Source organism: Vicia villosa, linkage group LG3 (genome assembly GCF_029867415.1).
Source record: "Vicia villosa cultivar HV-30 ecotype Madison, WI linkage group LG3, Vvil1.0, whole genome shotgun sequence".
Lineage (NCBI taxonomy): Eukaryota > Viridiplantae > Streptophyta > Magnoliopsida > Fabales > Fabaceae > Vicia > Vicia villosa.
In genome coordinates this window covers 110896214-110968302 of record NC_081182.1, presented here as the reverse complement: position 1 = coordinate 110968302, position 72089 = coordinate 110896214, and the positions used below count along the sequence as shown (strand labels likewise).

General features: G+C 36.6%; 3 protein-coding genes across 3 annotated transcripts; all 3 read right to left on the bottom strand.

Moving 5' to 3' along the window:
* Nucleotides 1-30228: 30228 nt before the first annotated feature.
* Nucleotides 30229-33677, bottom strand: LOC131662317 (heterogeneous nuclear ribonucleoprotein 1-like). Its single transcript, XM_058932085.1, has 5 exons — nucleotides 33435-33677; nucleotides 33204-33325; nucleotides 32697-32918; nucleotides 31210-32419; nucleotides 30229-30839 (listed from the first exon to the last, which is right to left on the bottom strand). Exons 3-5 carry the CDS (start codon nucleotides 32916-32918, stop codon nucleotides 30826-30828), a joined length of 1446 nt encoding a protein of 481 aa, XP_058788068.1. The 5' UTR covers nucleotides 33204-33325; nucleotides 33435-33677; the 3' UTR covers nucleotides 30229-30825.
* A 5340-nt stretch (nucleotides 33678-39017) lies between these two features.
* Nucleotides 39018-63173, bottom strand: LOC131658797 (uncharacterized). The gene is made up of 7 exons (XM_058928052.1): nucleotides 63009-63173; nucleotides 62836-62879; nucleotides 62292-62478; nucleotides 60957-62240; nucleotides 60612-60887; nucleotides 39348-39560; nucleotides 39018-39227 (listed from the first exon to the last, which is right to left on the bottom strand). The coding sequence occupies exons 1-7, from the start codon at nucleotides 63171-63173 to the stop codon at nucleotides 39018-39020; spliced, it is 2379 nt and encodes a 792-aa protein (XP_058784035.1).
* Nucleotides 63174-63701: 528 nt separating this feature from the next.
* On the bottom strand, nucleotides 63702-65263 carry LOC131658796 (uncharacterized). Its single transcript, XM_058928051.1, has 2 exons — nucleotides 64560-65263; nucleotides 63702-64479 (listed from the first exon to the last, which is right to left on the bottom strand). The coding sequence occupies exons 1-2, from the start codon at nucleotides 65261-65263 to the stop codon at nucleotides 63702-63704; spliced, it is 1482 nt and encodes a 493-aa protein (XP_058784034.1).
* Nucleotides 65264-72089: the final 6826 nt, after the last annotated feature.

Genomic DNA, 72089 nt, shown 5'->3' with positions numbered 1-72089 from the left:
CTGAAGCAAGCTTTGTATTCATTCAAGATGATTGAAGATAAAGTATTGGCTGAGTAGTTGGATATGTTTAACAAGCTGATTCTTGATCTTGAAAATATTAATGTGAAGATCAATGATGAAGATCAAGCGCTGTTACTATTGTGTTCTTTGCCTCGATCACATGCTCACTTCAAAGAAACTCTCTTGTATGGAAGGGAGTCCCTGACGTTTGAAGAAGTTCAATCAGCCTTGTACTCTAAGGACTTGAATGAACGAAAGGAGCATAAACCTTCGACTGTTGGCGAAGGTTTGACCGTTAAAGGAAAACTCTTACGAAAGGATGGTAAGTTCGACAAGAAGAAAGGCAAAAGCCAGTCGAAGTCTTACAGTGGTGAAGCATCTGGCATTTGATGCTACCATTGTAAGAAGGAGGGTCACACAAGAAAGGTGTGCCCTGAACGCCTGAAATATCATGGAGGTAAGGATAATGGCAACGCTGCCATTGTTCAAGATGATTTCGAATCATCTGATGTTCTTATGGTTTTAAGCAGTGACTCTAAGAAGGAGTGGATTATGGATTCAGGTTGCACTTGGCACATGACTCCAAACAAAGACTTGTTCGAGGAATTATGTGATCAAGATGGTGGATCAGTATTGCTGGGAAACAACAAGGCTTGCAAGATTGCAGGTGTTGGATCTGTGAGATTCCAGCTCCATGATGAGTCAATAAGGTTGTTGACTGAAGTCAGGTATGTTCCTGATTTGAAGAGAAATCTGCTTTCTCTGGGTGAATTCGACAAGAAAGGATATGTTTTCCAAGGAGAGAAAAGTATCCTAAGAGTCATGAAGGGTTCGAAGGAAGTCTTGAGAGGCGTGAAGAAACAAGGCTTGTATACCCTTGAGGCTGAAGTTGTAAGTGGTTCGACAAATGTTGCATCCACGAAACCTTTGTCGAAAACAGAAATCTGGCACATGAGATTGGGCCATGTCAGTGAAAGGGGTCTGGTCGAATTAGGAAAACAAAATCTGCTTGGTGGAGACAAAGTCGAAAAGCTGAAGTTTTGTGAACCCTGTGTACTTGGAAAATCTTGCAGAGTGAAGTTCAACAAAGGCAAACAAAGAACACATGGATCCATTGATTACATCCATGCTGATCTTTGGGGGCCTGCAAGGTGTCCATCACATTCAGGAGCAAGGTATTTTCTATCCATAGTAGATGATTATTCTAGAAAATTATGGGTATTCATCCAGAAGACTAAGGATGAAACTTTTGAGAATTTCAAAAGTTGGAAGACTCTGGTTGAAAATCAGACTGGCAGAAAGGTCAAGAGGTTGAGAACCGACAATGGCCTTGAATTTTGCAATGAGGCATTCGACAGTTTTTGTGCTGCCTCTGGTATTGCAAGGCACAAAACTACTGCAGGTACTCCACAATAAAATGGTTTGGCTGAAAGGTTTAATCGAACTATTTTGGAGAGAGTCAGATGCATGTTGACTAGTGCTGGACTAAAGAAGGTGTTCTGGGCTGAGGTTGTTTCGACAGCAACATATCTGATAAACAGATGTCCTTCGACAGTGTTAGATATGAAGACACCTGAAGAAGTTTGGTCGGGACATCCACCAGATCTCGACAAACTGAGAGTATTTGGCTGCGTAGCCTATGCTCACATTAGGCAAGACAAGGTCGAACCTAGAGCTCTGAAATGCATGTTCATGGGATACCCTGAAGGAGTCAAAGCTTATAGGCTATGGTGCCTAGAGCCAGGTCACAGGAGGTGTATCACCAGTCGAGATGTAGTTTTCAATGAAGCTGAAATGACTTTTAAGAAAATTGATGATGCTAATAAGTAATAACATGCATAAACATCAGCATGTAAAATAGTTACAGCAAAACCATATTAACCCGTTCTGGCAACAAATTTTCTTTCATTCACTTGAAAATTTAATAAACATGTTACGGATGAAGCTTGATGGCTGATAACGGCTAGTTTGGTGGCTCTCATTTGTTCACGTCATCTTATTTCTGTCTCAAACTCTCTTCGCAATGGATGCCTCTTTGCTCTTCCCGGAAGCATATTTGCAAACATCATCTCCTGGTGCTGAGAACTCAAGTAAAACAAGTGAGAAAAAGTCGTTGAACTCAAGTAAAACAAGTAAAACATCATCTCTCTCCCTCTCTCTCTCTCTCTCTCTCTCTCTCTCTCTCTCTCTCTCTCTCTCTCTCTCTCTCTCTCTCTCTCTCTCTCCCCTTACATTAACAAAATCAAATAGCCATGACCTAACAAGGATTTAAGATCAATCAGTAACTAAATACAAAAATAAAAATTAACGTGATACCCTTGATTTTGTCCTCTGTTATATTAAATTTTAAAATACCCCTAAATAAAAAAACAAAAATAATAATTAAATATTTTTAAAATGACTATTTTTACCCTTTATTAATGTAATACCTTCGAGTCTTGGTTTTGCCTTTATAGGTCTTGGAATGAAGTGAGTCCCTTACTTGGACGCAATGAGGACATAAAAGAGAGCAAGATGGACAAGTGTCATAGAGTTTGAAGTGTTCTGGAAGGACCAGAGATGATTGAAGGAATTTTGGACGGACCAGAGGCAATGACATCTATTTCCGAACGGACCAGATAATGGATTTGTAAAAGTGGTGTCTTAACCAAGAGCATGAATGTGCCTAAAACCATGGGATTAACAAGGCAACATAGAATATAAGTTTTCCTATAACAAAGGATTAACCAAGCAACACATAATATAAGTCCTTCTAAACTAGGAGATTAACTAGGCAGCAGAGAATATAAGTTTGCCTATACCAAGGAATTAACTAGGAAATAGAGAATATAAATTTTCCTAAACTAGGGTATTAATTAGGAAACATAGAGTATAATTTTGCCTAATTTAGGGGATTAACTACGCAACTGAGAATATAAGTTTTCCTAAACCAGGAGATTAACTAGGCAATAAAAAAGAAAGTGCCCATACCAAAGGATTTACCAGGCAAGATGGACATAATTCACTTAAACCAAGGAATTTATAAGGTAAACAGGAAGATACTGCCTATACCAAGAGATTTACCAGGCATGATGGTCATAGTTCACCTAAGCCAAAGGATTTATAAGGCATGTGGAGAAAGTTTATGTAACACCCTGATTTATTTAATTAATTCTTTGTAATTAAATAGTGTGATATTGTGTGTTGTTTGGTGTTTTGGTGTATTAGGGGATCCTTCGGTATTGAGTGATAACCTTAGAAATTAGAAGTAAAGGTGTTGGGGTGTGTGAGTAAATGTGTAGAAACATAGAGATGGTGAGAGAATATTGTTACTAATATTATTTAAAATTAGAAATATATTGATTATATAATATTAGTAATATTGGGATTAAATAATTATTTAGTTTATATTTTAATTATTTTAATTGGATGGAAATACTAATAATAATATGATTATAGAATAGAAATTAGTGAGGTCAGAACTAAGAATACGTGAACAGAGAATAGTGGAAGAACAAGGCTAGGGCTTAAGGAAGAAAAGGAAAGAACTCCATTGTTAGGTCGAAAGAGCTTTTTCTAGGAAATACCAAGGTAAGAGTGGGGTTCCAATTCTATAAGGGTTTGTATGATGATTTGTAGGTTGGGGTTTATGATTTCCATGGTTGGAATTCTTTTTCTTCATGTTGTGTTCATCTCGTTTTGTATTGAATGAATTGATGTATGAGCATGTGATTGAGTGGTATGTTGGATGAATTCGTGTTTGGTGAATGTTTGTGATGTTGTGAACCAAAATGAGGCACTTGGATACATGATTCTTTCAGAAAATTGGGACTTTGGGACTGTTTTAAAAAGTGAAATTCATAACTCAAAAATTGCAAAATCTGCTATTGATGCAGTGTTAACCGATTAACGCAGCCAAAATTTGAAAAACTTGGCATTCTGGAACAGGTGTTAACCCGTTAACAGTTTTTGGTTAACCGGTTAGCGCTTTTGTGTTAACCCGTTGTTGTTGTTCTAACAGTATTTTGTAAAACTTTAAAAATTCATATCTTGAGTTTCAGGTGTTCGTTTGACGTGCCGTTTGAACATGTGGAGAGCTGGTACATTGTAATTTCATGTAAAACTGATTTCATAGTTCTGGAAATGATTTAGATGACATGTAATGATGTTACGTGAAATATAATTGTATGTTGCGGTATGATGACAGTGTTTGAAATGTGCACTGATGCATTGTTGCTATTGTTTATTATATTATGATTGTTGTTGCATAATGTTATAACAGGTGTTTGGTGTGTGGTGGCTTGAATTGGCGGAGTAAAATTATCAATGGTGAAAGTCAATGTACACGTTATTGTTGCATGTTTAAAAGGTGTCATGCATTCATATTGTTGGACGGAGGTATGTGTTTGGTGAGCCTCAATCCCATTATGCGGATTGAATGCGAGTAGATAATTCCTATGGTGATGGATTAGTGAAGCATTACTTGGTAACGATGTTGGACGGAGGTCCAGTTGGTGAGCTCCGATCCTAGTTGAGGATCAGAGCGGTAAACCTGAGTGTTCACATAATGGAGTGTTCACATAATGGTACCATATGTATTAAGTCATTGGTGTTGAGTCTCTATGCATTGCATAATTGTTGCTATTGCTTGAATGTTGTTATTACATAAACGATGTGAAATTGGGTGTGATTGATTGTGAGGAAGTTGATGGGTGGAATAGGTGACTATGCATGAAATAATTTGTTATCTACTTATTATCACGCATTCCTTTATATTATTGTGATATCTCACTCCTTCCATTTGAATGTTGCCTCTACGTGGGTAACGCACAGGTGATCCATAGTGAAGGTGTGGATGTGAATGGAAAAGAATGCTCTTCTTTATCGCTTTCGTCAGTGTCTGCTCTGATATGTAACTGATAACACGAAAATGTATTACATATTTGGCTTGATTTACATATATTATTTCCCTATTTTATCTTAATTATGTTGCTTTATGTCGGTATTATGCTGGTATTTTCATTGTTTCAGGTTTTATGTTCGTTTTGAGGACTATTTGTGAAAAGGAAAGAAATGGAGCTAAATTCATTGCTATTTATGCCTAAAAGATGAAAAAAGGGTGCTGAAGTAAGAAAGGGGTGCAAATAGGATGGACCAAGTTTGGAAGCCCAGCCCACGAAGGAGCTGAAGCTCCTACTATGAAGAAGCTGAGACGCCCGTCTTAGGGCCCAATTGCATGGAGACGCCCGTCTCCAAAGTCCAAGGGCCACGTCATCAAAGGAGACGTCCGTCTCCCAAGTTCACCCACGTCCACTGCCACGTCTCCTCAGGAGACGCCCGTCTTCCCCCACTAGGTCCACTTGAGACGCACGTCTCAAGTCTGTTTTGAAAGTGGAGAATTACACGCCGCAACGTACTTCTGCAGAGTCAATTAATGTGCTACATTTTAGGAGAAAAAAGGGGACCAGCTAGAACAAGCAGTTACCACAATAACACTATAAAAAGAGCTGAATATTCACGTAAAAGTGTTGGACCATGCTTAGTCTCAGCCATAGCTTTCAGTATTATTTTCATTCCAGCATTTTACTCTTCCAGTAATTGTTTTTAATTCTTGTTCATCTTTTCTCACAATAATTTCTACACCGGAAATTATTGTGAACCTTTAACGGATCTAACCTTACGTTAGATTCAATTTTTATTTCCTTGTTTAATTTACGCCGAATAATTTCTGAAGAACAATCCAACCAACCTGTGGTGGAAGTTCAAGTACTCCAAGATTCAAGTTTTATTTCAGATTTATATTATTCAGGTTTATTATTTACCGCCTTTATTTATATTTATTGCATGATATATTATATGCCAATTAATATGCCTAATATTATGAACCGAATTTATTTATGCATGTTTAACCATATTAATATGTCTGGCTAATTTATTTAGATGTCGGTATGTAAAGTAAGTTAACCGTGGGATCCGAAATAAGTTGGCTTAATTATATTTTATTAAATATCACTTGTTTTTGGTTTGTATGTCTAATTTAATTAGTAAGTCTTAAAACCAATAGAGCGAAAGTTTGAGGGGTTAAGACGGTCAAAGGTTAAAATCAATAGAGCGAAAGTTTGAGATCTTTAACTGGATAGTAGACATAGGACATTAGTTTTAAGGATGGCGAAAGCGTATTAAAACTAATTAGAACTTATTTATTTTCAAAAAGTGTTTTTACACCCGCGCGGGATGGCGAAAGCGTACGTTAGGGATATTAGCATGTTCCGAGTCAACAGAGCGAGAGTTTGAGATTAGGAGATTTAAATAGATAACGACTTCATAAAACAAGCATTTTATTAACTATATTGTTTTCAAAAAGCGTTTCTAAATCTGGTGGGATGGCGAAAGCGTACATTAAGAGTTAGGATCGTAGTCTGAATCAATAGAGCGAGAGTTTGAGAGGAGGACTTTTAAATAACATAGTTAGTAAAGATCTTTGATTTAATTAGAATCTGGCCAATGGAACTTCGGATCAACTAAGTTAGATGAAATACATACCGATATCCGCGCATTTATATTTTATTTAGATTTAGGATTTTAGTTTCCCCATTTATAAAAAACCCAAATATCATTAGCCTTAGCTTTACATAGTAACTTTAGATAACGGTAGGTCGATTTATAGTCCCTGTGGATTCGATATCTTTTAAAACTACACGACACGACTGTGCACTTGCAGTTATCCCGACTAATAGACACGTAAAGTCGCGATCAGTAACACTGGGGTCAAATGTTTAAGTGTTATGATGTGTTTGTTAGAGATCTTATAGTATCTCTTATGTTGCAATTTTTACAACTACTTTATACTATGTTTTATTTTAAATAAGTATTTGAATGCTTTGTTGATGCTTTTTTGCTGCAATAAGATGAAGTTAAACATGATGAAGTTTTTGTAGTTATTATTAATAGTTTTAATAAATTGTATGTGTTACATGTTATTATATTATTAGCAGGATTGTGTTGATGGATGTGGCATCCTAATTGTATGATGTTTTTAATTTACTCAAATTTTTAATTATAATTATTTGGGGAAATTTAGGGTGTTACATAGTGGTATCAGAGCAGTTCGGTCCGTCCGGCCATGTTGTCTAATGTTGTTTGTTCCTTAGTACGCAACATGTGTGTGAAACACTGTCGGTGCTTGGTTGTTTTTCTTACCACTTATTTGCAGGAGTGGGATTGAAACAAGTGGGGGATAAGCTTTTGCTTCTCTAAGATGTTTTAGTTGTGAAGTGTTCGTTCGCGTTGCCGTTGATTGCAAGAGTGCAAGTGTTGTTGGAACCGTGTTGTTTCACGAACCCGGAGAGGATGTAGAATTGAGATTCTTGTCTGTCGGTCAAGTTGGGATGTCTTTGAGGGAGAATGATCAGGTATTGTTGATGTTTGCTTCTTGGAGAGTAGAAAGAAATGTGACGGCTAGTGATATGCCAGTGGTGTGTATTTCCTGATGTTTTTCCTAAAGATTTCTGCAACTTGCCTCCACAGCGTGAATCTAGGTTCGACGAATGTGAAGAGCTATTTATTATGCTAAGCTCTTAGATGAGTCTATGAAGGATAGAGAAATGATTATCAATACTTTAACACCCCATAATTTCATTATTTAATTTAATTGGAATTTAAATTATTTATTTGGAATTAATTGGAATTTTGGTGAATTAATTGGAGAAATTATGAAAATAATGGTATTGGGCCAGTGTTGTGTTTAGTAAAGGAGGTGTTAATTATTAGGCCTTTTACTAAGATAAATGTTATTTTCATAAAATAAGGAATCTGAGAAAAGAAGGAAATTAGAAGCCAAAAGGAGAAGAAGAGAAACCTATAGAAGGTGAAAGAGCAAAGGAAGAAGAGAAGAGTATTCAAGAGCATTTGGCTAAGGTAAGGGGTGACAATCCTTTTAGCTTATATTATCAGTTTAGATATGATAGGACTGATTTTGTATGTTGTTTGTTGCAATTGAATATATGTTAGGTTTAGGATTTTGGGGTTTCGGGAGTTTAGAACATTTGAGAGATTTTGGTGAAATTGAATGTTGTGAGAATATGGTTGATGTTGAATGACTTATAAATGTGTTAGTATTGTGTTAGAACATGTGAATTGGTGCTATTTTGGTATTATAAACGTTTTGGTGCGATTGGGTTGGAATTGGGAGAATAGGAATGCCAAAATCGCACAGCATTTTTCTATTTCTGGTGCAGAGCGCCGGACGAGTGAATCGATTCTCCGGGCGAGCGTGCGCCTACACATCCCCTCTAGGCGAGCGAAGCAGCAGAGGCAGTGTCAAGCTACTGCCACAGAGCACTGGGCGAGCTGGTTGGTGCACCGGGCGAGCTGGTTGGTGCGTCGGGCGAATGTGCCTAGTTTTGCAAAATTGTAATTTTCGTATCTTTCAAACCGTAGGTCCGTTTTAAGTGCCGTTTTGAGTGTTGTAAAGCTAATGAAATATTTTATATGATAAAATGATGAGATGGGCTATAACTCGATTTTATTTTAAAAATCCCGATTTAATTTATTATAGTGAGTTATACATTGTGTGCATAGATTGATAAATGTGACAATGTGGTGATGTGGTGATAATATAATTGTGATATTGAGTATGATTGTGTAAGATTTGATTATTGAATGATGCTAAGACATGAACATACTGAGTTCGGTGTTGATATTGATGAGTTATGTGGAGATGAATATGTTCATCGTACCGGTGATGACAGTGAGTATGTTATATGTTGTGCATGCATTCATAATCATTTTTTGTGGCTGAATCTCGGTGACGTTTGGATCGGTGGAGGCATAATTCCCATTGTGTGGAATTAGTGCTGGCAGGGCTGTATCCCGGTGATGTTTGGATCGGTTAGATGGGTTAGTCTCATGACGATTGGTACCACATGCATAGAGTCGTTGCATTTGCATATGTATTGTTATAACATTATTGGAAGATTTCCAGTGTTATTTCGTGGTGATGTGATTGGTTGCATTTTTGTGTTGTTGGTGAACGATTCTGAAAATCTAAATATGTTGCAGTTGGGTGAATAATATGCTTATGATTTTTTGTCGTTATGAACTTATATTATAGTTTAATTGTGATATGTCTCACCCTTACTGTTGATTATTTTTCAGATTGAGAAGTAGCGGCATCTGAGCTTGTTGAGGATAGCTTATAGGCTAGTCCGTTAGTTTTTGCGTCAGTGTCATGCTCTGATATTGTAGCACTGGGGAATGCTTGTTTTAGAGTGGATTATTATACTCTCATTTTATTGGTTTTCGGATTATGTTTAATTGGTTTGTGAATCGGTGATTTGATATTGACAATTGAAGGTTTATGTTATTCAATTTTTAAATTATTTTCGTTGTGTTGAATATGGTTTACTGAATAATGGCATTTTGTTCCTCGTGAAAGCGTGACAATTGATTTGATATTTTGTTCCTTTTGAATTATGACACCCTTGTTTCATGTTTACTATGAATTTTATATTATATTCCGCGGAGCTTTAGAAAGGTGTTACAAATACTCCAGATAAGGGATTAGTGACTACTTCTCTGGTTTGTTTGAATTGTCCTCTGTCAATTTTTGATAGTGATTTTGGGGTTGACCTTATTTGCTTTCCGTCGGGGAATCTTGACGTTATCTTCGGAATGAACAGGTTGGAGTTCAATCATGTTCATATCAATTTTTATAACAAATGGATGCGGTTTCTTACTCCTGATGATAAGGAAGAAGTCGGTTTCTTATCTGCTAGACAGTTGGAAGAGCTTTTGAAAGAGGAAGCTCAGGTGTTTGTGTTGTTCGCGTCCTTATTTGCCAAAAATCATGCTGTGATTGATGAATTATAGGTAGTAAGTGAATTTCCAAATGTGTTTCCAAATGATATTTTAGATGTACCGCTAGAGAGAGAGGTGGAGTTTTTTTATTGATCTTATCCCTGGTACCAGACATGTTTCTATGGCACCATACATGATGTCAGCGTCAAAATTAGCTGAATTGAAAAAGAAATTAGAGGATTTGATGGAAAAGAAATTTGTAAGACCAAGTGTGTCCCCTTGAGGAGCTTCTGTGTTGTTGGTAAAGAAGAAAGACAGTAGTATGAGATTGTGTGTGGATTACCGACAGGTGAATAAAGTAACGATCAAGAACAAGTATCCACTTCCGAGAATATATTATTTGATGGACCAGTTGGTGGTTGCATGTGTGTTTAGATAAATTGACCTGAGGTCGCGTTACCATCAAATTCGGGTTAAGAATGAGGATGTTCAAAAGATGGCTTTTAGAACACGGTATGGACACTATGAATATATGGTGGTGTCGTACGGAGTTTGCTAGATCAGTTTGTAATGGTTTTTGTTGATGATATATTAATCTATTCTAAATCAGAAGAAGATTATGCGGAACATTTATGAATTGTGTTACTAGTGTTGAAAGAGAAGAAGTTGTATGCAAAGTTATCAAAGTGTGAGTTCTGGTTGCAAGAAGTTAGTTTTCTTGGTCATGTTATTTTAGGTGATGGTATTGTTTTGGATCCATCCAAAGTATATGAAGTGTTACAATGGGAGGCTCCGAAGTTGGTTACGGAGATTAGAAGCTTTTTGAGCTTAGCCAGTTATCATCGCAAGTTTATTGAAGGTTTTTCTAAGTTAGCACTTACGTTAACCCATCTGACCTGTAAAGGTAAAGAATTTGTGTGGGACGTTCACTGCAAGAAGAGTTCCATTTAGGTGGTGTACCGAATGAACAATTTATATGACTAATTTATACTATGTTTTATTTTAAATAATTATTTGAATAATTTGTTAATGTTTTTCCGCTGCAATAAGATGAAGTTAAACATGTAAAAGTTTTTGTAGTTATTATTAATAATTTTTATAAATTGTATGTGTTACATGTTATTATATTATGACTTATCTCAGTACAATTCTAAGGGTATTCTGCGTGAATGTTCAAAGTTAATTGAATTGTGCAGAAAGTAAAAGACACGTTTATTTTTATTCTGGTTCACCTTTTGAATAAGGCTACCTCCAGTCCACCTTCTTCAGGTGATTTTCCTCTCAACAGAGGTCTTAATCCACTATAACTAAACCTGATTACATCTGCACAATCCTCCGTCGTGACTAACAACCTACACAGCCAACTGCTGTGACTAACCCTGCACAAGCTACCCGCGAGTGACTAACCCCTAGACGACTGAACCGTTCAGTGATCCCATCTGGATATAACGTTCATCAATCTAGTAACCTGCACAAGCCAACTGCTCGTGACTAACTGTAATGGACTGTTCAGTGATCTAATCCACAGATATAACATCCATTGACTCCTAGACTTTTGACCATCACTTGGTCTCCAAGAGAATTTCCACAATGACTGCAACCACTGTCTTCTTAAGCATCAAACCTTCACTCGGTCATTTAAGGCATCATCACCAATTCTTTTCAGAATTGTTCTTCTAGAGATTACATGCGTGCTTCTTATTCAAGCAGATTTTCTCCTATTCTAAGTACATATGTTTATGACTCACTGACTAGAAGTCACTTGTGGAGCCTAAACACTTTTTTCAGAAGATTCCTAAGAAATGACACACTTAGAGCACCAACTCTAAATTTTTTACAATTTATTACAAGAATAATACATAATCTTGTAGTTTTATATTCTTGAACTTCTGGATGAGATCTTTGCATGTCTGTTGGTAAGTAGAATATGAGCATCAGCTCCAAATGTTAAGTCCTTCTTCATGCTGATCTTTGTCTTCAAATCTTCTTAAGCTGATTTAGAGAAACAGCTCTATTGTTGATTGCTTCTGATTTGATCTTCATCTTCTGAAAGCAGATTTAGAGTGACAACTCTATTTTGAGATGCCTCTTCAGGTTATCTTCATCTTCTTCTGAAAGCAGATTAAGAGCAACAGCTCTTGTATTACTTTCTTCTTTCAGTTTGGTCTTTTCTTATCAGAGTAAGGAGATTAGAGCTTCAGCTCTTGAAATTAATTCCTTCTTGTAAGACCATCTTTATTTCCTCTTCAAGCAGATTTAGAGCAACAACTCTATATTGACTTGCTTCTTCCAATGCTTATCTTCTTCTTGAATACTGATCATGAAGCTTGTTACAACTGATAACACATTTAATGATCATAAGCAAACATGAAACACTTCTTCGAGCAACAACTCAGTGTATTCAGTTTCTCAAGTAATTCTATGTGAACAATGTATGAGTTGATCAAGTATTGGTGAACTTTTGATAACTCCAGTGGAGAATACTGCTAAACAACAGAGATTTCTTCTTCAATTCTTCTATGATTTCTTCACATAGGCTTATGATTAGTGTATGACTACACTATGGATTGATTCATCACATACTGAGTATGTGTTGCCTCTAGTGTAACTTTTGATGCACGATTTCACGTTTCTTCATTTATACTTTCATGCTCAGCTTCTCTCTACATATTTTCTCTCAAGATTTCTCTTTTTCTGCACTCTGTTGTTGCACCATGGATACACACTCTGGATATTCACTTAATGTATTTTGGGCGTACCATTGACATATTCTCCGCACACATTTGGTGTCTGTCTTTTGTATTCACTTGGTGCTCATATTCGACAAACACTTTCAAGTTTGAAGTTTGGTCTATTTATAGCTTGATGTGTTACCGTTGGAATAGATTTGTTGAGATTTGTTGAGTATGCTTTAAATGCTTTATCTCGGTTGAATCATGAGTGACAAGTGTTGTTCTTTGGCAGAACCTTATCTTCAACATGATGATTATAGTTGATGGCGTGTTTCTTTGGTTAAGCTTGTCTTTCCAATGCACTACATGTGGCTTGCTTCTTCATTCAACCTTGGGAGTTGTTCCTTTTAAATGTTGTAACCGTTTTTCTTATGATGATGTTTCTACCGGCTTCCCAATTGATTCTAAGCTTTGTATTTTATTCAATTTGTATGTTGAGCTATAGATTCTTCATTGGTTCACAAGTGACTTTGTTGTTGTTTGCGTTTTATATGTCACTGCGTTACTTTATCAGAACTTTTGATCTTTTGTTCATATGACTTGCTGTAACGGATCTTCATGTATATTGATATTTATTTTTCAATTCCTTTGAAGCTTCGGATGTACTTTCTGATTTTGTGCTTGTTGCATGTGAACGTTGATATTTCTGTTTAACTCTTTGAAGATTGTCTTGTTGAAATCTAGCTCCTTGTGATACTGTTGTAGTTGCATGTTCTTCAGTGTTAGTGCTCTGCTCTGTATTATTGTCTTATTGGCATCCATGCTTGGCTAAAACATAATAGCAGCTGAATGTAATGTAATGTACTCTTGCAAATATTAAAAGAACAAAACAGGTACTGAAGCAAGATGTTACAAGGAATGTCATGACTTCAACCATGACATCGCGCCTGCAGAACTGAGGAAGGAAGATTCAGTTTGGTTTTAAAAGATACAGAATATTCTATGTGAATATTATGTAATCCTATGTGGCGCAGATTTAAAGGTCAAAGAATCAAGTCAGAATATTGAAGAATCAAATCTGAAGATTGAAGATTCAGCAGTTACTAATTTAGGAGATAAATTAGGTAAGTTATGATTAAAAGGCCTTGTTTGTAGCAGAAGAAATCTGCTGATTTGTAACAGCATGGAGTGCTGCGATTTTAAGCCCAAGTCCAACTAGGATCAGGTTATAAATAGGAACCTTTGTAGCCTTGTAAATCTAACGATCATAATGTAGTCATTAGGGTTTGTTGTGTAGGTGAACCACCTGGATTGTGGGATGGTCACTGATTTGTTCCTCGAAGCCTGTAGGCAAGAGGTATGTGTACTCACTCAGAAGCTGTGAAGCAATGAGTGTAGATGTGTCGTTTGATTGAAGCTGTGAAGCAAGATCAAAGTGTGTATTGGAAGTGGATCTTCTACTTTGACTATTGTCAGTGTGTTATCACATGAGGTGATTGTTGGTGAGAAGCTGTCAAGCATAGGCTAGGGGCTGGGGTGCTTGGACATCACTGCGGTGATTGGGAGTGGAATGGGGATATTCCATATCTAGGGAGGACCTAGGTAGAGGGGTCATTGGGTAGTGATTAAGTGAGGAGGGGTAAACGGCGAGTTTAACTCTGAATTGATACTACTGATAGTGAACTTCATCCCTGGCTTGGTAGCCCCCAGAGTAGGTTAGTTAGAACCGAACTGGGTAAACAATTCTCTGTGTTATTTATGTTTCTGCATTGTTTATTTGTAAGTTTAGTTTGGATGTCATAACATCGTGCATGACATCAGTGTGTGATTTAATGACTGTGCTAACACAGAATCTCTGCAAAGCAGATTTGTTTATGTTAACTGAACTGATATGTGATCCCAACACTTCCAGACTTCTGGATGTTAGAAGTAATAAAAAATTGGGGGATCTGTATGTACTGCCTCAGCTAAGCTGATGACAGAAAAGATGTCGTGACATTGTGTATGACATTCTGAGTCTGTCTTACCAGAATTTCAATTGGTATCAGAGCAGGCATCCAGTCTATTTCTGGATGAGATCCATGGGAGATACTTTCTGGTTGTTGGAGGTAGATGATTGTTTGAACATTCATGTTCATATTGTATGGTCCCTAGAAGTGGAGGATGGACCTATGTGTGGAAGACTGGACCAAACTGACCAAAACAGGTGTATTCTCTTGGCAAGGGAAGATGGTGTTACTGGTTTCAAGGATATCCAAATGATTCAGGCGGGAGTGAAGAATTTGGGGTGTTTTATTCAGCATATAGCAAGGTACAGAGAAGAAGATTGTCAAAACCTTCATGCGGGAGTGAAGTTAATGATAAGGTATTCTTTGTGCTTATCTGTTTCTTTCTGGTCAGAATATTGGTTAGGTCTTGTTGTGTTGCTGGAAGAAGAAGAAAGCATATTGTTGGATTGCTCAGCTGCAATTCTTGGATGTCATGCTTACAACTGGTTGTGGGAGTAAGCATTGTGTAATCTCTGTTGATATATGGCTATTTTCTGCTGCATAGCATCTGATGCATAATCCTATCTTTGAAAGAAGATCTCTAGGGTTATATGGTTTTCAACAGAATTTGTAGCAGATTGTTCTCAACTTTAGTACAAGTGTCAAAGATACTTGAAATCTTTTCTCAAGTCCACTCATAAAGGCATGGTTATTGAGGTTGAAGAGGTTCAAATGATCAGTGTTCCTCATATTCATCTGCAAAGTTGTTTGATGATCTTCAAGACTGTCAAGAATTGTGTGTTCCAAGAAGAAGGAACTGATGGCATACTGGTATGCAGCTACCAGTTGAAGAACAGATGTTCTGGTGCTAAACTTATGTAGTATGAGTACATTTGTTTGGAACCTACTCCTGATCTGGAAGAGGAGACATCTGCTTTTTGTGTTGATTGGTCAGAATACAATCAACTGAACCTTCCATCCCAAATGTCAGTTTATTTCACGCATAAGCTTATGGGAGTTGGAAGTAGAGCTCAGTGCAAGTGAAAGGATTCATCCAGGTTTTCTTTTCAAGACCTCTATGAAAATTCAAGATGAGCTTATATCTGGTATGTTCTTTTGATCAAAGGAACCAGATGTGTGAATTGTTTTCTTAATCATAGAACAGTTAGTGGTGAAAACTGAATACTGTGTATCGTGCATAGTGAAATATGGTTTTGAATATTGTGTGATGATTCAAGGGAGTCAGATTACTGTGTGGAATCTGAGGTATTTTAAGGAGTTATGTCATAAGTGTATCTGTTCCAAAAACCTTGTTGAGGGAATCTCCTCATGGGGTACAGATTGTGGCATCCATTATCTCAAAGTCAGAAGAGAAGTCTGAAGAAAAGTTTATTGAGATATGGCATATATTATCCCTTAATCATGACTGATGTGTAGCTGAGTTGATGATGTTGGTCGTGCTTTCTTTGTCTTTCCCCAAGTGTCATACAGGAGATGTTGAATGAGAAATCCAAAGAGTCTAAATGAATGATGTCATAACAGATGTTGTAACATCATTTTCAAGAAGAATGCTTTCATGTATGAAGAAGAGATCATTTAGAAGGACCTGGTGTGAGCAGCAAATTCTATCTGAGTGACTAATAGGTGCTTTGACGAGAGACTTAGTACTTATTGGATGTACAGCCTGAATACAGATTCATATACTCTGTCGGGAGCTAAGTATGTGTATGAAGTGTCCATGGTCTGATTTGAACTATGCATCAATTATAGTTCTGTGTTATCTTCAATTAAGCATTAAGAAAGGCAATGGTTGGCTGGTGAGTTGATTCAAGAAGAAGAAACATATAGGAGATGGTGAGTATCTTGATGGGAGCTGGATATTTACATCAACTATGTGGAAGAAGAAGAAGAAGATGTATGTGATGCTTTGTTTTGTATGTTACATCACAACACTTGAAGACACCAGTAAAGATTAGGTTCAGACCTATCTGTTGAAGAGATGTTCAAGAGCTATTTAGAAGTTTCTTCTATTTCAAGGTACATGAAGTGGCAGTCTGGATCTTGTGTAGCAAGCAAACTAAGGATTCCAAATTTGGAAAGTGTGGCAGTTCCAAATGAAGAATGCTTCAGGTTAAGGACAATTATTCAAAACATCCTTATGTTGTAATTCTCAGGGGGAGTATGAAGTATGACAAGACATCAATCAGTGTAGGTGGTGGAACACTCAGAGATATTGATGAGATTTCAAGTCTGATAAACTAATGTCTTGCGTGATGTCACAACATCACTATATCTTGTTGGTTTGGAAAATTATCTAGAATCTAGCATGTGAAGGATGAAGAAGCAACATTAAGTCTGAAGTGACCGTTCTAACTTAATGTGGATTAGAATGAGCAGATTCTGATCTTGGTGATGGTAACATGTTCTGGCAATTCGTGTTTACTTTCATGATGAAGACTTCAGTAGTGAGTATGACTATGAAGACAGAAGTTTGGTGAGATGATCAACATAGTTGTGGATAAAAAGGATTCTTCTAATTCTAATTGGAGAGTATGTTAATCATTATGAGAAACATCATATCAAGGAGGATTTCAAATTATCTTGGCAGACCATGATCAGAGTGCAACTTGGTAGGGTTATGATCAACAAGTGGAAGAAGTGGCAGTTCTTTATGTTGAGTCTGTGGCAACCTTTCTATGGAAGCATCAAGTGTCAAAGGGTTATTTGTTGATTATTTCAGGTGGAGATAAGGTGGTAGACTTGAATCTGTTGAAGAAAGAGAAGTGGAGTTAGTTGAATGTACTGAACTGTTCAACTGTATCTTAATGTTATACAAGATGTTATAACATCTAAATTCTGATGTGAGTATCTTTTGTAAAGGAGTTACTTTGTAATAGTGAAGTGTGTCAGCTAGTTAGTTGGGCAGAGGGTGCGCTCTTGAAGATATGAAGATGCATCTTATATTTTCCATTCATCATTACAAGTTTTCCTGTATGAAGCACAAATTATCTCAGATAGGGGGAGTGTCTTCTTAGTTCAAGATATAATTCTAGAAAATTATCTTGGTCTGTTATACTCTATCATCATAATGAAGGTGGTCCAAGTCAGAAGGAGCTTTTTCAACTTAGTTAGAGGAAGTTTCTTATGAAAAGGTTTATTTAACAAGATGTATCATTATAGTCAGTTTTTCTGGGAATGGTTGAATCTAACCATGTGCGTCTGGTATCCACAAATCTTGAACTGTTCTAGTGGCTGCATGTCAACAAGTGTTGGAAGGCTCTTCACAGTTGCAGTATACAGTCTCAAGGTGATCAGAACAACAGAAGTCTATGACTAGTGAGTCAGTAAAGGAGTAGGAGGTCTATTACGTGGTTCATAGGATGCTTTGTCAAAGTCTCTTAAAGAATCTTAAGCTATGTGCTTGAGGGGTGAAAGAGGGACAATGTCTGACAGGATGTCATGACATAGTTAAAGACATTGATTCTGCAGAGTCAAACAAGGAAAAACTGCTTTGGAAAGAGTAATTGCTTTTAGAACTGTTTCCTAATTAATAGTTTGACCATTGAACAAGACCAAAGACTATCGTTACTTCCTATGATTCTCCAATGGCTATAAATTAGCATCTTCGCAGCAGGCTTCAGATATCAAATCTCTCAAAGATGTGTTTCGTGTGTGTTTGTGTTGGGTGCGTCCAGATTTGGTATTGCGATGGGTTCCTCTACCAAAATCTGTTCAGAATAACACAGGGTGGGGAAATCATGGAACTCTACCAATGGTGTTACAGCAATAACAACGAGAATGCGTCTTCTTATTCAGCCTTCGAGAAGGGAGACATTTTAGTTGTGATTTGTGTTCTGAGTTACAAGGGCTAGTTCTTGGAGAACTACAGTGGCAAGAACTGGTTTTCGTATCTTCTTCCTCATGTGCAGGGGGAGTTACAGGTTTTTCCATTGCATATTATGACATTGTATAAATCTTTGTCATATTATGGCTAAAAAGGGGGAGAGAGGCTGATGCTGATTTTGCCACTGTCAAAGAAACAAAGGTAGATTTGAAGACAGAAGTAGAAGCAGACTGAAGATGTTATGATGTGGTTCAGCCTGGTATCCTGAAAGTTGAAGCAGCTGCTCTTGGAGGTCAGCCTGTTATGATGTGGTTCAGCCTGGTATCCTGAAAGTTGAAGCAGCTGCTCTTGGAGTTAAATTGGAATTTTTATTTATGTTCAGTTTTAGCCACAATAAGCCAAAGGGGGAGATTGTTAGTGCTCTGCTTTGTATTATTGTCTTATTGGCATCCATGCTTGGCTAAAACATAATAGCAGCTGAATGTAATGTAATGTACTCTTGCAAATATTAAAAGAACAAAACAGGTACTGAAGCAAGATGTTACAAGGAATGTCATGACTTCAACCATGACATCGCGCCTGCAGAACTGAGGAAGGAAGATTCAGTTTGGTTTTAAAAGATACAGAATATTCTATGTGAATATTATGTAATCCTATGTGGCGCAGATTTAAAGGTCAAAGAATCAAGTCAGAATATTGAAGAATCAAATCTGAAGATTGAAGATTCAGCAGTTACTAATTTAGGAGATAAATTAGGTAAGTTATGATTAAAAGGCCTTGTTTGTAGCAGAAGAAATCTGCTGATTTGTAACAGCATGGAGTGCTGCGATTTTAAGCCCAAGTCCAACTAGGATCAGGTTATAAATAGGAATCTTTGTAGCCTTGTAAATCTAACGATCATAATGTAGTCATTAGGGTTTATTGTGTAGGTGAACCACCTGGATTGTGGGATGGTCACTGATTTGTTCCTCGAAGCCTGTAGGCAAGAGGTATGTGTACTCACTCAGAAGCTGTGAAGCAATGAGTGTAGATGTGTCGTTTGATTGAAGTTGTGAAGCAAGATCAAAGTGTGTATTGGAAGTGGATCTTCTACTTTGACTATTGTCAGTGTGTTATCACATGAGGTGATTGTTGGTGAGAAGCTGTCAAGCATAGGCTAGGGGCTGGAGTGCTTGGACATCACTGCGGTGATTGGGAGTGGAATGGGGATATTCCATATCTAGGGAGGACCTAGGTAGAGGGGTCATTGGGTAGTGATTAAGTGAGGAGGGGTAAACGGCGAGTTTAACTCTGAATTGATACTACTGATAGTGAACTTCATCCCTGGCTTGGTAGCCCCCAGAGTAGGTTAGTTAGAACCGAACTGGGTAAACAATTCTCTGTGTTATTTATGTTTCTGCATTGTTTATTTGTAAGTTTAGTTTGGATGTCATAACATCGTGCATGACATCAGTGTGTGATTTAATGACTGTGCTAACACAGAATCTCTGCAAAGCAGATTTGTTTATGTTAACTGAACTGATATGTGATCCCAACACTTCCAGACTTCTAGATGTTAGAAGTAATAAAAAATTGGGGGATCTGTATGTACTGCCTCAGCTAAGCTGATGACAGAAAAGATGTCGTGACATTGTGTATGACATTCTGAGTCTGTCTTACCAGAATTTCATTCAGAGTGAACTTGTTTTATATTGTTGCTTCATTTGATCTGCTGAATTTGGCTTGTTTGACGTATTCTTAATCAGAACATCTGATGAATGATGTTTTTACTTTGTCAATCTTCCGGATGTTTGATTTCATATCTGAGCCGGTTTCTGATGAATCGTGTATAGGACTTATAACATAGTATTTGCACACTAAATGAAACAATTAGTAATAAAATTGTTACTTACAAAATATATGCTTGTTATCATCAAAACCAGATTCTGAACAAAGATTCTCAATCTTGTTCTAGCAGATATATCCATAGAAAATCTCACAAAATCAAATCAAATATGTCAAGAAACATAACAGTAGTTCAGCTTCTGCTATAACAGTTGTTTAGGATGTCAGAACATATTGTTTAACATATTGCAGTGATACACGTTTTATTAAATGCAAAATATTTTAGAAAAATTGATGCCAATCATAAAACCAAGAAACTTACAATCTACTCCTTTGGAAAATTTGGCTAAAAAAACACAACCTCTATACGGTAAACCTAGAGATAAGGAATAAAACCATAAAATAACCAAACACAAAACATCAAAGTTATACGCGCAACAAATATATTAGCAGTAGCAGTAGGGCAACAACAGTCTTTACTCCTAAAGATATCAGCAGTAGCCGCAGGGCAACACTCTTTACTCCTAAAGCACAAAAAGAATTGAGAAACTAATCAAGCAACACAAGAAATATGCTCCCTCTATCATAGCACTCCCCATGTCTCATGGAACCAAAACTAACAACTATTCCTGAAATATGCTACCTCAATTAATCTACCACTTTCTTGAAGTCCAGAATATCTTTACCAAACCAATATTCTTTGGTACAAATACCTGCATTTCTCAACCTACTTCACAAAAACTTTAGGAAAGATGTTCGAACATCTGGTATGACATCATGCACACATATCAGTAGTAGTAGCAGAAGCAAGATAGTTTCCTTAAACATCAACACCAAACATGACAGACAATCATGCCCCCTTAAATAGTTGCATATATATCAAACATCAAAAGACTACTCTTCCTAAGCAGTAGTACAGTCCCATCATTCATCAACATTTTAAGACATTTGACATGACATTAGTATAAACTAGATTCCAATTTATCATTCTAACACTTTACTCCCTCTTTTTAGTCAAATCTTGACAAAAATTAGAGTAAATGTACAATAAAAATGGAAGCATACATGCATACAAGCATAATCAAAAGATGGAAGCAAAAAAAACTTAATGTAATTAGATGCTATGCAGAGAGCATCCTATCCAGATAATTCCACAACAAATAAAGAATGTTAGGAATTTATTATAATGCCAACCAAAAAGAAAGACCAGAAGAAAGTTTTCATATTTTAAACCGGCTATTCAACCCGACCACCTTAGTCAATTTAAGTGACCCAAGCTTCATCAACATCAAAATAAGAGTCATATAATTAACCACAATTTTTCTTGAGGTACTCCATCTTTGTTACATACTTTTCCCTATCACAGATGATCCAGCAAATGTTTCCACCTTGGATTCAACCTTTTTCGGATCAATACTCTTAGCCTTCTTTCCGGACTCTTGGACCTTCTTAACATCAACCTTTTCGGGATATTGACTCATGCTGAACCATAAAACTTGATAGGATGGAGAAGCAATAAGGTTTTGAGTTTAATAATGAAAGATAACCTTGCTTATAACGATGAATCAGTCAATGAGAGAGTTTGGAAAGAGGTGTAATCATCCTTAGTAACAATGCATCATTCACTATAGGAGAGAGGCATTCTCTTGTTCTTCTTTCTCTCTTTCCAAGCTTTCACTGCTGGGGATTCTTATGACATTCCCTTATCCATAGATAACCACATCGGGTTTAACAATGGATAATGTTTTTTTTTGAATTTGTATGCACCACTAGATGGAGGAGAGAGAAAATATTGTTTGTATGCTTCCCAACATGTAATTGCTATAATTCTTCGGCAGTACAAATTCTCAAATTACCCCTCAAATTCTCAATACGATTTTAATCAGCTTGTCACAGTACAATGTCATAACATTATGTTTGACATTGTATTCTTCTAGCATCCAAATTAATTGAGAGCAACAACTTCCTTCAGCATTATACTTTGCCTTAGTGAAAAACTGGGATACATAAATTATCTTATTGCTAATCCATGATACAAGATTGTTTCCGAAAAAGAAACATCCATCATCAACACTAAATCCATCAAACTTACTCTTGTAAATCCATTTTGTAGCAATAGGTTTACTCCAAAATTCACCAGTTAAGATATCCTTCAGTTTTTTAATACGGAATTTCTGAATCTTGTGGTGATCCCTTCACAAATAATCCAAATAATGAATTTCTTTGGATAAATTTTCTGAATTATGATTGAGGAACCTTTGTTAACTTCATTTTCATCAGGCTCTACATTTGCATTGTCAGCATCAGTATCATTATTCACCACATTTTCTGGCTCATCATCCACCTGGAATGATGTTCCAACATCGGCTCCAACATCATGTCCATTATCTATGATTGAGTCTTTAGCCACAACATTTATAGATTCCATCATGACTCTGGCTCTTGAAATAAAAATTTATAAGCTCTGTTATTTATAGAGTAATTCAAAAATATCCATTCACCACTTTTGGAACCCATCTTTGCCTTTTGTTTTCTTTGAAGGAATTGATAAAGGCCTTTGAATGCTTCAAAGATATCAGATTTTTCTTTGCTCTAATTTACCCAGGACATTTTTAAAACAATATCATCAACAGCCACATAGACAAGCCTTTGTTTACCAAGGCTCTCACCTTTCATTAGCCTCATTGGACCCATAAGAGGAAGTTCTAAAACTCTGACAGCAGTTTGATGTTGCAACATCTGGTGTGACATCTTGACTTTATCTTCCTTTGAATATTAAGCATGTGGATGAGCAAGTAGTTTCTTGAGGTATTACCAAATAACAAATGTCTTGGGACCTAACTCCCTTCATCAGAACTTCATTCTTCCCATTAGTGACCAAAACTTCTCCCATAGTAAAACTTACCTTCAGACCTTGATCATACAAGTGACTTATGCTTATCAAATTAATTGTCAGACCTTTAACAAGGAAAACATCAAAAAGACTATGTAATCATGTACATTCTAGTTTTTCAACACCCCTAATTTCACCTTTGGCCCCATCATTAAAAGTAACATAGCTGGTAGAATGACCCTTAATGTCCACCATAAACTTCTTTACTCTAGTCATGTGTCTGGAACTACTATTGTCAAAATACTTATCATCTTTGTGAGACAGGTATGAGTAATAAGGAAATTAGCACCTTCCTTGGGTTTCCATACCTTCCTAGTTTTATTCACTGCTTGGTCAACCTTAGGCTAAGTTGGACCTTTGGGATATCAATACATTTTGAAATAGATGGACCTGATATGACCAACATTACCATAGAAGTGACATCTCTAGTGCAAGAGCCTGCCTTTAGCTTGAGTATTTTGATGTTTGACACGATGTCAATACATTTTGTTTGATATCCTTGACTCAGCCTACCTTTTGGGAGGAACAGGGTTTGTCACTTGAGTTTTTATTTACTTGTTAGAGCCTTGATAATCAAAACATATCCCTTGTAGGTTTTTTAGTCATCTTCCCATCTTGAAGAATCTCATCCAACATATCAGAACCATTGTTCAACATCCTCACAGAGTTGATCTTGTTTTCAAGTTTTGAGGCAAATAAAGTCACCTCATTATGTAGGTTATAGATGGTAGGCAAACATTCTTCCTTTCCAGTATGTAGTTGAGATATAGTTACCTTATGTTTTTCCTACTTGTTGATAGACTACTTCACTTTTGATGCACAATTCTTTTTAAGAAGTAGCCAGCTCATCATAATTCATTTCTTCATCACATGATTCTACATCAGAAGCCCAACTTCTAGTTAAGGAAGTAACAGGATTAGATGATTCATCATTAGGATCAATTCCCTCATCAGACCAAGAAATAAAAATCCCCCTGAGTTGTTTCTTGAGATAGGTAGGGAATTCTCCTCTAAAATGTCCAACGCCTTCACATTCCTAATAGTGAATTCTTTTACTTTGATTGACATTTTCTTTGAGCATCATAGTTCTTTGTTGATGTTCAGACTAATGTTCTTGACATTTGGTCATGACCTTCTACCCACTCTCCTCAGTACCTGGTTGATAATACCTCCCAAGTAACTAGGGATGGAAACGGGTAGGGTCGAGTACGGGTTTCACACTATCAAACTCGCACCCGAAATCACCACCCGAACCCGAATCCAAAACCAAACCCAAACATGAAGGATATTCGGGTGGCAAAATAACACCCACGCCCACACGCGTTAGGTTCGAGTTTTTCCACCCCGAACCCGCAAAAAACACATAAAATACAATAGCAACATTAAAATTTTCCATCAATCCAAATGGGTGGAAAAACACCGTAGAATTAAAATATATTTAGGAGCATAAAATACAACAACAACATTAAAATACAACGTAGAATTATATCTATTTAGGGGCATTTATGTAATTTGAGATCTAAGCGAGTATGGTTTCGGGTGCGGGTTTCACACTACCCAAACCAGCACCCGAAATATCGGGTGACACCCGAATCCAGTCAACTCGTGTGCGGGTGGGCCCCGTAGGTTTGTGTTTGCCTACCATCCCTACAAGTAACACAATAGCATTGGATAACCCTTCATCAGTATCCAGGTCACATTGCTCCTATTCGTCTACAGTGTTGGAGACAAAAGCTATGCTCTTGTTCTTCTTTTCTGATCTGTCATATTATAGTCAACTCAAAAATTTGAAGTGACCCAACAAGTTCATCTATTCTCATGTTGTTTATGTCTTGAGCTTCTTCAACAACAGACACCTTCAAGTCTAATCTCTTAGGAGAGACCTGAGTATCTTCCTGACAGCTTCTCTTCTGAAATATATTCTTCGAAAGCACTGAAAACATTTGATATTTCAAGAATATCCATATGAAAGTCATGGATGCTTTCATCATCTTTCATCTTCAAGCTTCCAAGTTGGGTTATGAGCAGCTGAAATCTAGACATTTTCACCTTAGATGTGCCTTCATGAGTGGTCTTGAGAATTTCACAAGCATCTTTGGTCACAATACATGTGTTAATTAGTCTAAATATATTTTTATCAACTCCATATGGAATTCAAGGCTTTTAGAGTTACCAAGAGCCAACTCATCATCTTGCTTAGACTAGTCCTCCTCTAGCTTCAAAGTAACATTCCCTTCTTCATCCTTAACAATAGGATTTTCAAGTTCTGTTGTCCATCGATTTGAAGAAGGCTACCTTTCCAGCCTTCCAAAAGACATATAGTAGCAACAAAATTATCTCCCTGGAGCTCACCCAAAAAAGAACAGGGTGCCAGCTCTGATGCTAATTGAAATTCTGGAACTTTAACATAGATGTCAAGACTGATGTCCCAACGCCAAAACACAATGTCAACACAGATGTTCAGACATCATCTGACTGACAAAACAATTTTACCAACAATAAATTTTGCAGAAGTAAATTGCAGAAGGTAAAAGACAAAGTCAATTATTAACACAGTTTGGTGCAACATTATCGCCTAATCACTACCTTGTGCAACTTCTACCTAGGATACTCCTAGATATGAGATCCCCCTCTCGCTTCCCAATCACCTCAGTGACAATAACAAAAGACCAAAACAGAAGAATATACTTCCAATTACACACAACACTCTTTTCTTAAAAGCTCATGAGTGATTGACAATGAAGAATCAGTCAACCTCAATGCATCGAAGGATACATGAATGACATAAACAAAACACAACACACTAAAAGGAATCTCAAAACATAAGACTCTAAATTTCCCTTTTTCTTTTACAAAGTTGTGAAAGCCAAATTGCATTAGGATTATGTTTCTCTTTATATAATCCTCAGCTGTCCATGGGCTTCAAATTCTTTACCCAAAGATTTTTTGATCCACAAGCTGAGGGCTGCACCAATTATGCAAAAAATATCCTTGAATCTTGGAACAAAATATCACAAATTTCCTAAATTGTCTCAATATCCAATTCTAGAAACTTATGCACAATTGGAGATTAATAAAAATTATATATGAGAATTATTAAGTTATATATATATATATATATATGGTTTTGCTACAATAGACACACTTGTTTTTATGAAGGTCTATTTTAGCAAGCTTTAACTACAAAATAGTTAAATGCACCTTAAGGTGCATGTTGCTAAAATAGACCTTCATAAAAATAAGTGGGTGTATTATAGCAAACCCCACAGGGATTTGCTATAATACACCCACTTAATTTTATGAAGGTGTGTTTTAGTAAGTTTTAACTAAAAAAAACTTAAATGCACCCTAAGGTGCATGCTGCTAAAGTATACCTTCATAAAAACAAATGGGTCTATTATAGCATAACCCATATATATATATATATATATATATATATATATATATATATATATATATATATATATATATATATATATATATATATATATATATATATATATATAATAAAAACTAGTAAGTTATATGAGAATTTAAAAATTTAATAACAACCATTAGATTTAAATTAAACGTTGTGATTAAAAAATATTTTTAAACTTCGATTTGTAATTTATGTTTCCTCTTAAAAGTAATTGATTTTTTTTCTCTTTCCTCTATAATTACACGTTTAATCTCAACTATTTTTTTTAAGCTTATAAACTCATATGATAATTTAGACATATTTGATAATGGTCTTTTCATCACGAATTTATAATTTATTTTGCTAACTTATAGCTTATTTTTCAGACGGTATTTCAAATAGTGTTTTAACTTATAGCTTTATAGCTTATATTTTTTATTTTTTTATCCTTATTATTTTAACAAAAATTTGTTTTCATCCTATATAATTTATTTTAATTTAAAATGAAATAAATGTATATTAAATATCTTTTATGTCATTTTACATTTATAAGTTAGTTGAACCACTAATTTTATCAAATATTTCAATTAACTTATCAACCATCAACTATAAGTTATCAGTCATCTGTCATAAACTATAAGCAATCAGCTTGTTTGTCAGTCAACCGCTATTTTTACCAAACACCCCTATATCATGGTAATTATATATATATATATATATATATATATATATATATATATATATATATATATATATATATATATATATATATATATATATATGATAAAATAAATTTTAAAATCAACACATTATATTATTTTGCAAACACATTATTAAATCTCTTTAAAAAAAAAAATCGATCATTACTTTGGAAAACATATTTTAATAAACATTTTACCAGAAAACAATAACTGTACAATTATATTTTAGCTCAATGTGACAGTAGAAACATTTGAATTTCTTTAACAAGTACAAAAACCCAAAACGATATCCATATCATGCATGTAACAAACAAAATAACACAGACCCAACTCCTTTAAAAGAAATAAAACCTATCAAATAAAAAAACTAATTTTGTACAAAATCCTTATGTGAAACTGTGACGATAATGTCCAAAAATTTCATCAGAAGATAAAAGTGTAAGACAAATTGTAATCCATTTAAGGATAAGATAAAAGCATAGCCACACGTAAGTTGTTCATTTTTGAAGATCCAAATCTGAAATCTTATTAGAAGGATGGAATCACATGAAAGTAACAAGCACAAGGATAAATAACCATACAACTTGCCTACTTTTTGCAAAAATATTAAACCATGAAATTTTCCACTAATAATAACCATAGATTACTTGCATGCATAATGAATGAATAATTAAAAGTTAGTTTAGATGTGTTTTCTATAATACTTAAATCCTTTTTTCATCATATACAATGTTTTGATTTTTTTTCCGTAGGTTTTGTCCACTTAAAAATTAATATATAACAGGAAGCATGCAAAAATAATCATCAATAAAATAATCAGTTTTTTTTTTGTTAAATTTTTTTTATTTAAAGTTTAAATAAAAAGTTAGTCGAAACATTTTTTAATAAAAAGTTATTTTAGGTATCTCATCTTTATATTATAAATTTTTTAATATTAAAAATTCTAAAATTATTTTAAATAGTTTATTTAATCATTAAAATATATGTTTTTGGAAATCATGTAATTTTATTATATTATGATCATGATTAATAAATATTTATATTTCTAATATCTAAATTAGACATTTAATTTATAAAAATGAGTTTTTAAAAAATTCCTACCATTCTAATAAAAATTCTAATTATAACAGATATATTCAAACAACAAATAGAATAGATATGTATAATTAGATGTGTAGATACATATAAAAGAGAAATGATGTTTGAAATGTCAAATATGATATCACGAATTTTTGTATATGTTTTTGAAATGTGTGTAAACTGTAGCCAACAAAATAAAAGATATAGATAAATATATCCAATATCAGAAAATAGAAAGATAGAGATATATATATATATATACAGTATCGCACCTATCTTTTTAGTCCATATAATAATTAGCTGGCAATAGAAAGTCAAATGAAAATAGATATTACTAGGCCTAAAAAGAAAACCATATTAAGAAAAACTCAAAAATAAATATATAAAGCAAAACAACCATTTTTTTTATATATAAAGTAAAACAAATATTACAAAAGCAACATTTATTTTGTAAGTTGCATAGCATCTACACACTTTTCGTAGAACCGGCATTTCAAATTAAAGATGTATTAAATGTCTAACACATGTACTAATTTATATAGTTACTACTAGTTGTATTATATTTAGGTCGTGTCCTCCGTTCATAATTTAAACCTAATGTTTAATACCGAGTTCTTCGTTCTTAGTTTAAGCCTAAAGCCTAATACCGACATTTCAAATTAAAGATGTGTTACATGTCTAACATGTAGCGTTACTACTAGTTGTGTCATATATGGGTCGTGTCCGCCGTTCTTAGCTTAAATTTAAAGTTTAGTACCGACATTTCAAATGACCTTTCAAATTAAAGGCATGTTAGATGTCTAACACGTGTACCGATTTAAGTAGTTACTACTAGTTGTGTCTAATATAGTTACTAGTTGTGTCATATATGAGTCGTGTCTGCCATTCTTAGCTTAAATATAAAGTTTAGTATTGACATTTCAAATTAAAGGTGCGTTAGATGTCTAACACATATACCTTTCAAATTAAAGGCATGTTAGATGTCTAACACATGTACTGATCTAAGTAGTTACTACTAGTTGTGTCTAATATAGTTACTAGTTGTGTCATATATGAGTCGTGTCTGCCGTTCTTAGCTTAAATATAAAGTGCCGTTCTTAGCTTAAATATAAAGTTTAGTATCGACATTTCAAATTAAAGGTGCGTTAGATGTCTAACACATATACCGTATTAAGTAGTTACTACTAGTTGTGTTGTGTGTGTCGTTTTTAGTTAGACCTAAAGTTTTAATACTGATTGTGTCATGTTTAGACCGCGTCCCGTTCTTAGTTTAAACCTAAAGTTTGGTACCGACATTTCAAATTAAATGTGTTAGAGAGATCCTAAAGTATGTTTGTTAGAGACATCCTAAAGTTTTACTACTAGTTGTACCAGTTGTGTCATGTTTAGATCGGGTCTGTTATTCTTAGTTTAAACCTAAAGTTTAGTATCAACATTTCAAATTAAAAGTGTGTTAGACATCTAACACATGTAAGGGGTCGTATCCTCCGTTCTTAATTAGATCTAAAGTTTAGTACCAAAATTTCAAATTAAAGGTGTCTTAGATGTCTTAACACATGTACTGGTTTTTGTGGTTACTACTAATTGTGACATGTTAAGGTTGTGTCCGCCGTTCTTAATTTAAACATAAAGTTTAATACCGACATTTCAAATTAATGATATGTTAGATGTCTAACACATGTACCGATATATGTAGTTACTACTAGTAAAATTTAATACCAACATTTCAAATTAAAGATGTATTAGATGTCAAACACATGTACCGATTTATGTAATTACTAGTTGTGTCGTGTCCGGGTGGGTACGGTGGTGTCCACCATTCTTAGTTTAAACCTAAAGTTTTTATTGAGTCAAACCCTTAGCCATAAGTTTCAAGTTTCAACCAATCAACTATGTTCTATATATAATTCATCAACAACATCTAACAATGTTACTTTCAAAAAACAGTTTCAGCATCCAAACATAAGAAGCAAGAATTGACTAATATTGAAAAATCAAGACAGAAACAATAGTAATTATAAAGCTGTATAGAAAAAGTGTAACAAAAACTAATAAAAGTGTTCAGAAACTTTGATTATTTGATAGGGACCTTATATAGGATTCCCACTCATGTTTTTCACACTTGATGATATTATAAAATCAAACTGAACCTCACTTACAATTTTGACCAAAGTTACAAACAAATACCTTGGGCTACAAGAAACAACAACTTCAAAAATTAACAATTACTCTATCATCATCAACAAACAAACTAAACAACGACGCAACACGCGTCTCGCCGGAGATGCAGAACTATTACACTATCATGGAATAATATCTTCTTTAGTATATATCCCGCGATATGATTTTACACCTCAATCAACAACTTCCATGAAAACGAACCTAAACCCTGAAGAAAACTGATAAAACGACCCGGAAAAAAAATAACCACGCCTTACACAAAATCACTTTGTAACTGCTTTTGTTTTTTTGAATATGTATACTTCGAATGAAAGAACACCGTTAGCTATTATATGACAAATTTCTTTGTGAGCTTATATATCTCTCTCGAAGCGAAGGAGATGTATGATTTCACAATACCTCATTTACTTGTAACCAGTTTCCTTTGATCTACCGCTACCATTACATATCCAAATTACATTTCTCCTAAGCAGCGATTCCTGAAACACGCGAATTTCATAAATTCAGGAAACATGTACTCAGGTATAAGCTATGAAATACTATCACAAACACGGACACATAAACACGGACAATAATTTAAGAAAATGCAAGTGGTTGAATGTAACCAGACACGCCGTCAATCTGAAGTGTTGAGGCTACATAGCTAATAAAGACATTAATTAATAAAGCTACAAATCTGCATTTATCGATATATCACAGTTCGGGATATGCAGATATTAAAATCAAATGTAAAAAGAAAATTAGTAAATACAGATTTTCTTTTCAAACTCATTAAGAATAGTTCATCTTCTGAAACCAACACCAAAACTTTATAAACAAAAATCTGATATGTAGCCAAAAGGATCTAACCTCTATTAGGTTGTCTACTTGCAACATTGTAGCTTCCAATATAATCCTCGGAAGTCTTCACAGGATCTTCTGACGCAATACTACCAAGACCATAACTGAATGAGCCAGAACCGTCTATCTCAGAAGCGGCGGATCTCCAAGCATTGTCATTGTAAACCGAACCGCTGCCACTGCGGTATAAATCTCCATATGATCCGTCGTAACCACCAGCCGATGCATTAAATGTGGAGTTTGGATTCACAGCTGCATTGTTGTTTCTTCCATACCCTGCAGCACCTAATCCAAAGTTGTTATCTCCGCCTTCGTAAACATTATTCCCAGTAGCATAGCCGGAAGCAGCCCCTCCGCCCTGAGCTGGAATGGAAGCACCCCAGTTTGTGCCGTTATTTCCAATTGAAACACCGAAAGCTCCACTTCCAGATCCCAAGAATGCACCGGGACTAACCGGGTTATTGGCACTGCTCAGTCCCCCATTACCCCAGACATTCCTAGAAGTCGAGTTCATAAGAGAATCGCCTCTTCCGTTACCACCGTTATAGCCTATCGGAGTAGCATATCTGCTTGAGTTGCCGCTATAGAAAGGACTGAAGATTCGACCGTACCCTAAATTGTTCCCAAAATTAGAGTTCCCTCCAAAGTTTGGGCTCAATCCAGAATCCAAATTCATCCCCATTCCATAACCGGTGTTTCCAAAAGGTGTAAAACCAGTTCTACCGCCAGTAAGCGGACTAAACCTACTATCCATTCTGACTCCATATCCTCCTATCGGACTCATACTAAAACCTTGACCATAATTGTTTAGGTAGCTACTTGCCCTACTATTCAAACTATAGTTATATCCTCCTATCAACGGGCTTCGGGTAGGACCCGGGGAAAGTTCTTTCGGCACCGCCCTTTTGACTTCAACCATCTTTCCATTGAGTTCGTGGAATGTTTTGTAAAGAACTCTATCCACCGCTTCTTCTGAATCAAATGTGATGAAGCCAAAGCCTCTTGGCCTTTGTGTATTGTGATCGTACATAACAACAACATCGGTAATCGTACCAAATTGATCAAAATACATCTTGAAATCACTTTCGGTGATTGTTGACGGTAAGCCTCCAACGAAAATCTTCTTTGTACGTCCGGGACCAGGCGATCCCTGTACACTACCAGTCTGTCTGTTTAAATTGTTCTGATCATCTCTAGGAACAGCTTTCTTTGCTTCAACCTGAAAATTCAACACGATACAGATCAAATTCCGCAAGTCGCTTACAGTTTCTTATATTATAAACCGAAAAAGGACAATTTCGATCCAATGTACATTGAAAATTCATGTATTACCATAAATGAAAATGATATTCAATAAAATCGATGCGTCAGACATAATGATTTCTATTAGAATAACAATTTTAGCTAGTTTCAATTGCCGCAAGACTAAACACGCAATATGAACAAAATGCTGATGGTATATATATACATCGATCTATGCAAATACAGAAACTCACAGTGCGACCATCGATTATGTGCTTATCGACAATGACTCTCTCAGCAACAGCGGGATCAGCAAACACAACAAAACCAAAACCACGAGCACGTCCCGTTGCGCGATCCCGCATGATCACAGCCTCAATCACCTCCCCATATGTCGCAAAATACTCCCTGAGACGTTCCTCATCCGTGTCCCACGATATTCCTCCAATGAAGAGCTTGCCGAGATCCGATTCCATCTGTTCAATTACCAATCACAACCAACCATCAATCACTAAATTCAATATCAAGATTCAACAAAAACTCACTCTAACTCATAATTCTCATTCAATTCACATCAAAGAACCACAGACAAATCACAGATCAATCAATGATGGTCACAATTCAGATAAGGAATCAATCTAAATGCACAACAATCAACCACAATCTTAAAAATCAAATCTTTACAAAAACAAAAGCAGAGCAAAACCGATCAGAAAATGCACATGAAAGGAATCTATCTAATCCGCATCATAAAAACAAACCTTATCTGAAAATTCAGACACAACCCAGTAATTGCTTCGATCAAACACGAAGTGGGTTTTGTCAAATTCGATCTAAGAGCATCGGATCTTCCCAGCATCAATCAAAACTCGACCCAAAATATCTAATCACAAAACAAACCACCAAACTAGATCAGAATTCAGAACAAAAAAAAATTCAAACTTTACAAGAGATCGACGAGAATTCCCACGACCCAGATGAGAAAAACTCACCATAAGAAGATTTAGATGAAGAAAAAATGATGGGCATGTGCTGGAAAAAAAAGTTTTTTTTCAATGGGAATTTGGAATGAAAAAAACAGAGGATGTGTTTATCATCCTCTATGTTATGTTTGTGTTTGTGTGTTGTGTCTCTCTCTCTTGCTTTTCTATCTCTTTCTTCTTCTTTGGTTATTCCACTACCTTAATATAAATGAGAAAAGAAAAGGAATTTGTAACTAACATGAGGAGAGGCAATTACATAATATATAAATAGAGAGACTATAAATCTTCTGGTGCAAGAATATTTGGAGGAGCCACCATTTGACAGCATATAATCATATTTTTTGTTTTTCTAACAAAAATGTTAATCAATATTCATAATAATTATTATTATTATTATCATTATAAATAAAAGAAAAATTAGTTGGTAAGAAGAAACATCAAGTATAAATGTTTTTAGTTGAAATTTAAATTTTGATTTCTCATAGTTGTGAGAGTTTAATGTCTTATGTTAATTTGATGTTTTCCTTTCTAACCTATATAAGATATAATGAGAAATTTATCTCACTTAAGCATTATGTAATTTATTTTTAAAAAAATATTTGAGTTAAAATTTTATTTTAGGGTGTATTAATGTGTAATAAATAATATCATCTCTGGGTCTGACAGACTAAAGAACATGGATAAAAACTAATGAAGTGTGAAACGTGAAAAAGAGTGAACCTCGGGAAAAAGAGTGAACCTCGGGAATATCTAGTTCAGACAGTGACAGGAATATGAATAAAAACAGTAAAGAAGTTACTGAATTTACGGATTTTCAAAAAGTAAAAAAGAGTTAACCTCGCGAATATCTAGTTCAGACAGTAACAGGAATGTGAATAAAAACAGTAAAGAAGTTACTGATTTTAGGTATTTTCAAAAAGTAAAATGTTAAAAGGAGTGAACCTCGAGTCCTCGAGAATATCAATAGAGCAACTCAGAAGTTTGTGTAAATTTAATGAATAAATTCAAGGGCATTGTTGTAATAAACATATTTTTCATTATTACATTCATCTTTCATTTATAACCGTGTAAACAAATTATTTAACACAACCATTATGTAATTTACTTTTAGTAAATATTTGAATTAAAATTTTATAATAAGGTATATTAATATAAATAAATCAATTCAATACAATCATCATAATAAAAGTCTCTTGCATTTGCTGCATACGATAAGAATGTAGATAAAAGTGAAATGAAATTACTGACTTTACGCATTTTTAAAAAGTAAATTCTAAAAATGAGTGAACATCAAAATTATCAACAAAGTAAAGTTCAAAATTTGATGTAGATTAAATGAATAAATTCAAGAATATTGTTGTGATAAACATATTTTTCATTAGATTCAACTTTCATTTATAACAACATAATCAAATTATTTAACACAACAGTCATGTAATTTATTTTTATTAAATATTTGAGTTAAAATTTTATTTTAAAGTATATTAATGTTAAATTATTTAATTCAATAAAATTACAAAAATAAAAATATCATAGTGACAAGAATTCGGATAAAAACAAAATAAAATTATTGGTTTTTTTTATATTCTCGAATTTGATTTCTTATAAGAAACAATTTTGGTTTTTTTATATTATTAATTCATAATTGTTTAAAAATGCAATTAAAAATAAAATTAATTTAGTATTTAAAAAATAACAAATAAAATCTAATGTGTCAGTCCAGTCACGATTTAAAAGAATGACTAATAGGATCTGGTTACATTTTGTAAGAGATTAAATTGGGTCTATTTTTTTTGTGAGGGACTAATTTGGCTCGTGTAATATTTGTGAGGGACCAAAATGAAATTTCACTCTTATATTTGTGAGAAACCATAAGTCACCATCTTGACAAAGAAAGTAACTTTCGAGTCTATCTTTCCAGTACTCAAAGTTTTCACCATCAAAAACAGGTGGTCTATTATAGCCATTAAAACTATTGCTTCCATTACCATTGTTGTTTTGTTCAGGAGTAGGAGTAGATGAAGTTGTTTCAACCATTTTGACTTTGTGTTTTTCTCCCTGAATCTTTTGTCTAACACGGTTAAGTGCAGGGCCGGTCCTTTAAATTTGGGTGCCTTGGGCGAATTAAAAGAGTGGTGCCCCTATAATTTTTTTAAATAATAAATACATAACGATAAAAGAAATAATTGGATAAAAAACACATCTTTATTCGACATTGTGTAAAAAGAATACAAGTATGGATCTTTAAATCAATATTTATACTACATCAAAACATAAACCACTATAAAGAGACTTATTATTATTATTATTATTATTATTATTATTATTATTATTATTTAAATATCACCCTCTTATTATTTTTTGTTGCAAAATCATTAATAATTTGTTCATTATCAAGGTTCTTCAAAAATTATTTTCAATTGAAATCAACGCAAGATTATTTAATCTATCTTGTGACATAGTAGATCTTAAATAAGATTTTAATAATTTTAATTTAGAAAAACTTCTGATAGGAACAATTCAATATTATTCTATAAGCTATGCATGCATTAGGAAAACAATTAAAAGTCTTTAAAGAACTTAATATCATATAACTTGATTTTGATTCAACTGTTAAAACGTCTCTAATAACTTTCAATTCTTCAAACAAAATTTCACCATCAAGATAAAGAGAATCGTCATGTTTTAAACAAGTTTCAAGATGTCTACAACATGCTTTCAAGTCCCTATCAAATAATGATCTAAGTCTTTCAATACTAAACAAGAATCCAAAAATATTTTCATATGTGCTATACTGCTCTAATCTTCTATCAAGTGAGCCAATTGTTTAATCTACAATATATAAGAAATAGTGATTTGAAAAAAATCTTCAACAAACTCAAGATTCAGTTGTGTGGGTAGAGACAGATTTTCATTATAGTGTTGTTTTCTACGAATTTAATTTTTTTTAATAAACACACATTCAATCATTGAATCCAGATTCTCAACATTCTTTTATTAATTTTGACTTTGTAGTGCCCCTATATATTTGTTAGCCAGGATTTTTCAAAAAAATGAATTTTAGCAAATATTTTTATAATAGAAAATTCTCTTTTATTATATATATGGATAAAAAAAATTTGGTGCCCCTAAATTTATGGGGCCCTGGGCTCCCTCCCCGCAAGCCCGTGCTTAGGGCCACCCCTGGTTAAGTGCTTGCACCTAGAACCGGCGCTCTGATGCCAATTGAAGGATAGAAAAACACTTAGAAAGGGGGATTGAATAAGTGTATCTCAAAAACTTAGAAGATAAAAACAATTAACATAATAATTTTTATCCTGGTTCGTTGTTAATCAAACTACTCCAGTCCACCCTCTTAGAGTGATTTACCTCAATTGAGGATTTAATCCACTAATCCAACTGATTACAATGGTTTTCCACTTAGATGACCTCTAAGTCTTCTAGAGTCTACAGATCACAACTTGATCACTCTAGGAATCCTTCTAGAGTCTACAGATCACAACTTGATCACTCTAGATATTCTTTTACAATCAATGTAAAATAAAGTTTACAAGAGTATAGATTTGCTTCTAATAAAGCTGTAATCACAACAGTGATATTTCTCTTAAGTTCTAAACTTAACACTCACTAAATATTACAAGAGTTTGTGAGGTCGAAGATGAAGTTCGTAAGCTTTTGAATTTGACAGCAATTCTATATATTTGCGCAAGTGTTCTTATTTTCTTATGATCAGAACTTCTATTTATAGGCGTTGAGAGGAAATGATCGTTGGGAGCATTTAATGCTTTGCGCGAATAGTACAACGCTGCATTTAATGTTTCACACTTTTGTCAACTACCTCGAGCCTTGCTTTTGGTGCTTTTACTGACTTTGCCTTTTGTAGCTTCTAACGTTCCTTTTGTCAGTCAGAGATTAGACGTTTCAACCTTTCATCTTGTACTTTCTTCTGGACTCAGATTTTGTAGATAACAACGTTTGAATATCAGAGTCATCAGCTTTGGTGCAGAGCATCTTCTGTCTTCTGACTTTGAAGAGCTTGAGCGTGATACCATCAGAACTTCAGAGCTTGTTCTTCTGACTTCTAACTTCTGATGCTTTCCAGTTCATGTTCTGATTCTACATGACCATCTTCTGATGTCTTGCTAGAGCATGTTCTGTTGAAGCCATCCAGAACCTTCTGAGTCAGTGCTTCTGAGCGCTGATTTGTGCATACTCTTTATATATTTCTTGAAATGGAAAATGCAAAGGATTAGAGTACCACATTGTCTTATACAAAATTCATACATAATGTTATCATCAAACCACAAAATATTCATCAGAACAATTCTTGTTCTAACAATCTCCCCCTTTTTGATGATGACAAAAACATATATAATTGATATGAATTTGTATCTAGAATATCCGATGAACAAAGACAATTACACAGATATAACATAAGCATATAATCAGAGTGTGTGAATATGTCTCCCCCTGAGATTAACAATCTCCCCTTGAAATTAATACTAGAAGAATTTATAAATAAAAGACTTCCCTGAGTATTTTTCATTTCAGTTGAGACTTTCACTTTGAATAGAACTTCAGAGCATTCAGAGCTTCTCTTCAGAGCTTCCATTTGGACAGCTGCAGAGCTTTGAATTTCTCTTTGTGATCACTTGTATCAGAGCACTTTTATGTCTTCAGTCTTCTATATATCTGATCCATCAAAATTTTGAGACTTCCTGCACTAGAACTTCTGGGTTGATCACATCATTTCTTGCTTCTGGACTTGAAACTCCATAGCACTAAGCTTGCTTCAATTCTTTAAGAGCTTGCTTTTCCTTAGAATTGCTTTTCCCCATGTATTTGCTTCTCATGTTGAGCTTTGTCCAGAATATCTCATTCCTGCAAAACTATCAGAGACAGAAAAACTTGCAAATAATGTTAGGAATATTGAGACTTAATCCCAGCAACTGATATAATAAATCAATTCAATTATCACATTTCTCCCCCTTTTTGTCATAACATCAAAAAGCATAAAGATTCGGATGAAAAAGACACACAGAGTGAAGAAAGAAAAGATAATTTTTCATTGATAGAATAAGAAAATACAGAAGCAGATGCAATTCAAGCAGATGCAGAAAACAAAGAAAACAAACTAAGACACAAGACAGACTACGACTGGCTAAACTTAGAAGCTAAGACGACCAGAAGGTTCTTAATCTAAACAGTGTCTTCAACTTGCTTCTGAGTAGCTTCTTTTTGAGTCTGCATAAAAGATCTGAACTCAGCATTTGTATCATCTTGCTTGTCCAGACGACTAGCCAAACTTGCTTGATTCTGTTGAAGCTCTTTCATAGTGTTCATCAGAACAGAAATAGAAGAACTAGCAGAACCAGCATCAAAGCTGTTATCCATAACAGGATGATTTGCATCAGCTTCAACCATTAGAACATCTTCATGATTTTCCTCAACAAGAATATTTTCAGCAGGATGTTTTAACCCTTGAAGAATCTCAGCTAGATTCTCTAGAGGAGTTGGAGTCTCAGGTTCTGAAGGGTACACAACTTCTAGGAACACCATATTAGGAGCCTTTTCAGAAGGGTTCTCCCTGAGTCAGTTGAACAAGGCCTGAAAATCTCCAGTCAGAACCTTGTATGGATGTGGCTTCCACACAAAGATTGCTAGAGGATTTTCTTCTTCAAGCCCATCAACAAACTCTTTCTCTTCAAGAGGCTTCCAGCTGGTGATGGGATGGTAGTATCTTCCATCATCATACTCCAGAAGGAATCCAGAAGGTCCAGGAGCAGCAGCTAAGCACTCTTTCTGAAGATCCAAAAAGTCAGCCTGAATCTCCCTTCTAAAAGCTCTCTAGAGCTTCCCAGCAGCTACATGATCCAGCTTGGAATCATGAGCAACCTTCAGAACATCTAAACCTATCCTGACCTTGTTAGATAAAAACTCAAAACTTGCATCAACAGAAGGTCTTGGGGGTTTATATTTGGGAGGAGAGATGGGAGTTTGAGGATTGAGAGAGGAGATTGGCTTATCTGGGTAAGAGAGGGCATATGATTGAGGAACTCTATCCAGAACAAATACTGTTTCAGACGAGGGTGGTTGAGGAGCCACCATTTGACAGCATATAATCATATTTTTTTTCTAACAAAAATGTTAATCAATAGTCATAATAATAATAATAACTAAAAAAAATTAGTTGGTAAGAAGAAACATCAAGTATAAATGTTTTTAGTTGAAATTTAAATTTTGATCTTTCATAGTTGTGAGAGTTTAATGGTTTATGTTAATTTGATTTTTCCTTTGCAACCTATATAAGATTTAATGAGAAATTTATTTAACTTAAGCATTATGTAATTTAATTTTTTAAAAATATTTGATTTAAAATTTTATTTTAGGGTGTATTAATGTGTAATAAATAATATCATCTCTGGGTACTAAAGAACGTGGATAAAAACTAATGAAGTGTGAAACATGAAAAAGAGTGAACCTCAGGAATATCTAGTTCAGACAGTGACAGGAATATGAATAAAAACATTAAAGAAGTTACTGACTTTACGGATTTTCAAAAAGTAAAAAAAGAGTGAAATATCTAGTTCAGACAGTAACAAGAATGTGAATAAAAACAGTAAAAAGTTACTGACTTTACGTATTTTCAAAAAGAAAAATGTGAAAAGGAGCGAACCTCGAGAATATGAATAGAGCAACTCGGAAGTTTATGTAAATTTAATGAATAAATTCAAGGGCATTGTTGTAATAAACATATTTTTCATTATTAGATTCATCTATCATTTATAGCAAAGCAAACAAATTATTTAGCACAATCATTATGTAATTTACTTTTAGTAAATATTTGAATTAAAATTTTATAATAAGGTATATTAATATGAAATAAATCAATTCAATAAATTTATCATAATAAAAGTCTCTTGTATTTGTTGCATACGATAAGAATCTAGATAAAAATAAAATGAAATTACTGAATTTACGCATTTTTAAAAAGTAAAATCTAAAAATGAGTGAACATCAAAATCATCAACAGAGTAAAGTTCAAAATTTGATGTAGATTAAATGAATAAATTCAAGAATATTGTTGTGATAACACATTTTTCATTAGATTCAACTTTCATTTATAACAACATAAACAAATTATTTAACACAACAGTTATGTAATTTATTTTTATTAAATATTTGAGTTAAAATTTTATTTTAAAGTATATTAATGTTAAATTATTTAATTCAATGAAATTACAATAATAAAAGTATCATAGTAACAAGAATTTGGATAAAAACAAAATAAAATTATTGACTTTAGAGAGTTTTTAAAAGTAAAATCTGAAAAGGAGTTAACCTCGGACTTGAGACAGATTTTAAAAGTAAAATCAGAAAATGAGTCGGAATATCAGAAGAGCAATTCAAATAAAATGTTGGTGTAAATTAAATGAATAAATTCAAGGACATTGTTGTAATAAATATATTTTTCATTAGACTCAGCTTTCACTTATAACAACATAAACAAATTATTTAACACAACCATTATTTAATTTATTTTTAATAAATATTTGAATTAAAATTTTATTTTAAAATATGTTAATATAAAATAAATAAATTTAATAAAATTACTGTATGTTTATGTGTAACAGTTACAAGAATGTGGATAAAAATGAAATAAAATTACTGAATTTATGGACTTTAAAAAATAAAATATGAATGTGTCAAAATAAAAGTAAAATCTAAAAAGGAGTGAATCTCGGAATTATCAATAAAGTAAACTTCAAAAGCGAGGAAGATTAAATGAATAAATTCAAGGACATTAATGTAATAAATATATTTTTCATTAGATTCAATTTTCATTTATAACAACATAAATAAATTATTTAGCACAATCATTATATAATTTATTTTTACTAGTTTTCTTGGTATTTGAGTTAAAATTTTATTTTAAGGTATATTAATATGAAATAAATAAATTCAATAAAATAACCATAATAAGAGCCTCTTATCTCTATTCTGGATAAAAACTAAATGAACTTATTGACTTGTGTATTTTTAAAAAGTAAAATCTGATCACGAGTGAACCTTGGGATTACAACCAAAGTATTTAAAGTGTTGGTGTAAAGTAAATGAATAAATTTAAGTACATTACTTTAAGAGTGAAGACCCATTTTAGTCTCTCACAAAAATTACACAACTCAAATTAGTCCTTCACAATAAAATGGACCCGATTTAATCCCTTACAAAATTTAACCGGGTCATATTAGTCATTTTGTTAATATTTTTTCAAACCGGTTTTTTTATAATTTTAAACCGTGACTGAACTGCCCCGTTGGATTTTATTTATTTTACAACTAGACCAATTTACATTCATGATAAGTAATTCTCCTGATTTCTACTAATCTTTAAGTAATTCCCATGATTTCCAGTAATCTTAAACAATTCTGAATTTAAAACCTTCAGATTCAATGACAGTCAATTTACTACAATAGAAATTGATTTGTCTATTTTGTAAATGATAGTCACTTTACTAACAGTAGAAATTGATTTGTTTATTGATAGTCACTTTCCTAACCGTATAAATTGATTTGTCTAGTCGTAAATGATAATCACTTTATTAACAATAGAAATCGATTTGTCTAATTGTAAATGATAGTCACTTTACTCACAATAAAAAATAATTTTTCTAGTTATAAATGATAATAAATTTATTAATAATAGAAATTGATTTGTGTGAATATCATTTAACGTGAAGGACTAGGATTTGAGACCTCATAAGTAAAAATTTATGTACAGAATTTGTTAATATTAGTAGAAATCATGGGAGTTAGTTGTCATGAATGTACATTGGACTAGTGATAAAGACACAAAGATGTCTTTTAAAGATCCTGAGTTTGATTCTTTATAAGAAACAATTTTAGTTTTTTTTTATATTCCCGAGTTCGATTCCTTATAAGAAACAATTTTGGTTTTTTTATATTATTAATTCATAATTGTTTAAAAATGAAATTAAAAATAAAATTAATTTAGTATTTAAAAATAACAGATAAAATTCAAAGTGCCAGTCCAGTCACGATTTACGAGGATCCGGTTACATTTTGTAAGGGATTAAATTGTGTCTATTTTTTGTGAGGGACTAATTTGGCTCGTGTAATATTTGTGAGGGACCAAAATGGGACTTCACTCTTATTTTAATAAACATATTTTCCATTAAATTCAAGGATATTGTTGTAATAAATACATTATTTAGCGCAACCATTATGAATTTTATTTTTCTTAAATATTTGAGTTATGATTTTTTATTGTATATATTATCATTAAATGAATAAATTCAATGTCTTTATCATAATAAAAGTATCTTACATCTCTGGATCAAAAGAATGTGTATAAAAAACAAATGAGGTAGTTGGTTTTATGATTTTTTTTAAATAAAACCTGAAAAAGAGTGAACTTTGAGATGATCAATGGAGCGGATAAGAAGTTGGTATGGGTTAATTAAATAAATACAATAATATTGGTGACAAAAATGCATCTTACGATTGCAAACAAAAAGAATCAATATATAAACCATGTGAAGTGACTACTTTTAAACCTTTTTTAAAGGAAATTTTAAAATGGAGTATACTCATCGACATAATGATTGAAAAGTTACTATGGGTTCAAAGATGGATGTCATCAAGTAGAGCAGTCGCGATTGATTGTGGTTGAGTCTTGCAACGTTTCTAATCTATGAAACACATACAACTTTAAGATTAGGTGTGTCACGATGTTCGACATTTGTGTGACACTCCTACAACATATGTTGATGAACTTAGACAATTGTCTAAAAGGAGTTTTTTTTTTGGTGCTCGTGAAATGGGTATCCCACACCTTTATGTCACCCATACGACACATGTCATACAATTTATATAAGTATTCCAAAAACAATAATTTTTCTTTACTCCAACCGTCTTTATATATTTTTATACAAATCTCGAACACATCTTAGAGGATTAAAGATGTGTCAAAACAATGTTAATTAATCAAGAATTAATGACATTGGATTTGATTAAAATTTTAACTCTTAATATATATATATATATATATATATATATATATATATATCATTGTCTTATACTTTTTACATTATATGTGTTAGAGTATTTCTGTCATATCTCAATGTATGTGTTTGGTAAGTTTTGATGTTAAAACCTTTGTCGATATATATATATATATATATATATATATATATATATATATATATATATATATATATATATATATATAATCGGTCACCATTTCTATTAAGTTTCCGTCGTTTATCCGGAAAAAATTCATCATTTCGGTAACACATTCGGTTGTTTTATTGCTTTTATGTTAAGTTTATCATGTTTATTAATTTATAGTATTGCATAGCATTTTGTTTAAAGTTTATGTCAAAAGAGCATCTTTATGCCTTTGTTTGGTAGTGTTAGTGTTTCAGGTTGATGTGTTTGATCAGAGGAAACAATGGACGCAATTAGGGGACTTTGGAAGGCGGAGAGATGGAAGTTTATGAGGAATCAGGAGAAAAAACACGGGCACCCGTGTGAAAAAACACTGCCCGTGTGGAAAAGCCAAGGGAAAACACAAAAAGACATCAAGACAGTGGAAAAGCATGGGCACCCGTGTGAAAAAACACTGCCCGTGTGGAAAAGCACGGGCACCCGTGTAAAAAAACACTGCCCGTGCTTTTGGGCCTGATGCAAAATTCCAAACCACGTGAATCACAAAATAAACACAGGCACCCGTGTGAAAAAACATGGCCCGTGCTTTTGGGTGCGGACAGAAACTTCACTTTTTGATCTATGTTACTCTGTCTTGTATTAAGGGTACTTTGGACTTTTTGCTGACACTGAGACTGATACTGAAGCTACTTAAACGAAGTTTATGTAAGGAAAAGGGGACTTTTTGACAGATTAGAGAAAAGAATACAAGAGAAGATTGGAGAAAGCAAGGGTTTGGGAGAGAAGAAGATCTTCATGAACGGAAGCAATTGAAGATTCAATCTCCTCCAATTTCTTGTAATGTCTTTATTCAATATTGTGTTTTCTTTGAATACTATGAGTAGCTAAACCCCCCAATGCTAGGGGGTGGCCCTGATTTCCCTTTGTAATGACTCTGAGTTTGCAATTGCGATAACTATCATGTTTTCAATTATTAATTTATTCTCTTGATGTTTTTAAAGCTTTTCCTTTCGGACAAATTGGAATTGATCGATGATCATCATTTAGGTCGGACCACCAATGATAATGCTTTCATGAGAATATGCTATAATAGATATTACCTAGGACTAGGAATACCTTATAGCAACCGAATATTCTTGATAACTAATTGCTTGATTTCACCGTAAATTTCTAAGGACTTAGGGTTTAGGATGAAGGATCAAAGGTTTTTTCACTAAGGACTTAGGATCAAACAACCTTAAGAACCGGTAATTGATTATTGAAAATAAGTTGTTGCAATAGAAATTTCAGAGTTGTTACATTGTCAATCATCCACTATCCCTAGCATGTTACTCATATTTGTTACAAAGCCCATTTCATTTACTGCTTATTTTACTTTTCGCTAAGTGATAATAACCAAATAAAACCCAATTGAAGTTTTTGTTTAATTGAACTTGGAATTGAACTCATCATTCCTGCGCAGTCCCTGAGATCGATATTCGGGGAATTTTCCCTATTATTACAAGAGGCAAAATAGTACACTTGCTATTTTACCGATCAAGTTTTTGGCGCCGTTGCCGGGGACTGCCATAATATTGAGTTTAAGTTGAGTTCAGTTAGAATTTTGTTGCTCTGCGACTAAAATTTTATTTTCAGCTTTATTTTTGTTATTTTGTTTAATTTCAACTAATCTGCTCTAATCTTTGTATGCGAGGAAAGTCCTCAGATGATTTATCTTTTGACGCAGAACCTGGAAGATCTTTGCACACTAGGCTTAGAAAAGCTTAACAAGCAAGACTGGCAGAGTCAACCGTAGAACCCGTAATTCCAGAACCAGAAAAAGAGGAAGAAGCTTTAGATTATTCTGGTCGTTCAAATACAAGGTCAAAATCAGATACAGAGTCAGAGACAGAGACAGTTATGGGGGAACCTCAAGAAAGGCTCCTCGGAGACTATGGTGTTGTGAATACACCGGGTGGGAGACTAACAATTGTCAACCAAACGGTGAATGTTCCTAATTTTCAATTGCATCCAAGCACCATCACTCAGCTCGAAAGAAAGCCTTTCACCGGAAAGGTTAATGAAGATGCAAACAAGCACTTGCAAAGATTTTTGACCATGAGCACCACTCTGAAAATTGACGGTCATACTGAAGAAGCCAAGAAGCTAAGGATGTTTCCTTTCACCTTAGCCGAAGAGGCAGAAGAGTGGTTCTACTCCCTCCCAGCAGGCAGTATCACATCGTGGGAAGAGATGGAAAAGGCTTTCCTGAATGAGTATTTTCCAGCGTCAGTCTTTCTACAAAAAAGGTATGAAATTCTAAACTTTAAGCAGAAAGAGGGTGAACCGTTGGGAGATGCCTACAAAAGATTCAAGAGGATCCTCGTAGCATGCCCAACTCATAACATGGATCATACTGAACAGATGCAAGTATTTGTTAATGGGCTTAAAATAAAGACAAAGCAGTTGATCGATACGGCAGCCGGTGGCTCAACTAATTTCTCAACAGCCACTGGTATTAAGAAGATCATTGAAGCGATAGCTGCAAATGAGCATCTAGAGTTGTATGACAGGTGTACTAACAAACCTGAGGGAATAATTGATCTAAAGTTGGAGACTTCTAAAATTCGGGTTGAAGATGCGATAGCTGCAGAAGTTGAAAAGAAATTGAAGGCTATGAATATAGGTACACAACAAGTGGCTCAAGTTCAACAAGCTCAACCTGTCAGCTGTGAAATCTGTAATGGCCCACACCAAACGGTGTACTGTTTTGCTACTCCCAAGCAGATTGAAGAAATCAAATTCCTAAGGCAAAACAACCCGTATTCTAACACCTATAATCCAGGGTGGAAGAATCATCCAAATTTTGCTTGGAAAGATCAACAACAACAAGGTATCCAGAAGGCAGAGTGGGAAGTGGCAATTGAAAGATTAGCTGGGCAGTGTTCTCAGTTCCAAGAAGAAACAAGAAACAACCACAGAAACACTTCGGCCTCGATAAAAAATCTGGAAGTTCAAGTGGGGCAGATAGCACAACATCTCACTCTACAAGCATTAGGTACCCTTCCGAGCTCAACTGTGAAAAACCCGAAAGACCAAGAGAAGATTAATGTTGTTAATACAAGGAGTAAGAAAGTGGCAGAATCGGAAAAAGAAAGAGAGGAAATAGATGATCCCTTGGTCATTGAGGTAGATTTGGAGATAAGAGAAAATGTGAAAGAGCCCGAAATTGTGATACCACCGGTTAAGCCACTTGAAGAGAAAAATAAGAAAGATGCTAAACCGGAAATCAAATTACCTTTTCCTTCTAGAGTGACAAAGAAGAATTCAACAGAAAAGGATTTTGAGAAGTTTGCAGCCTTGTTTAAAAAATTAGAGGTTAATCTACCTTTCTTTGAAGCACTTGAGCACATGCCTTTGTACAAGAAGTTTATGAAGGAGGTTATCGGTAAAAAGAGACCAGTGGGGGGAGGACCAGAAATTGCAACTGAAAAGTGTAGTATAGTCTCTCCAGCAAGGAAGATCCCCATCAAGAAGAAAGACCTTGGAGCGGTGGCGATACCATGCACCATCAAGAACAGAATGTTTAAAAAGGTACTCATTGATTTTGGTTCTAGTGTGAGTTTAATGCCACTATCTATCTTTAAAAAGCTTGAATTGGGAAATATAAGTGAAAGTGAGACAAAGTTGAAATTCGCTGATCACACCATCAAGAAATCATATGGGGTAGCTGAAGACGTACTAGTGGAGGTGGATAAGTTTGTATTCCCCGTTGACTTCCACATCATGGACATTCCTGAAGACGAAGAAACTCCTATCCTTCTTGGGAGACCGTTTTTGTTGACAAGTCGTTGCAACTTTGACATTGAGAAAGGTACTCTGACGGTGAAAGCCTTTAATGAAGAAGTAACCTTGAAGATGTTAGAAGTCAAGAAACAAAGTGCAGGTGTACATGATCAAGCTTCTGTTGGTATGATCGAAAGTGAGGGAAAATACAAAAGCCCAAAACATCTCCAAGAAAAAGTTTCAAGCATAGCCTCTCGGGTAGAACCAAATTTTGTAGCTATCAAAAGTCATAAGAAGGCTAAGGAAGTCAAGAAGAATGTGGGAAGTGAATTGAAGAGAAAAATTGTCCATGCTTTTCATCTTCAAGAGTTCGTGGTTGCGGAAGTGAAAAGCAACCAGGTGTGGAAGAGGAAATACCCTCCATGAAAAAGGGTAATGGACCGTCGAGCCATGCGACATTAAACGAAGCGCTTTGTGGGAGGCAACCCACACTTTTAATAATTAATTGTCTTTTTGTTTATTTTATTTCAGGTAATAAAAAGGGGATTTCTCTGGTGAAAGCTTGAAAGCGACAGCCGGAGTTGATGTACCCTATGTGAGTCCTTTCCGCAGTTAGGCTAAAACATTGAGGTCAATGTTTAGTTCAGGTGTGGGGGGGGGGGGTTTCTTGCATTGCTCTTGTTTCTGTTTTTATTTTGTTTTTAGCATTACTATTCGTTTTCTGGTGTACCATTGTGTTACAGAGTGACAGATAGTTGTTGGATGAATCCGAGTTTGATAGCTAGTGGATGAAAGATACTCCCCATACTAGATCTCCCGAGGCACCCCGGAAGTTGATGCAGCCATGAAATGATAAAATTAAAGGTTGGACGCGATTTGGTAACACCGGACCGAAATGGTTGTATGGTATACCCGAGTCGGGAAAGAAACCACATGACACGAGGAGGCTTCAGAGCTTGTAAGCATAACCAACATGGTGAGAGTACAAAGGTCAAACACTAAAATATCATCATGAGATTTCAGTCAGGTATGACCTTATCACTTTGATTTTGCGTATGTTCTTTTGACACAGCACAACATGAGGACACACACTGAGGCATGTTGTTTGTTTAACCCCTAGCCTTTCTATCCATCCTTTAATTTATGTTTATCCTTTGTGAACCCCCATTGAGCCTTAGCCTTTTTGTTTGAAATAAACCCATGTTCACCCGTAACCATACACTTCCTACCCTGTTCGGCATGATTGTTGTAAATTATAAAGTGTGCGAAAAAGATAAGTTTGGGGTGGTAACACGTAGAGAAAGGGTAAGTGCATATAAAAAAGGATAAGAAGTAAAAAAAAAAAAAAGAGGCATGCAAATGTCCTAACAGAAAAAAAAAAGAAAGAAAAGCACTTGCCGTGACTAAAGACCCCAACATGCTCATTGAAAATTGAGTGAAGAAAAGTCAAAGTTGAATAAAACCCCAAGCTATTAGTTAGGCACAAAAGTGAGAAAAACATCATGGATTCCGAATCCAAACCCCTTTGTTATCCATTTATTTGTCTATCCTACCGTACTTAAGCCCCGTTACAACCCAAAAGACCTCATAAAGTGTGTGGAATCTGTGTGTGTAGTGAAGATAGAATACATTCAAAATTAAGAGTTGATATTGCATACTTTGGTACTGTGAGTGCAAACACTTTAACCCCGAGAGATCTCGTGAGAGTATGAAAAAGTTTGCAGGTAAAGAAGTCCTCTGATGTGAAAGTGTGGTAGATAGTTCGATTCGGGAAGCCAGACGCTTGATCGAGAAGGAAGGAAGCGAATTGCGAAAGACACAGGCTGTATTGTGGAAAAGAGAAATCCGTGGGTGACCTATGTTTGGTCTCAATACATCACTTGAGGACAAGCAATGAGATAAGTTTGGGATTGTGATCGGTCACCATTTCTATTAAGTTTCCGTCGTTTATCCGGCAAAAATTCATCATTTCGGTAACACATTCGGTTGTTTTATTGCTTTTATGTTAAGTTTATCATGTTTATTAATTTATAGTATTGCATAGCATTTTGTTTAAAGTTTATGTCAAAAGAGCATCTTTATGCCTTTTGTCGCTACCGCGAAAATTAACAGAGTCGCCACTAACATATTTATCCTGAAAAGGAAGGGAATGCCAGCAAACCGCAAAACAAAACAACGGTCTCACGACCAGAGAAAAAGGGTAAGGGAGTCAGTTACGCGAGGGGAAGGTATTAGCACCCCTCGCGCCCATCGTACTCGATGGTATCCACGCTAGTGTCTAAAACTATGGGTGTGTAAGCAAACTACGCTAATCTGGACTAAAATGAATGCAAAATGTAGGGAAAAGAAAGAGTTATACTCGCACGGGCCCTACCCCGCTGCCTACGTATCCTTTTTGAGGAATCAGAGGTACCGTAGCTCGGCTAACTAGGTTCTGTTTGTTTTGTGTTTTTTAGGTGAACGAGTTACATTCACACTCCGCTGCTCGACCTTTGGAGACTTATGCTGGGAATGGAGCGGAAATAACAAGCTCTTAAGAAAAGAAAATCAAAGAGTGTGGTTTGTGTTTTAAAGAATGCATGAGGAAAACCTAAGCTAAGGGGGAAAGCTTGCTACCTAATGTTATCATACAAAGGGTACAAGTCTAAACTAAACTAATCAACCTACGGGGAGAAGCGAAAGCAAACAAATAGCACACAAACGAGCATCCGCTCGTAAAGCAAACAAACCAACGGCACTGGCCGAATGGTAGAAAAGCAGTCCCGCCATAGCCAAGGGGAGCAACTCAACCCAAGTCAACCAAGCATTAGACCTCGCGAAAATGATCGGGCCATAGACAAGAGGAGCGGATCCCTCTCAGCAACCAAGCCATCACGGATCGTAAAGGAAAACGGTGCGTGCGTACACCGAGCATCAACGTCGGGCAACGCGAGCTATAGGAAAGACGGGGGTCCGGCTGCATGAACCCTTTTCCTGACATACTCGATAACAAGATCTTGTGCAGGTTCGGAAGCGAGCAACGCGTAGCGTGCGCATACCGAACGGACTCGATGAGACTGGGCGGGGGTTGATTGCTAACCCTTTCCGCGTGCCTTCCATGAGGACTTAACGGAGTGCCATATAGGACTTATTACACCGTGACTCCCTGCCGCAAAGCACAAATATAAACACACTAACAAAAACAGAGCCTCTTTCGAGGACTTGGCCAGATGCATGTCTAGGTCCTACTTCTCATGTTAAAGGATGATGCGAGAAAGCAATAAAGTGCGAGAAAAATAAAATGAAACGGGATCAATACCAAACGGATGATGATCCGTAAACTATAGCGATGAGAGAAAGCAAACTAAGAATCCCGCGAGCGAGCTAGCAAAGAGAAAGCAAATAGTCAGCACACCGATTAGCCATGAAAGCACACAAAGGTCGACATGCGCGTCGAGCATAATCACAATACACCTGCAAGAGGAACAAGCAAACCAAACAAGCAGATATAAAGTAATAGAGATGTGTCTCCAGGATGAGAACACAAAGCAAGCGAATGAACTTGTGTCCCGCAAGTAAAGCGGAACACTCATAGAATGAGCATCGATCGGTGACCGTCCAAAAGCCTCGCACACTAGCACACACGTTAGAGATAACCAGACACCGCAATCGGAATTGCGTTATTGCTATTCTAAAATAAACCGGACAAAACAATCATGGGAAAAGGTATGGTAATACGCGAATAAGCATGCAAAAATTACACCGGAAGTCGACAAAAGTACCATCATGGAAAACACAAAAATTCAGAAATACAAATCATTCCACAAAATAGTACATCTTACAAGCTTTCCAACGATATAAAGAACACGCAAATCGGAGTTACGATAAAAAAGATATGAATTTCTGAAGTTAAGAACAAAACACACAGCCGTAACCGGTTACGCCCTGACCCGTAACCGGTTACGGTCAAGACAGAAGCAAAAGGAAGGAAAAACACGGGTTCGTAACCGGTTACGTCCTGAAGCGTAACCGGTTACGCTGTACACAGAAGCAAAAATAGAGGTAAAAAACGAGCTCGTAACCGGTTACGGCCAGGAGCGTAACCGGTTACGCTGTGTACAAAATCAGCGCAACGAGGCAAACACGGGTTCGTAACCGGTTACCGCCTGAAGCGTAACCGGTTACGCTGAGCACAGAGTAAAAAAAAACAGCACAATCAACATTCAAAGCAATTCAAACATGCATCCATCAAGAATAATGATCAAGCACGAATTAAACTCGATTTGCACAGTGTTATGAACATCAAACCATCACAAATAGGCCTCAATCCGCATGGATTTCAAGTCAAGATCATTGACTAATAAACAACAAACTCATGCAAGCATTAAAACAAACACATAGTGCACCAAACTTGTATCCACATGCAATTGCAAGCAAAGTTCTAATGAATCTAATATTTAATCATCATCAACATCAATTAAGCATCATCAATCACTAAATCTAGCATTCGAATTATATTAACATCAACAATTAAGCACTTAATTCAAGGTTCAAGGCTTACCGAATGAAGATCTAAACCGACGCGCGAACACGAACACGACAAGAACGCGAACGCGAACACGAACGAGATCGAAAAGCGAATCCGGAGAAGAGTGATAGTGTGATGCGCGAGAATAGATGAGGGAAGAGCGAATCCGAACTCGAGATCTTGAACTTCAATCCATATTGCTCTTGATTCTTGATGAAAGTTGATGAATGTTAATGAAAGTTTTATAGAATTTGTGGTTTTGATCTTTGAAAATTGAGGGAGAAATGGGAGAAAGTGTTTGTGAAAAATTTGGTGAATTCAAATTATGAGAGTCCTCTCCTTGATTTGTGAAGAGCAAAATGTTTATATATTGTCAACGCGAAATGTCCAAATTGCCCTCGGTGCGTCTTATTTTGGCTCGTTTTTAAGGAAACTCGCTTCGGCTCTCAATCCTGGAACAAAACCAATGCCACTGTGAAGATGACCAAATTCTTGACTCGTCGCTGCGAGAATCGTCTCAATCCGATAAGCGACGAAGAAAATACGCCCGTTTGAATGACGAGAAACATCGATTCATCTGGTGCGACCGTGTAGAATTTTGTGCGTACCGCTCAAAGAACTCGATAAAACTCCATCTTCGGCTCGAAATCTGAACAAGCATGTGTGACAAAGAATTGAAGCTAACTAAATTTCCGAGAAAATGCCGCCGGAATGGACTTCATAAGATAAAAATCGAAGAAGTTATGAATTTTCGAACTCGGCGCGACACACTCGAAAGCACATTTTTTACCGAAACAACGCGATGATCCTTAAAATTCTGGGAGATTTCAGTGCATAATTGGCCTTTGGTCCGAACATACGAAATCTTGGTAATGATGGCACGGAGCTCCAGTTAAATTTTCAAGCGAATCCGACCAGCGGATTGCGAGATATGAATTTTCTGAGATCTGAAACCCTACATTCAGCACCGTTTTTCACTGCAAAACCTCAAGTAATTTGCAAATCTGACGACCTTCCTCAAAGAATTGGCTTCCGAGCCAAACACGAAAGTTGTAGATATCGTCGAAACAGTCGGGACTACGCGATAACTTAGCTCATATCATCTTCCAAATAGGACTTGTGAATTTTCCCGTATTTACACTGTTTAAACCATTTTTCACATCTTATCTTCTTAATCCCATGAAAACTCTTTATTATTTTTCTTCAATTTTTGAATGACGAAATAAACGTCATTATTAACTTATAGCTCGAATAAAGAGGGCAAATTTTGGGGTGCAACAGCTGCCCCTATTCAAACTTCTTGAACCTGGCGAGTGAGAAACGAAAGTTTCGAACCGTTGAGGTGGAAGGAGGTTGAATACCAGAATGAACTCGAAAATTTGCGCTCTTGATCAATAGAAGATTCCAACTTGCAATGAAGAAGGAATGTACCACCCCGCAAGCAGGGAGAAAAAACTTCAACTGATCTGGATAATAAATATGCTCCAACTTGTGATAAGAGGGAACGGGCACCCACAGGCAGGGGAAAACACTTCAAATGATCTGGGCATCAAGAGAAGGAACATCTCGACTGATCTGAGTATCAGACGTAGCAGATGTCTCCGAACTTGCATCGGGATAGATGTCTTAGGTCGATCTGGGAATCGAGGGAGATACGTCGGTTGATCTGGACATCAACGTGTAATAGGTATCTCTGATCTGGGAATCATGATCTGGGAATCTGGGCAGACATCTCTTCTGATGCAATTAAATCATCAGGTAGATATTCCAACTAATCTGGGAATTAGCGGCTAGCTCCTTCGTAAGACCACGGGGATCCGGAGGCGGTTCCTTCAACTGAACTGGAAATCAGGATAGGAACAATATCTCTTCCGAACTGTGTACGCCGGGGAAAGAATGCCTTTAAACTGATCTGGACATGATGCCAGAAAATAAGTAGGACAATCTTCATCTGAAAGACAAAGTCGATCAGGCAGACATCTCCATCTGATCTGATGATATCAGTGGCTTGCTCCTTCGTAAGATCTTGGGAGATCCGGAGAAGGTTCCTTCAACTAATCTGAATCTGAATATTAGGATAGGAACAGATATCTCTTCCGAACTGTGTACGCCGGGTAAAGAAAGCGTCTTCAACTGATGGTTAGGCATCGGGACTGGGCAGACGAGTTTCTTCTTCTGAACGAACTAAATCGTCAGGGAGTAGATATTTCCAACTGATCTGATGTATCAGAGGGCTTGCTCCTTCGGAAGATCTATAGAGATCTGGAGGCGGTTCCTTCAACTGAGCTGGATATCAGGATAGGAACAAATATCTTCCACCGATCTGGGGGCACCGGGAATAGGAATGTCTTTGAACTGATCTGAGCTATGCCAGAAAATAAGTAGAACAATCCTCTTGTGATTCAAAATATCAGGATAAGCGCCTGTAATGACTAGGAGAATATTGCTCTATAGGGAGCATTTGTATCTGGATAACTTTCCTGCAGAAAGAAACAGATATGATATGATTTATGCATGATGCATGTATGAATGTGTATGGAATAACGTTTCCGAGGGGGAAGACGCTACACGCTTAGAGAATGCAATGCGAATGATGCATGATTTGAACGTTGCTTAGGGAGACAACGGAAGAGCACTGAATTGCTGAAGTAGTCCTGGAGAGAATTTAGAACTCTGCGGGGAGGACAAGATGAGTGACCACAAGTCACAACTACGAGCTGGCAAAGATGGATCAGAAATCTGCTGGAGACAATCAAATCTAGATGCGAGCTCTACTTGGGGAATGAATCCTGCTTGAGGATATGAACATCCCACTTAACTGCTTGGGGAAAAAACCCTGGCAACTTCATTGGAGAAGCAAATTCTCGACACCCTGGGGATGTGAAGATAAAGACAAGTTATGGAGACAACTCTGATGGGGAGAGACCAACTTGCTTGTGTAGGACGCATTCCGCTGGGGAAGTCCTAGAAGAGAACAGATCCTGCTGAGGACGCATGTGAATCTCTGCTGAGGAAAGAAACTTGGTGGGGAAGATGAATACTTTTGCACAGCAATCTGCTAGGGATATGAGAGATCCGCTGGGGATAAGGAACTTAGCATAAGAACCTTTTGTTAAGGCAACTCCACCGGGGACTAAGATGACTCTCCTAGGGAAAACAGGTCAATATGTTGAGGAGAGAAGCGCTCTACTGGGGAAAGAGAGGCATTCGGGCAACGAATCTCTTTAAGAGCTTGCTGGGGAATCAGATACCGTCCAATCATGACTCAACTGGGGAGAAGACATTCTGCCGGGGAATGAGGCTTTTGGAGCATAGAGAATGCATTAAGATGTGCTTTGATGAGGATATGAGAATCTTGGAACAAAGAAAGTCTCCTCCAGATATACTCAGCTGGGGAACGAGAATCTCTCATTAGGAAGCACTCGGCTGGGGAGTGAGAATCTCTCATAGCTAGGTCCGCCAATATGCTGATGCGAAGCGCTTGCAAGGATGTACCTGCGAGATAAACCAATGAAAGATGCCCCAGGATACAGCATGGTATCTTGGCCTGCCATCCTGGTTATACAAGACTTCGAAGTAGATTCAAAGGTTTCATCATTCCTAATCACGTATTGTAAAAGCAATGCAATTTTCATATGCAAAGTTTAACACAAACTCAGGACGTTTTATGCAAACAAAACAGTAAAAGAAAACGGCTTTTGAGATGAAAAGAAGTTTATTTAAAAATAATGCCCGAAAGAGGGCGAATACATTTAAGAAGCAATTCCTAGTAAGAGGTAACTGCACAATGCTGAGTACAAATGAGATGGCAATGTGAAACGGATATCCATTAGTTTCGATCCCACTATCACTTTTATAACCTTGACGTTCCCATCTCCTTGCTTTGGAAGACCGTACTCATTAGGATTGATCGCTGCCCAATTTGACGACCGAACACCACCGAACTTGTGGACCCGACGGGGTTTGGGAGTGCCTTTAGGGATTTGAGTTGCCAGGTGCAAACTCAAGAACACGGAGTCTTGCTTATCCCTCGGTCGGGAGCCCTAAACAAAGTGATTGGAATTTTGTGAATGCTTTAAGGATTTGAGCCGCCAGGTGCGAACTCAAGAATACGGAGTCTTGCTTATCCCTCGGTCGGGAACCCTAAGCATGTATGAAAAGTGATTGCCAAGGTGGCATGCGAGATGTAGTCGTTCGCTTTTGTCCCTTTTTTGCCTAAGCTGCCCTTTCGGGTTTTCAACTTAGCGGGTATATTTGTTTCTTTTTCATTCTTTTGCCTGATTTATTTTCCTTTTTCTTTTTCTTCCATTTTTCCTTTTTTATCTTTTTTTTCTTTTTTTTTTCAGGTCTATGCGAAATATTTTTTGACTACATCCGCGTTCACAGGGTGAGGAAAGTTCTCGCCATCCATTGTGGCAAGCATCATGGCACCGCCAGAGAACACTTTCTGCACAACAAAGGGGCCTTCATATGTCGGAGTCCACTTGCCTCGAGGATCACCTTGAGGAAGAATGATTCTTTTGAGTACCAGATCACCTGGTTTATAGCTTTGGGGTCGTACCCGCTTGTCAAAAGCTTTTCTCATCTTCTTTTGGTACACCTGACCATGACCAATAGCCGCTAAGCGTTTCTCGTCAATGAGGTTCAACTGATCCATCCGATTCTGTACCCATTCTGACTCGTCAAGCTCGACGTCTTTCATGATCCTCAGGGAAGGAATCTCAACTTCAACAGGCAATACCGCTTCCATGCCATAAACGAGTGAAAAAGGAGTTGCCCCAGTCGATGTACGCACAGAGGTACGATAACCATGCAAAGCAAAAGGTAACATCTCATGCCAATCTCGGTAAGTCACAACCATCTTCTGCACAATCTTCTTAATATTCTTATTAGCCGCTTCAACAGCGCCATTCATCTTTGGACGATACGGAGAAGAATTGTGATGCTTGATCTTGAAGGACTCACAAAGCTCCTTCATCATCTTGTTATTGAGATTCGATCCATTATCAGTAATGATCTTCTCAGGAATCCCATAACGACAGATTATGTTGTGCTTGATAAAGCGGGTAATCACTTGCTTGGTAACATTCGCATAAGATGCGGCTTCAACCCACTTGGTGAAGTAATCGATGGCAACCAAAATGAAGCGATGTCCATTAGAAGCAGTAGGCTTAATCTCTCCAATCATGTCAATGCCCCACATTGCGAAAGGCCACGGAGAAGTCAAGACATTCAAAGGCACAGGCGGCACGTGCACTTTATCAGCATAGATCTGGCACTTGTGACAAATTCTGACATGGTTATGACAATCAGTTTCCATAGTGGACCAATAATAACCAGCCCTCAAGATCTTTTTAGCCATTGTATGCCCACTAGAATGGGTACCAAACTCGCCTTCGTGCATCTCTTCTATGATTTTCGAAGCTTCTTCCTTTACAACACATCGGAGCAACACACCGTCATGATGCCTCTTGTACAATACCCCACCGTTGAGGTAGAACTTAGCTGCAAACCTTCTCAGAAACTTCTTATCAGTCACCGACGCTTCGGGAGGATACTCTTGAGTTTCGAGGAACTTTTTGATATTGTGATACCAGGGATTACCATCCAATTCAACATCCACAAAGCAGAATGCTGGCTCATCCAACCTGTTGATGGTGATGTTAGGCGCTTCATTGGCCCACTTCACTTTGAACATGGAAGCCAAAGTAGCGAGAGCATCAGCAAGATTGTTCTCTTCTCTAGAAATATGCTCGAATGTGATCTCATCAAAGTATGGAATAAGTCTCATCACATGCTCCCTGTATGGAATCAGATTCTGATGGCGAGTTTCCCAATCTCCATTGATCTGGCTAATGACAAGATTGGAATCCCCATAAACTTTCAAGTACTTGATTCGCAAATCGATCGCAGCTTCGATACCATAGATGCAAGCTTCATACTCAGCCATGTTATTAGTGCAATCAAAACAGATTCTGGCTGTAAACGGAATATGAAAACCAGATGGGGAAGTAATTACAGCTCCAACACCATTCCCGAGTGCATTAGAGGCACCATCAAACACGAGCGTCCATCGCGATCCTGGTTCGGGTCCTTCCTCTGGTCCAGGAATGTTACAATCTCGGATGTACAGGACATCCTCATCGGGGAATTCAAACTTCATCGGTTCATAATCTTAAACAGGCTGATATGCAAGATAATCTGCCAACACACTACCTTTGATGGCTTTCTGAGTAGTATATTAGATATCATATTCAGTCAAAATCATCTGCCATCTGGCTACTCTTCCGGAAAGAGCGGGCTTCCCAAAGACATACTTGATAGGATCCATCTTGGAAATCACTAAGGTGGTGTGAACCAACATATACTGCCTCAGCCGGTGAGCAGCCCACACCAAAGCACAGCAAGTTTTCTCGAGCAGTGAGTATCGGGATTCACAGTCGGTAAACTTTTTGCTTAGGTAGTATATTGCATGCTCTTTTCGGCCAGACTCGTCATGTTGACCTAGCACACATCCCATTGAATTTTCAAGAACTGTGAGGTACATAATCAAAGGCCTTCCTGGAACTGGAGGCATTAGTATCGGAGGTTCCCGCAGATACTCTTTCACCTTTTCAAATGCTTTTGACAATCATTATTCCACCTGGCCGTCTGATCTTTTCTTAGCAATTTGAATATTGGTTCACAAGTGGCCGTAAGATGAGAGATGAATCTAGCAATGTAGTTCAATCTCCCTAAGAAACCACGAACCTCTTTTTCTGTCCTCGGCTCAGGCATCTCTTGTATAGCTTTTATCTTTGCAGGATCAACCTCAATACCTTTTCCGCTAACAACAAAGCCCAACAGCTTTCCAGATTGCACTCCGAAGGTGCATTTGTTTGGATTCAACCTCAGTCTGAATTCCCGAAGCCTTTCAAACAACTTCTGCAAGTGAACCAAGTGCTCTTCTTCAGTGTGAGACTTTGCAATCATGTCATCAACATACACTTCAATCTCTTTGTGAATCATGTCGTGGAAAAGAGTCACCATGGCGCGCTGATACGTTGCCCCTGCGTTTTTCAACCCAAAAGGCATGACTTTATAGCAGAAAGTTCCCCATGGTGTAATAAACGTTGTTTTTTCCATGTCTTCTGGTGCCATCTTGATCTGATTATACCCAGAGAAGCCATCCATGAAGGAAAACACTTTGAAAGGAGCAGTATTATCCACCAACACATCAATGTGAGGAAGAGGAAAATCATCTTTCGGACTCGCCCTATTCAGATCTCTGTAGTCCACACACATCCTGACCTTTCCGTCCTTCTTAGGCACAGGAACAATATTCGCAATCCACGGCGGGTAATTCACAACTTGTAGAAAGCCAGCATCGAACTGTCTCTCAACCTCTTTCTTAATCTTCTCAGACATATCTGGGCGAGTCCTTCGAAGCTTTTGCTTGACAGGAGGACTATCTTCCTTGAGAGGTAGACGGTGTACCACAATATCTGTATCGAGACCAGGCATATCCTTATAGGACCAAGCAAAGATGTCCGCATACTATTTCAACATAGCAATAAGCCTCTGCTTCACACTATTCTCAAGCGCAACCCCTATCTTGACTTCTCGGACTTGCTCTTTAGTGCCAACATTTACCATCTCAATTGCCTCCTGATGCGGCTGAATCGCTTTCTTTTCTTCCTGTTTCAACAATCTGGCCAACTCGTCGGGGAGATCACAATCTTCATAAGCTTCCTCCTCGGCTTGGTAGATCGGATTGTCAAAATCATAATAAGCAATAGCGGAACTGTTACCAATGGAATCCGTGGTAGTGGAACATCTGCATGATTGATGTTTTTATTTTAGTTTTATTTATTAAGCTATGTGCAAGTGTGTGCAAAAACATTGCCATTTAAAGGAAAAAGTTAAAAAGAAAGACAGAGAGCAAAACATTTGAATGCAAAAAACGTTCTTTTATTTCATGATTAACTTTGAAAAATGCGAACTGCATGGCCCTACAAATGATTCACTACGCCTTGGGCAGAGCGTAGGAATTATGGCATGATTAGAAAAGTAAAAACAAGGAATTTACTCCTGAGTTTGTGTAACTTGGATGACATCTTCGATTGTCCAGTTGTTGGTCTTCTCTCCAGGAATACTTGGACGAATCCAGCTATCAAAATCACAGTCACTATCCACCTCTTCACCATTGACAATGGCATTAACCTGACCATCTTGAATGATACCACCACTCACAAACTTGATCGGGCTAAGAATACCAGACTTGGGCGATGCATTCTGCTTCCCAAGACGGAAACCCAGACCGTTCTTGTCAAATTTGGGACGCACATCAATTACTTGCCCCCAGCCTTCCACCTTTCCAGTCTCAACAACAACCTGAGCATCTTTCAGGGAAGACATGATCGTTTCTGGCTTCGTTATCTCATAAGGAGGAGTTCTCACGGCATTTACAGCTTCAAACGCTTGGAATGGTGTCTCATGTATTTCACCTTCGATCTCCACATACCGGAAAGAGGACAAGTGACTCACGATATAATCTTCCTCACCACAAACTGTCACGACTTTACCGTCAACCGGATACTTCTACTTCTGATGGAGAGTGGATGTCACAGCACCAGCCTTGTGAATCTACGGTCGTCCCAACAGACAACAGTAAGCAGGTTGAATATCCATCATATAAAAGGTTGTGGTAAATATCTGAGGACCCACTTGAATTGGTAGATCTACCTCTCCGAACACAGACCTCCTTGAACCGTCAAACGCGCGCACCACCAATTCACTAGGCCTTAACTCCACACCAGCATAGTTAATTCGCATGAGGGCCGACTTGGGAAGCACGTTCAAAGAAGACCCAGTATCAACCAAAACACGGGACAAGGTCGTCCCTTTGCACTCCATCGAAATATGCAAAGCCTTGTTATGGTTCCTCCCTCCTGGAGGAAGATCACGATCAGTAAACCCCAAACCATTTCCAGCAGAAATGTTATTGGCCACCGCCTCTAGCTGATTCACAGATATTTCATGCGGGACGTAAGCACCATTCAGAATTCTTAAGAGAGCATCTCTATGAACTTCCGAACACATCAATAATTGCAAGATGGAAATCTTTGACTGGGTCTGACCCAACTGCTCAACGACTTTGTAATCAGATTTCCTGATGATTCTCAACAATTCTTCCACATCCTTGGAAGATACAGCATTATCAGGTGCCCCATTCTGAGTCAAAGAATTCTGGACATCAGTCACTACTTGTTTTCCTTTGGCCTTAGCCAAAGCACCTGCATTATTTTGAACAAGCTGAGAGGAGAACACCCTACCACTGCGAGTAATTCTACCAGTACCAGCGAAATTATCAGTGTTTGCAACTGCAGCTTCCACAAACTTCTCTTTAGATGGCTCGCCCTCCTCCTTCGTGCCATAGTAATACACGTCTGACCCATAATGCCAAGGGATGGCCTTCTCACTATCATATGGAATAGGCCCTGGCACGGTAATCATCAACGCCGCTGGTTGTTCCTCATATGGAATACTGACAGGTATCTGAATAGGCACTTGGATACATATTGGAATAACTGGCTCATAAGGAATCGAAATCACTGCCACTTCGCCATCATTATTTCTCGCACCTCTTAACCTTCGATAAAACTGAAGAGGACCCTCATCAATCAGCTTTTGTACCATAGCTTTCAAATCAGTACAACCTTCGGGTTGACTCTTGCAATTCTCACAATCAACGCCACAGCCCGGGAAGATGCCGTTATTAACCAGATGTTGCTTCACAGACACAAGAGGAAAAGTCAAACAGCCCACATCAGATACAACACTTATCTCTTCACTCTCAATGACATTCACACCCGAACCTCCGCGAGCAGGCATCAGATTATTGACAATATTGGGTGTAGGAGTGAATTGGATTATCTTTTGATCCAACAAATCTTGGACTTTGTTCTTCAACGCAATGCACCTCTCCGTATCATGCCCAGCAGCACCTGAGTGGAAAGCACATCGTGCATTCGCATTGTAATTCGGAGATTGTGTGTCCGGAGCATTCGGAGCATGTCTCAAAGTAATCTTCTCAATCTTAAGCAAATGTTGCAACACCTGAGCATAGGTCATAGGAATCGGATCAATCTTTCTGTGAGGCCTAGTCCTGGGAGGATAGCGATCATTACTGGAATGCTGTCCATGCTGATGTTGTTGTTGTTGCTGCGGTACTGGGATCATGACAGCATTAACCTGTGAATTGCTTCTCCCTGAACCCCTTCTTCCATATATGGCATCTGCATTTCCTTCCTTCCTTCTGGCATAACCCTCAGCTTGTTTCTTACCACTAGGAGTATTAGAAGAAGCTCCTAACTGAATTTTCCCCATCTTTAGACCCATTTCAACACGTTCGCCATATCTCACCATTTCAGAAAAGTTGGCCGAAGCACTACAAGCCAAGTAATAGTGTCCAGACAAAGTACTGGTGAACATGTCAATCATTTCACGCTCAATCATCGGTGGCTGAAACCTTGCAGCTAACTCACGCCATTTCTGAGCGTACTCCTTGAAAGATTCTTTAGACCCCTGAACCAAACTCTGCAACTGAGTCCTATTGGGCGCCATATCAACATTGTACTGATAGTGCTTAATGAAAGCTTCCACAAGATCTCTCCAAGAATGGATATGAGTGCGCTCGAGTTGAACATACCACTCCCAGGAAGCTCCAGCCAAGCTGTCCTGGAAGAAATGCATTAGAAAACCCTCATCCTCGGAGTATACCGACATCTTCCGATAATATGCCTTGACATGAGTCATAGGGCAGGTCGCCCCATTGTATTTGTCAAAAGAGGGAACTTTGAATTTCGGTGGGATCCTCACACCAGGAACCAACCCCAAGTCATTGATGTCCATGCCTAACACCCCTTTGCCTTCAATAGCTCTGAGACGCTCTTCAATCAGACGATACCTTTCAACTTCATCATGTGCACCATCAACACTATGCCTCGATACCTGATCAAAGTTTTCAACATTGAAATCCAAATTACCACGGTTCTGATTATCTCTCCTTCCCAACAGACGAGACGGGGGTGGAGGTGGAAACCCGTGATGCTGATTGAAAGGATTATAGTGCCCTCCCACGTGATCAAACTCATTCAGATCATGGTGATCGTCAATTCTACCAGACACATCGTCAAACAGCCCCGAATGTCCTCCATTCTCAACCCTTCTGGAGTTCTCGACGAGAACCCGCAAGTCATCCTGCCCCTTGGTCACATTAGTCAATGCTTCCATAAACTGCGCCATCTGCGCATTCATCTACTCTGTCAATTGAGCTCTCATCTCTGCCATTTTTTCCTGAATCTGTTCCATCTGCCTTCTCTGATTGCTCCTAGTCGGATACGGGTGATTAGCCGTCTTAGAACACCTTCTGATAATAAAACAAGCGAGACATAAGATAAAATCCCTGCAAAACCTGCAAATACATGACATGTATGATATATGAATGATATACATGAAATGTTTGTCAATTTTCAGGTATCCATGAGTTCATCCCACTTTCAGATAGGACATAGCAACCCTGATACAGAATATATTTGAACAGCAATCCACACACGAGAATAATTCATCAAATTGAACATATTTCATTCAAACATAACTGAGAATTTGAGTTCATACAAACAGACACATAACCGCGTCACAAAGTGCTCATACAAAAGAAATCCAGAATATCAAAATACGACCCCATCCAACAATCCTGGATATGGATGGCAAATATCAAGGTAAACAGCAAATCAACCATCATGAACCAAACAAGTCCACTCTACAGCAGCACTAGGACCGTCTGATAACAGAATGAGCTCCTCCATCTCCTCTCCGTTGGGCTCGGAGGTTTGCGAGCTCCTCTTCAAGTCGAGCTGACTTGGCTTTCTCTTCCATCAATTGCCTTTCCGAATCCTGCACCTTTCTCTTGCTATTGTTTTCAGACCTTCGCAACTTCACACATTCTTGTTGTTTTCGGTATAAGCTTTCTTCCATCAAGTCATGAGATCGCCTTTGAGTATGTGTCATGTTTGAACCTTCACCTTGCGCATGCTTGAGCTTACGAGCCAATTCCGCCTTTTCGTGATCCTGAAAATACCTTTCCAAGCCAACCTCATTGTCCTTTGCTTTTAGCTTGATGTTGTCCGCTTCGGCTTGAATATAGAATTCATCCGCAACTGTATCAGATAAAACCACGGGAGGTTGCTCATACAATGGACTTGACCTCACAAATGGCAGCAATAGATTTGCCACTCTTGCCTCAACCCATTTCCTGTAAGGACCCATAGCAATAGGAACCTTCTTGCTCAAAGTAGTCTGATCCCTTCTATGGACTTTAGTCCAAGCATACGGTATCTTCTCTAGCTCCAGAGGATCTTTACCATCAGCAAAGTACACTGATTCAAACGCTTCTACATCATTCTGAGCCCTTTCCATTGCATATCCCAATTGACGATAGGCGAGTGTGGGATTATAACTAATACAACCTCTGGTTCCCATGAGAGGAACGTTGGGATATTGACCGCAACTAGTGACGATGTTCCAAATCTTCCCCACACAATAGTTCCACCTGATGTCATAAGATGTGAGGTTAACAATCCTATCTGACCACTTAAGAGAACTCTTCTTGAGCACAAAAGGTCCTCTCACCAGAAAATGCAACATGAACCACTGATACAACAACGGAAAACAAGACCAACAACATATCCTCCCTTCTTACTTCTCGAATGGATCGAAAAGTAAGCATCTGCAAGCAACGTTGGCACGGGGTTTTTGTTCATGAAGACACAGATCGCCGCCAAACTCACAAAGTTCTCCCTTGAGGGGAACAAGACAATACCATGGATCATGATAGCAAGCAAACGACTAAAATCAACCCACTGCTCTTTCTTAGCCGCATCCTCAGCCCTACTAATCAAAAAGCAAAGATAGAAACCAGGAATACCGCCCGATGATTTCCAATTTCTTTCTACCTCCTTTATACCCATGTGAAGAGCTTCAGCTATTTTTTCAAATCTCACGACCTTAGGAACTCGAACAAAAGGTACATCATCAGTAATTCGGATGTTGAGTATGTAAGAAAATTCCTCGAGTGTTGGGATCAATTGATAGTCCTGGAATGTAAAACAGCTCAAGTGCGGATCATAGAACTGAAACAAGGTGATCAAAGCCATCAGATCAAAAGATGTATTGAGGATGGAGAGCAAATTGCCATAATCACGATTGAAGTCACGGAGAACCTCCCCTTTCAACCGAGAACTCAAACCTATCAACCTCGAATCATCAATATCCGGAATCTTATAAGCTCTGGTATGCCTCGTACGTTCTTTGACAGTATCAGTGAGAATGTCCATCTTCAACTTGGGTGAACTCCTGAATATCCCTGAAAAATATGACATGCAAATGCTTATTATTATATACATCTTTTTTTTGCATTTCTTTTGGAATTAAACATGCTATGATGCAAAGTGGTGGGACTTATTGCCGCCCACCAGGCATTCTGGACTGCCGGTAACACACATAATACAGAGCCAAAGGTTCGGCCCCCAGATGGTATACCATACGGTACATAGAATGTCAACCCTCGGAACCAACATCCATAATCAACAGCTCACTGGGATAGAACACAGATTACTACTCGAACAAGAATCATAGTACCCCACGAACAGGAACCAATAGCGCACTCGAACGAGAACAGTGGTAACCCACGAACGAGAACAGCGGTAACCCACGAACAAGAACAGCGGTAACCCCCGAACAAGAACAGCGGTCACCAACAATGTACCTGTTATATGATCATTGATTCCCGCCCCACTCACGGGTAAATCTAGGCCAGGGTAGGTCTAAAATCCAACAGAGGATCGAATGTAGGCGTTATCATACGATATTGCCTCATTCCACCAAGCTCTGTCCGTGGATACGTGATCAGATCAATCAGGCATACGCCTTCTGTCCGTCACGGCCACTCTAGTCCTAGTTCCTATGGTATCACTCATGACCTGGGTATTGGGTCTTTTACCTCTTGAAACACCCACCCACATATAGAAATCCAGACAGTCCAGAATATAATGCAGAAAAGTAAAAGCGCGTATAGAATGCAATGCAAACAAGAAAATATGCAAAGCAATAAAACACCCAACGATAAACACACAAGCGCTAGGATCGACTCGCTGAGTCCGGATCAGCAACATGTCGAGACGTCCCCAGCAGAGTCACCAGCTGTCGCTACCGCGAAAATTAACAGAGTCGCCACTAACATATTTATCCTGAAAAGGAAGGGAATGCCAGCAAACCGTAAAACAAAACAACGGTCTCACGACCAGAGAAAAAGGGTAAGGGAGTCGGTTACGCGAGGGGAAGGTATTAGCACCTGTTATACCCCAAAATTTGCCCACATCTTTTTTCAAGAAAACTCCAAACTGAAAATTAAGAGTCTCATATAATTATGGATTATTTCAACAAATATCCTAACATATGAAACACTTAGTTTTCAGAATTTTTCTTATACAGTAATTTGGCTTGCAGTTGAATTTATTCTTACGCAAACGCCAAATACTGTTTATTACTTCACATATGCTATTTATTTATTTACAGATAAATAGTACTGACACAATTGGTACAGAGTTAAATCTTTTTGCAGGCGCAGAATCAGGAAACCCAGACTGTACTGGTAACAAGTAGATTATTATTATCTTTTGTTTCCCACTAATTTTTGTACTATATTCCATTATTTTCAAAAATCTTTTCAAATCTCTTTTTCAAAAATCAAATCTCTCTTTTTCCCAACACTATCATACTCTTTCTTTCAAATCTTACTTCCACTCAAATTTTCCTTTTGTACGGAATCACATCATTCCCCAACGTCTCTATCCTTCTTTCCATTCTATAAATACCTCCCATTTTCTTCCATAAAATCTCACATCAAATTCTAACTCATCTCTCAAATTTCTACCTAATATCTATTTTCTCTTCTTCCCTGACAAGAATGGCAAAGTGGATAGAGACACTGTTTCTTACAGTCATCACCATTGCTACGGTGATCATGACTTTCTTCTGCCTGCATAGTCCTGAAGAGTGTGGACCTGCAATGGTTGCACTCCCAATCATCTACATGTTATTGTTCATAGCATGGGTCATTAACCGTCATTCTTAAAATTTGCCGTATTTCTTATTTCTTAAATGTACCGTTTATTCGTCGTACTGTTCAATATAGTATGTAATATTTGTACTGTCAGTATTAAATGTTGTACTATCTGTCATAATATTGCTTAATTGCTAAGATAATATTTTGTGTGTTTTCTGCCAGTCAAATATTCCTATTTCTGTGCATTAAATGATTTTCAGGGTTATTATCGGTAATTTTGCCCGCATACCGTAAATATTAGTTATTTATTATGTCTGTGTTTTTAACAAGTCATGTAAATAAACTTTCATTTTTCACATAAAACAAAAACAACAAAAAAGAAAATTAACTTTGACTGTTGATTTTTCACTCTAACTGCTACGTCAATACCTGAACAGTCAGTTGACAGCCAAACTGCTGGCAGTACAATTCTCAGTGTTTTGTACCATCAATCAAATCAATCTTTCACAATTCAAAATTCCAAGATTTTTGTTCTAGAAGTCTTCTGAATATCACGCGATTAGCAGAGACTCAACACTGCACAAAAATCAGGTACGCTTAACTGTCTCCTACACAAACAGTCCCTAATCAGGGTTTTTCTTGTTTTTACAGGAGCAACAAGTTTTTGAGAGCTCAAATGGATTTCATACACATCCATATATCTCAAAGTACCATCATACAAATTTTCAAACTTCAATTCACTCAGACGCACCGTCAGCAGCTCAAACAGTCAACAGACGACCCGTTTGACCAAAAAAGTCAACAGACAGTCAAAAATGAAATTTTTTGTCAAAGTCCATATTTTGTCAAAGGATTCATCATTTGATCATTGGATGATCATAATTCATCAAGGAAAGATCAAAAATCAACAAAACCCTAAGATTCAAAATTAGGGTTTTTGCCTGAAAAGTCAACTCAACTTTGACTGATCATAACTCTCTCATCCTTCATCCAAAAAATTCAAACCAAATCTTGTTTTGAAGGAAATTCAATTATCTTTTAAATGCCATTGATCCCATGGTCATTGGATTCACCATTTGAAAAATATGACCAAAGACATTACAGGTCATTTTCAAAGTCAACAAAAAGACACTTTTTTCAAAAGGACACACAAGGAGCTTCAAAAATCATTTTGACATGAGACCAAAGACATTGGTTAGAGGACTCTTTGAGGTTTCCAAAAAGTGCAAGATCTCCTTCATATGACAAAAATTGAAGGATTTACACCTTGTTGAAGTTGGCTAAATTTTGGGAAAATACATGAAACCAACATTGCTCAAAAATGTATTTTTTCCAAATGGGGCCAAGTTTTCAGCATTCAAACATCATTTCCATGATGTTATGGGCCTCCCACGACCAAGACTAAGCCCACACCTTTTTTATCCATTTTTGGCATGATTTTATCTTATTTTAAGATTAAAATTAAAAGGAAAATGGATGGATAAATGGTAGCTTAACTTCCAAGCATGACTCACCCAAGGAATCTTCATCTTTCTGCAGAGAATTGAAGAGCAAGGCAGATGCATTGAAGACAAGAGGACTTGGTCAATAATTCAAAGCTTTTTTAATATAAAAAATGCAAGAATTCCACAAAGGCAACTAGTTGCTTCTTAGCTTCAATTCTAAGCACTCAATGCTTATAAATAGGCTAGCATGCTTCAGTAACAAAAGGGACACGAATCATAAACAAAGCCTTGCTCATATACACTTGTAACCACTTGAAAAAATTCAAAGAAAATTCAAATTCGAGTTTTTAATTTCAGTCCATTTCAATACAAACTAAGCATTCAAACATCATCTCTGAGCTTCACTGAAACTATTCCAATCAATTGCAAGTCTTAAACATCACTGAATCGAGCTATATAGGCCACGGTTTGTTCAAACTAAAACCAACTTATATCTCATAACTCACGCATATTTAACAAGATGTAGATGCATAATTGTGTTTGGTTTGAAGCTCTGGTCGTTTCTGGAGCTTCAATTGGATTTTAATGGCTGTTTGTAGCATATACCATTTTAGGGTTTTCTTAGCTCAAAATTAGGGTTCTTCATTAGGGCCAAAATTAAAACAAATTAAGGGCAGGGTTACATTCAGTGGAACAAGACGAATCCAATGGTACCATCGCGCCTAATTTCTATGCTTGTTTACCCCTATTCGTTATTTTGCAGATTTAGGGTTCACTTATTATAGCGCTTTTTTTGCAAAAGCGCTGTTAAAGGCCTTGTCTGAAGGTTGAAGACGAAGACGTGTCTTCCTCCCATTGGTTCAGAAGCGCGCGCGTGTTTTTTAAATTTATCTCTAATCAAGTGTTTTGCAGGTGTAACGTGTACCATGTGCCTCAAAGTCTGGACCATCTGATCTTGCTTAGCAGCTCATCTAACGCCTCAGAACACGCATGCGCATCATACTCCCTCATTTAATTTCCACATCTGATCAGTATCCTTTTATTTCTTATTTTTATTTTAATTTCTTTGTTAAATTAATTAAAAATAGTTTTAAAAATCCAAAAAATACACAAAAAATATTTTTAGACTTCTAAAATAACATATTGTTTTCTGAAATAAAAATATTTTATTTTTCTTCAAAATTTCAATATTTTGCATAATTAATTAGTATATATTTATATATTTGCTTTTTAATTATTCTAACCAATCAAAAAATCATAAAAAAAATTGTTCTTTATGTTAAATATTGTTTATATATTATAAACTAATTTTGTACATATTTTGAATAATTTTATCTTTAAGTTTTAATTATTTGTATAATTATTTGCATAATTATGTTTTAATTAACTTAAATCAATTTCAAATCAATTCCAAAAATTCCAAAAAAATTAGTTTTGTTTTAAAATTAATTGACAAATATTTTGTACATATTTTAAACTTAATTTCTAGGTTTAAATCTATTTTCATCATTTTAATTTAATTAATCATGCATTAATTATAATTAAAATCAATCATAAAAAAAATCCAAAAAAACATGCCTTTTATTTTTCTTGCAATTTAAATTCCTAGATAAATGTATAGGATGTCAAATTCATGTAAATAGGCTAGTTTACATTTCCTGCACAATCGATGTAATAGCGTAGATTTACTTTCCGCACTTTACATTTCCGCATTTTAATTTCCAGCAAATATAAACTGCGTGTATGTCAAAGATAAAATTGAACCGTTAGATCACTAACTTCAAAGATAAAATATCTGAACCCAAACACAATCACACTTGCACCTCTTCAGGTAATCCCGTTCTCATTCTTTTCAAAATCAAAGTCAAAATTCCACTGTTTCGAGTACAAAATCGAACCTTGCGTTTATATCTGGTAAAAGGATAGATTTTTAAAGGAAATAGGATAAAGACCTTACAACTCAGGGTAGACCTCCTAGTTTGCTTGCTCAAATCAAAACAAACAAAATTCTCATACACTGTTGTTTTTCAAAACAAAACTTTCAAAAAAGACAATACTTTGTATACATCCAAACACGGATTATTACAAAGTTAACGTTCTTTTCAAAACATCTTTCGAAAGATAAACAAGCATTTTGTATACATCCACACACGGATCATTACAAAATTCATATTACAAAGGTATTTGAAACCACATATGAGCAATTTCAGAGCAATTGAAAAGTGATCGAAAAACAAGTGAGCTAAGCAAACTTAAGAGCCCATGGATAACCATGGATACAAAGGGTGCTAACACCTTCCCTTTGTATAACCTACCCCCTTACCCAGAATTTCTTAAAGGTCTTTTTTCTGTTTCTTTTATAAACCTTTCCTTAATTGGATAAAATAAAAGGTCGGTGGCGACTCTGTGAATTTTCAAAAATGCGAAAGCATTAAGCGATAAAAAAGAGTCAGTTCACGTATCTCTACAGAACAGAGGTATGGCCCGGGATAAAAAACGGAGGTCCACAGAACTGGCGACTCTGCTGGGGATATACTTTCAAAAACAAAATGTTTTCAAAAGGGGTTACCTTAAGAGAATAGGTCGATGTTTTCAATTGTTTGACTTGATTGCTCTATTTTTCAAAGGTTTGTTTGGGTATTTTGCTTGTGTGAAAGATTCTAACCCGAATCTCGAGATACCTTAAGTATATGACAATAGACCAAGGAAACTGTACGGCATGTACCGATACGGTTGATCTGGTAGTCATCATTAGTGCGATACTTTGGTTTATACTGATGTCCCTTGAAAACGATCAAGGAGTATATTAGGCTTCCGAAATGTCATTAAACACTAATTTGTCTTAGAACCTTTTTTAGTTGAACTTGACTTGTGGCCTATTAAGTGGCTAGCTTTGAAATTGATCGAAGTTAGTTATCCTCGAGGAATATTTTGATCGGCCGCTCGAGCGCCGTATTGAGATGTTACTTCCAAGGATCATAGAACCCAAATACTATTCTAGGACAGGTTTTAACCAACTTAACTTCAGTGGGGAGGGTATCACCTATCAGCTCCATGCAAGCCTTTAAACCTAAGGCTATTGTTTGATTTGTTTTTGTGTGCCACATGTTTGCATCATAAGCATATCATTTTTGCACCAAACACTTCAAGGATCAAAGAGTTTACCTTTATTTTTGCAGGTAATGGCTCCCGCCACCAAAGATTACATCCGAATCAACATCTCAACGGTACCCTCTGAACTAAAAGACTTAGTGTCAGAATTCCCCAGGAATAGACAATTCACTGAAAGGCATGGTCACCTACTCCATTTGGTTACCTCAAAATTTGAAGAAGACATGATACGGGTCCTGTTCCAGTTCTTTGACCCTGAACATCATTGCTTTACCTTTCCTGATTACCAGTTGGTACCCACTTTGGAAGAATTCTCTGAACTAATGGGATTGCCTGTTCAAAATCAATTACCTTTCACTGGTTTAGAAAGGATTCCAAAACCTGAAGTCATTGCTGCTGCTTTACATTTGCGGAAATCAGAAATCGAGTCCAATTGGGAAACAAAGAGTGGAGTTAAGGGTTTACTTGCCAAGTTCTTGTTGGAAAAGGCTCGACTACTGCTAGAAAACAAAAGTTATCCAGCTTTTGAGGAAGTTATGG

Coding starts and splice junctions, on each gene's coding strand:
- LOC131662317 (XM_058932085.1), bottom strand. CDS start 32,918: ATGGAATCGGATCTCGGCAAGCTCTTCATTGGAGGAATATCGTGGGAC. Junction 32,420..32,696: donor ACATAATCGATGGTCGCACT/GTGAGTTTCTGT, acceptor TTGAATTTTCAG/GTTGAAGCAAAGAAAGCTGT.
- LOC131658797 (XM_058928052.1), bottom strand. CDS start 63,173: ATGGCGCAGTTTATGGAAGCATTGACTAATGTGACCAAGGGGCAGGAT. Junction 62,241..62,291: donor CGGCCAACTTTTCTGAAATG/GTGAGATATGGC, acceptor GGGAAAATTCAG/TTAGGAGCTTCTTCTAATAC. Junction 39,561..60,611: donor GGAGGTCTGTGTTCGGAGAG/GTAGATCTACCA, acceptor CATTTTTGTTAG/AAAAAAAATATGATTATATG.
- LOC131658796 (XM_058928051.1), bottom strand. CDS start 65,263: ATGGACATTCTCACTGATACTGTCAAAGAACGTACGAGGCATACCAGA. Junction 64,480..64,559: donor GGTTCATGTTGCATTTTCTG/GTGAGAGGACCT, acceptor TTATGACATCAG/GTGGAACTATTGTGTGGGGA.